This window comes from Archocentrus centrarchus, chromosome 5, assembly GCF_007364275.1.
Source record: "Archocentrus centrarchus isolate MPI-CPG fArcCen1 chromosome 5, fArcCen1, whole genome shotgun sequence".
Classification (NCBI taxonomy): Eukaryota; Metazoa; Chordata; class Actinopteri; order Cichliformes; family Cichlidae; genus Archocentrus; species Archocentrus centrarchus.
The window spans coordinates 30,084,350-30,149,265 of record NC_044350.1 but is presented as its reverse complement, the minus strand read 5'-3'; the positions used below and the strand labels follow the sequence as shown (position 1 = coordinate 30,149,265).

Here is a 64,916-nt window from a genome sequence, read left to right as displayed (position 1 = left end):
AAGGAATTTTAACAAGGAAAGCTAATTTGTTGGCAGGGTCTTTCCTGTTTGCCACTTGCAAAAGTGGGAACTTGTAAGTGTAAAACACAGGATGTCTGCAGCTTAGATTCTGTATTTTACAAAGAATCTTTAGGACAAATTTCTAATGCAAACTATCTGACTATCCAGACAAGAGAGAAATTAAGTAAACAAAGGCATCTGAACGAGAGCAGCATCAAATTTCACACTCACTGCCACCACCCTAAAACATGATGACTTTGCACCCCCATGTGGTGAATTTGTATTATTACAGATTTGTTAGAGTTGCTCTAAAAGGCTCTGTGTTTCTGCGGGGGGAGGCTGTTCTCTTTTAGGATCTAACGCTGGAGATTTGAATACACTTTTGAAAATTATTGTTCATTCACTGTTCATACTAGTGGCGTTACTAGGGGGGTAAAAAAAAAATCTGTTTGAAAATCCATCATCCTTGGTTTCAAATCAATTCCATTTGTGAAAAGAAATGACTCCTTTTTAAAGACAGAACCAAGAAACTAAAAGACATAGGCCTGTGATTGAGATGTCACCGAGATGTTAAATATAGCATCAACTCTTTTAAGAGTGGCACAGAGACAGCTTTTATGGACTTATAGCTTTTATATCAAAATGAATTTTACTCTCCAATTGTTTGCTCCAGTGAACAGGAAAATGTATCCTTATATGCTGTCTTTAAAACCTTTTACAATAGTTATGTGCTCTCAGCGATGCTTTTGTCACCTTTCCAATTTATTCTCTGTGGAAGAACTCAGAGATTTAGTTATAATAAAGCATGTTTACAGAATGGCTCAGATGTGGGTGATGCTAATTTATAATTTATTTTATAGTTTTATAAATGAATGAGCCTTTTTTTTCTGTCTTGTAGAAAACAGTTAATGAAAGGCAGGCAAGAAAAAATAGAAAGTAATTTTGACCCTTCAAAAATGTTTTAAGGAATGTACGTCCACTCTTATTTACAACCCCAGTTCTGATATTGTGTAAAATATAGATAAAAACTGAATGCAAAGATTTGCAAATCTCATAAACCCATATTTTATTTACCACAGGCCACAGAAAACACATCAAATGACTGAACTGAGAAAATGTTCCATTTTCAGAGAAGTATTTTGGAAGACCTCAACAAAGCTGGGATGAAAAAGCAAAAGGATGGTAAAGTAAGTGGCAGTACAAACAGGTGTGGGGAGATTTTGCACCTAATTAGGACAACTGGAAACAGATCAGTAACATGATTGGGTACAGAAAGAGCTTCTTAGAGAACCAGAGTTTCTCAGAAGGAAAGATGGGTAAAGGTCCACCAATCTGTAAAAAACCTGCCTCTACAATTTTAGAGTAATGTTCCTCAATATAAAACTGTGAATATCTCATCATCTACAAGACATAATATTACCAAAGATTACAAGTAACTTGAGAAATCTCTGTGTACAGGGGGCAACACCAAAAATGAATACTGGATGCCTGTGATCTCCAGGCCCTCAGGAGGCACTACATTAAAAACAGTCGTGATTTTGTTATGGAAATTATTGCATGGGTTCAGGAAGACTTCCAGAAATCTCTGTCTGTGAATAGAGTTTGCTGTGCCATGTTAAAGCTCTATCATGCAACGAAGAAGCCATATGTGAATAGGGATGGAACTGAACACCAGTGCCACTTGAGAACCGGTTCCAAATTTTCCAAAGCATCAGAATTGTATGTGTCTGAGATTATTGATTCCATTATAGATGCCTGCAAGAGCCGGCAGTGCACACTGACTGCAAATCAAGAATGTCGTACATGCGGGGCCAGTGCATAAAAAAGCAGTCACGACAGAGAATCCAAAGCATTGCTTCAAGAAGAAAGATGATAACAGTACTAGTTATAATGTAACATGATTATTTCAACTGGGATGGAAACACCAGCAACATCTTCCTACACAGCATGGGATTCACTTCCAGGAGTACCATGTATTTGGAACTCTAGGCGTGTGCACCATGAGTGCTACTGTTTTCCAACTGAGCAGCTCATCTGTTTACATGCCGAAGACAATTTTATTTGACTAAGAAAGCGTGAATGAAAATTAATGCCATGCAACTATTCTCTCAGGACTGTGGAGCAGCTAGAATCCTCTGTCAGACAAGAACGGGACAACATTCCTCTCCCAAAAGTCCAGCAGCTGGTCTCCTCAGTTCCCAGACATTTATGTACTGTTGTTAAAAGAAGAGGGGACGCTACACAGTGGTAAACGTGACCCTATATCAGCTGTTCCAGCAAATACTTTTTCTTGAAATATTAAGAAAAATCTCACTTCAAACATTTGTTTTCTATGTTCTACTGTGAATAAAATATGACTTTATAACATTTGCAAATCCTTGCATTCTGTTTTTATTTACATTTTACACAACAGTCCAACACTTTGGGGATTGTATTTTTTTTTCATGCTAATTTATTTTATAACAGATTTTTTTGCTCAAGCTGATGTTTGATGGTGAAAGCACCCATTCAAACTGCCATTAGAACTGCATCAGCAAAATTAATGTTGAAGGATAAGATGAGTGCACTTGCTCACGTTAATTTCAGATTAATTTTGCAACTATTTCAAGTAAGAGTATAATATAATTTGGGGTTGGGGGGTTGGGGGGGGGGGGGGGGGGGGGGGGGGGGGGGGGGGTTCCAGACCTGCTTGTCCCAAGGTTGTCCTGGCACGAGGAAGGGTAAGTCACAGATCTAAAGTGAGCTGATGGAAAGGGATAATACTCTAATCTCAGCTGGATCTCAGCAAAGTTAAAGGGCACTCTGAAGAAAGAAAGGGATTACGATCTATTCTGACAGCTGACTCCATGATTTTGTTAATGTTCTGATGAAAAATAAAGGCGGGGGAGGGAGAACTTCTAAATGCAGTGACACTGAATTATCACTAGATGGAGATCCTGACTCACTCCCTCAATCATCGTGCAGTACCATTAATTAAATACTTTAATATTAGGAGTGTTACGGTGCGCACACATACAGAGAAAATGTAAACTGCATTGTTGAGAGTCAGCGTTATGTCGGGCCGTGCGCCACAGATGTTTGTCCCATTTTATTTAAGCAAAGTGAAAGAGCAACAATATAATACATATAACATCACATATATAATACAAATGCAAGCACAAACACACAACATTCATCAGAATCTTGAATATTTGCTGGATTATATGTTATTACTATGTAATGTTATAAAATTATATTTTCAAACTTCTGACCTAACCTTTTTAACCTAGTGATGTAAAACATAGTAAAAAATGTAATTAAAAAGCATCATCTCCATGATAATACTTCTGCATGATAAGGATAAGAATTGTGACACATAAAAATCTATATAATATCTGTACAATGCATATAATTTCTACATTATGGCATATAAAAATCTATATAGTTGCATAGTGGTGCAGTGGTTAACGCTGTCACCTCAGAGTTAGAAGGTCCTGAATTTGAATCCAGCAGCTCGCCTCTCTGTGTGCAGTTAGCAGGTTCTCTTTGTGCCTGCAGGGGTTCTCTCTGGGTGCTTCAACTTCCTCCCAAAGTCCACAGACTTGCATGTTTGGTTAATTGGTAATTCTGAACTGGCTGCAGGTGTGAATGCTTGTCTGGATCTATGTGTTGGACCTGTGACAGACTGGCCACTTGTGGGATTAAGCTCCAGCCTCCCTGATTTCAACAAGGACGGATGGATGAAGATCCACATAATAATGTAGTAATAATACAGAATGTAATTTGTCTGTTATGAAGATGCTCACCAGCTCATCACAAAATATCAGTAGCTGTTTTCTACTTAATTTGAGGTTTGCAGTGATGAGTGAGCTTAACCTTTTAAGAACATTATCTGTTATTGGACCACTAATAAACAACCCAGCCTGTGACCTTTTAGTTTGACAATTTTCCAACTTAAAGCTCTATAAATCTGATTGTCTGAGTCGAGGATTTTCAAAACAATGTTATTTCTTGAGGACGGCTCACCTTTAAGTGCAGTTTTTATCGCAGTCATTTCAGATTTGTGCACTTAGTGTTTAGATGTGTTTGGACCTATCCAAAGTGGCTGCTATTAGTTTTAATGATTTATACAATTGCAGTCATTTGTAAAGAACAAAACAGTGTCATTCAAGCCGCCTTTCTGTTAGTTGTGAATGTAGTTTTATACTTTGTCAGATCATAATTATGATGTGTTTTGACAACCGCTTCAGTCGAGTCAGCGTCTGGGCACAATTTTGTACACAGTGCAGCGCACAGACTTTAACAGATTTTGACAAAGAGTCCTCCCTCTTTATCAAGCAACTTTAGAAGTCATTGCTTTCAAAAAATCTCTCACCCAGGCTCCAAATTGTAGCATGTACATGTGTGGCACTGTTTCACTGAGAGGTTATTTGATTTGTTTCCTTTGTCAAGGTCAAGCATATGCATTTCATCAGTTAAAAGAGTCTTAGTAACTGAGCAGTTACAAAGCATCACAGTGGCAGGATTCTCTGTTACAGCATGCATATCGGTTTCTCTGCGAGATGGAATCATTAGAGTATCATCTCAGGTGGCTATTGTTTTTTTGAACATTACTTCATTATTTAAGTCACATTTTAATCTTAATAAGTAATCTCTTGTCTTTCCCACTGCAGCCACTGTAGAAAGAGTGACAATGTGACAGCTCTGCTTCTTTTTGCACAGGAGAATATCTCATGTATGGATGAAACTTGATTAGGCTCAGACTATCATTGTGTTCTCATAAAATCCATGAGCTCGCAAGGTAAAAGGCATCGAGATTTATTCTCTAATTAGGAGAGATGAGTAGGCATTAAAGGCAAGAAGCACCTGGGGCCGGGGTTCTGCTGCTCATTTATGTATGTATGTCATACAATACACAAATAAATGATAGCATAAGTATCTACGACATCATCACTGTAGCTGTGTACAGAATATTTTTAACATGTGACTTGGGAGCAGTGTGCTCGGACAGTTGGAGGCCGCAGTTCAAGAAGATACCTGTATGCAGAGTTAGAGAAGGGTAATTATTTGAAATGAATGATTTACATTTACTATTTAAAAAATGATAATCATCCCCTGTCTTGCATTTCAGTGCCACTGACAGTAACTGACTCAAACCATTTTCTCATTACAACAGCAGAATTTCTTAACAATGTCAATTCAACTCTCATTACCAATCATAAACAGAAGCCTTTGTGCATGGTGACAACCTGTCTGCTCCTGGAGGGCATCATGTCTTCCTCACTTTAGGATAACTGGCAGTGATTGCTGAGTATGCGAGGACTGTCTCATATTAACCGGTTCCAATTAGCTGAACAATTGCCCAGAGCTGAAACCATGTCTTAAATGAAAGCGTTGAAAAGAAAAGGGTACAGATCTGGAAGTTAACATTTGACACAGCATCTTTTCTTTTTTTGAGGCAAATGAGTCAGCACGAGCCATAAAGGTTTTGTTATATTTAGCTCTGTTTGCGGCCTTATTCCTAAAACTCCTGTATTCGGAGCAAGCAATGTGTCAGAATACTTTGAATTCAACAGTGGCTGTAGTTAATTAAAATTACCAAAATAAGTCGTCTCCCTAGCCACGTTTTCTTCAGCCTATCTTTAAATTCTAGCTCCAGTCTAGTTGTTTGCAAGCATAAATAGTCAGGTGTTCTGTTATTCTTGTCAGCCCTGTCTAGAGAGATGCATGGTCTCCCCCTGCAGCTTCCTCCCTGCTTGGATAATCCAAACAGATGTGGACTTCCCTCAATGGCCCCCATCAGTCCTCTGGCCCCTCTCACATCAACTAATCTCAGCAATGCCTGTGAGAGCAGAGAGTGTACCATCTGCTCTCCTCCAGCCCTCTTTGAGATGGGCAGACCTCCACATCTGGACTCCTGCCTGCCCCTCGTCCTTTTCCTTCTTTTTATCCCCTCTGTATACTGTCTCCATCACTCACACAGAGTGCAACAAGGATTTAAGAGCTCATCAGGCTTTATAATTTTAATATATCAGTGTCATAATGTTAGATGTTAGATTCAACTCATTGTCATTGTGCACCAAGGCACACAACGAATTAATCAGTGAGTGGTGGCTCTCAAACTAATCTAAAGTTAAGTGTTCTGATTTTTATATATATATGTGAATTATTTAAGGAAATTCTGTCTTTTATCTTGGCATATTTTATAAAATAAAAGGTCTGTTGGACACCCCCCATGGAGCCTAGAAATAGTCATATTTTTCAGCTACTAAAGCTTAACCAACCTAATATATGGTGCATACAATAAATTATAAAGAAATTATTCACATTTAAAAGCATCTTTCTTTAAATAATAGTGTTTCATGGTTATAGTGTTGGCGTGATGAAAAATTATGACCTGTTGCATTTCTGATTTTTAAACAGAATTAGAAAACAATACCCTGGATTTAAAGTCAGGCACCCAGTGTTAATTTCGTTGACGAAATATTTTTGTCATAGTTTTCGTCAACGACCCTTTTTTTTCATGACAATAAGGAGACGATAACTAAATAAAAACTACCTAAAAAGATAAAAACGATGACAAATTAATTGACACTTTCGTCAACGAATGAAAACGAGACGAAAATGCTTGGCGGGGACGACATCCAATCAGAACTTACTTAATTTTGTGACAGGCAGGGGCAAGTTAGGAAAACATCCAATCAGAACTGATTAAATTTTTTGACAGGGCGGGAAAAGTTAGGAAAACATCCAATCAAACGCACAGTTGCACATATTTGCTCTAAACCCGGGAAGACCAAACTAGCCTGTGATTTGTCTTTACTTCCGATAGAACTAAGTTATGTAACCAATGTCAGCAGGGAGAAAGAGAAGAGCCGATGTATGGACACATTTGTCCTTTGACGTTGTGACAAACGAAACGATGTGTAAACCATGTGGAGCGACTATCTCGGGTAAAAACACGACAAATATTGAACGACATCTGCAAACCAGTCACCCAGATCTCCATGCAAAGGTCAGCATTTTAATGTCATGCAGGGTAAAGTGTTTTTCCCAGTTTGTGTTTAGAGCAAATCTCCACACCGCGGTGGATTAGCCTTTATAATCTTAGTCCTGAACACTGCCCTGTACCTTTCAGAGCGTCCTGCTGTAAAACGCTCGGATTATCTCAGTAAGGTGGTGTTAATGATCAGGTGTGTGGGAAGCAGGTGAAACGCTAATGTTAATATTATTAATAATATTCCATAACTTTTAATAAATGTTTAATTTTGTGTAAGTGTGTATAATGACTAATTCAAGGGAACTGAAGAAAAAGTATTTACATTTTACACCCTTTATATTTTAGTCACTAAATCCACTGTAGATTTAGTCGACTGTATTCTAAAGATAATTTCGTCGACTAAAACTAGATTAAAACTAAAACTATTCAGATGACTAAATTATGACTAAACCTAAATTACTTTTTTGTCAAAATACTATGACTAAAACTAAATCAAAATTTGATGTCAAAATTAACACTGCACGCACCGTTCATGCAGACCTTAAAAATATGCTTTACAGTTCATTAGTAACCTTTAACAGCAGTTAATAAAGGAGTATTTTACTGACACAATCATTAACATTCATGCTGTGTTTCAACATGCAGTGAAAAATGGTTGTCAGTCAGCTTCTTGCAATTAGCGATAGAGGATGCATTGATTTAATGACACCACTCTCCACTATGTAATGAACACTCTAAAATGATCCGACGCACAAACAGCAACCCTGATTGATAAGCTTTTATTATGCTGTTGTGAGAAAGTGGAGAAAAGTCTATTTTGTTAATTAAACAATTAACAATAGAGGCTCTTGTGCATCGATTATAATTAACCATTAAAATTAAGTGTGTAATCATTCATATATCTCATCTTAACACCCTTTTAATTTCCCCGGCAGGATTAATGCACAAACAGTTCACCAAGCTAGGACATACTGGCACTGTTATTATGAAGTGATTTATTTATTTGATTTGCAAACTGCCAATTGACTGCAGACTGTTTTATCACTGTCAAGCATGAATTAGCAGATACTGTTGCACCAGATATTGATTAAACCATTCATCCGTATCGTCACCTCTAGACACACACTACGGAAATATTTAGACACCCTAATGAAGTCCTTGAGTTTTTTGTTTTTTTTTTAATGTCTACCACCAGCCTGTCCGCTCACTGGACCTGTATTAACTGTTCCACTGAGGGAGAACAAACAAAGCTGACTTTCTAACTGGTTCTCCACTCTTTATTTGTACTGTTTATTTTGTCTGTACGTGAGCACAGAGGCCAGCAGGAAACTTTTGAAGCATGAGCACAGGTCTCATTGTTTATCCATCAGCAACTATTCATCCCATTGTGAGCGACTTCACGGGGAGAACAACCCCGTTGCCAAAAAATGAGCACTCTTGCAACCTTGACATTCATGATGTTGTGAAAGGGTTTGTAAACAGTGAGGATGTACCAGTGAGTGAAGCCAGAAGGAGAACAAATGTAGTCTGTCTCCAGTCTTCTTTTTTCTGTTCCATCTGCTTTCCAACAATTTTTATGCACTCACAACCTAATCCATCTTCTAGCTCTAAGTAGGCCATATGGAAGTCTATATTTATTCATAGAATACCTCTAAAATAAGCTTTTATATATATATATATATATATATATATATATATAATTTTTTTTTTTGGTCAATGGTTTTTGTAACTGGCATCTGAATTTCAGCGAAGAAAGGAGAGAATGCCTGAAAGAGTTTATCTCTAATTGCCATCCTTCAGTTGGAGTATATTTTTTCAGTGCGTTGGTCTTTTCCATGTAGGACAAGTATTATATTACAAACATGTTAAATGAGTAATTGAAGATGCATCCAGATTTTGATAGGCAAATACTGAATTCAGTTGCCTGCAGCCCTGTTTTCTGTTGGCATAATTTGACTGGAGGCCATGAAACTATCTGCTACCACTAGTGGTGCTTCATACAAATGTAGTATTTTGTAGAGAATTTGATTAATGCAGTACATATTGACCTCATTAAGCCCCAAGTGAGTCAGGTTGAGCGATGCTAAGATCCATTCCCTCCTGCCACTTGGCTCTACCAGCTTACTCTTCCCCTTATTCATCTTTAATGTGTTTGCTGCACTGGATTAATTTCTCCAGTTCAGCTCACATCAATCACAGGGTGATATCACTCCCCACTGGGTGATTACAGTAAGCATTTGTTTTCTATTATGTACAAATGTTGAAAATGAGTAGTTTTTACACAGCTGTCTTGGTACTTTGTTTGGTCTTATTTGTTAATACGGTGGGGAAAAAAAATAAAGTAAATGGAGGTCTTGCACTCTTCAGTCAACATCTGTTTCTGCTGACTGTACAGAGAGTGATTGCATACTGCTTTCATCACAAAGTAATGCCTCAAAAATAACAAAACAGATAAATCTGATCCTTCTGAAAGACTTTGATTTTAACAATGGTGCACAATAGAACCGTACTCTTAATGAAAAAAGAGAGTAGTATTACTTTCATCATTCTTTTCATCACTGTTTCATCATCAATATTCAGATGTATATGTTTTTTCCTCTATACAAAGAATACAGTTTGAGGGTAATTGACTCAGCCAGCCTGCCAGCCTGTGTTTTGGTGCAGTGGATGAGTAGTTTGCCAGGAGTATGCATTGATGCTCATGGCTGCCCACGGCTGCGTTGTCCCCGATTCACCTCTCACCCTCTCTGCTTTGAATGATATTTCAAAGCTTCTGCCAAAGTGTGGCTGGGCAGTGGCAAATACACATCATCACCACACTGTGGAGTTTTCTGACATTATGTTTTAGAAAAGATAAGATGCAATAGCACTATTTTGCTCAAATTTAGGCCCACTGTTTGGTTTATTTAGCAGATGAGAATGGAGGACGTTAGGATGGACATCAGGTGGCAGAGAATCATACTAAAAATGCCAAGAGTAGCAGCTGTAAAAATTGCTGTTCACCACATAATTTTTCATCTTACCACTGGGGTGCACCAGAGTCAGAAATGTGCACATTATGGCGGTGGGTTTCATGAGACTTGATGCTAAAAGAGCACATGAGATATTTTACACACAGGGGTCAGTTTACTCATCAAGAGGAGTAGTTTCCAGTCTGTCGGGCAGTTGCATAATGTCTTCTTTATCTCTGGAAGGAGCTGTCTAAAGTAGGGGGAAAAAAAACACTAATGATGTCATCAGGGGATTAATATCAGGATCTATCTGCATCTGGTGCTGCAATTCTGATCATTCTTTTTTAAGCCGTTTTCACGAGTGAATTCCACACAATATCACTATAATCAGGTTAGACATTGTCTCATAACAGGAACCAGTTCAGTTCAGTCCATACATTTTCAGTCCTGAGAATATGAAGCTGGTTTAGCCGAGACCGCCGCCCGTGTGGAACATGCAGGAGGTGGAGCACAAGACGCCCACTTCCTCACTGTGAATTCACCAGAACAAAACAAAAAAAAATTACCTGCATTATTCTGACATGCTCACAAGTGGATACCAGAAACACTTTGTGCTATGAAGCTGGCAGGGGAAAAAAAAAAGACTGTTTAATGTGAAGTCAAATTGCATCAGACATTTTAGTTATACAGCAATTTTGGCAAATCTCAGCTGAGTAATTTCCAGAGCTGCAGTGCAATCTTTCAAACAGCCTGTGACGGTTCTTAGAAAACTGAACCAGAACACCTTTGTATTTCATGAAAATAAACATAAATATACACTTTTTTTAATAAGATCCAAATCAATTTTAAACCTTGAAATTTAACTCTACGAGACAGGAATTTTCTAAGTTTCATTTCCACAAAAAAGGAAAAGGAGATAATGTGGTGAGAATTCAAGTGAAGAGTAAAGGGGGATAAAACATGAGAAGACACCACAACATTTAATCTTAACACCAGCCATCGTCCCTGTCACACTCAGCTCCACTAAATCCCCACTTCTGTGAACTCTGTGAACACCCAGCATCAGTTACACCAACAGAGAAACGGATCACACAGGGCTCCTTTGAACTTTGCAACCTGACCCTCTGCTGCCCATTCCTTCCCAAAACCCTAACCCCACTGTAAGTCACCAGACCATTATTCATTCAGTGCTTCCTCTCTGGGCGTTAGCTTACTTTCTTTTCTGTCCTGCTCACTTCCTGTCTTTGTAGGTCAAGAACAGACAGTAACGAGAGACAGAGTGAGGTATTTAAAAAAAAACACACACACACACACACACACACACACACACACAAATACTTCTTTTCCAAAACAAATGTCACCCACTTCATTTGCTTAAATCATTTATTACTGTGTGATTTTATTTTATGTTATGAGGTGAAAAAAAATGACCAGTTTTTCATAATTGTTCAAATAGTATGTACTCTCATACCCTGCTCACAGCAACATGTAGTGAAACCCTTGATGCTATTGTCAGAAGAGGCCAGTAATCCTTTCCTGTTTGATGGCATTAACATACTCCAGTGATGATACATAAGTGATGATAGCTTTACCTAACCTATCAGCTCCATGTTATTTTTGGGGGGGGTGGGGGTGTTGTGAAAGTAAAAAAAAAAAAAAAAAAAAATGGGTTTACAGGGCCACAGTGCTGCAGCCATCCTTACTTTTTTCTTTTTAGATGCCAAGTCCAGTTAGCTGATGCATGGGAAGAGAGGCGAGGCAGTCACACACTGAGGGCCAAGCTTCCCAGCATCCCTCCCTCTGCCTGTTCCCGCCTCGGCGTCCAAGAGCTCGGGCCTCCGGCTGTGTAGCCATGACAACCAAATGAGGTAAATGGTTGCAGGAGAATCCTCATCACGACCACCTTCACAGCACTTCTTTTCAGCGATGCATGAACGTAGTATGTGCAAGTCTTTCCCGCATTCAATTCTGCATCCAATGTAGTAATTCCTGTTTGGAATCACGCTAAATGATTTTTAGCTCATTCTTCTCTGCAGCGTACCATCCGCCTGCTTTCTGTCGAGCTAACATTACGTGCCCTAAGGGTCATTTTTATCCCATTATTCTGAACTCCAGACGTCTTTAGAAAAGCACTATCATGTTAGACTGTATAAGATATTCTCACAAGAGAACACGACAAAAGCACATGCTGAGGAAAATATGGAAAAATGAGTTATGAGCACAAGGGATTGAAAAACAAACCTCTGTCATCCAAAGAATCAGCTTCTTTGTGCAGTGCACATAGAGTAAAGAATGCTGGGAAAAAAAGCAGTAAAAGTATGGAATTGCATTGCATGTTGAGTAATCATCCTTTTTTTTTAATCCTTTCATCATACTGCACAATTGTCCATATGCATAAAGCTCACACTAGCAGATATTGTACTTGAACAAGCTGAATACTTGTTATGCAAGCATACGGTATGTCATTTTTTCCCCCCCAAAGTCTCTAATTTCTCTAACACCCTTTCCAAAAATAGTGCAGCCATTTGCATACCTGCAGTGTGATAACAGTGCTGTGTGAAATCACACACTGTGCAGTGTTTACAGATGAGCCGCACTCATTTGCTGCTGTGACAAGAGAAAAGCTGTCAAATCCAGCAAACGAGAGGAAGAGATTCACAATTATTATGGAATTGTTTAAACAGAGACATTAGGCTTTGCAGAGAGTCACATTTCCACTGGAGACACCATGTGTTTGAAGGAAAATATTACTGATATTAACCATAAATCTTATTAAGGCAACAGGAAAAATTGCAGTGAGGTGCTGCTCCAGATGAAATAACTAATCAAACATAAAACAGTAAACAATAATTTACTTTAATATGCCCTCCCCTTTGCTTTGTTTAAGAGTGCAGGCAGACAATGTTTTCACATTTTTATTACTTGTCCAGTACAATTTGGTCTGTATCAGAGGTATATGCAAAATTAAACATATTTCATTAGTAGCAAATTAATATCCTTTTTCAAAATCTGTATTTACACAAACACAGTGTCTTTACAAATACAGACCAGAGGACAGAAAAAATTATTTTATTATTATTTTTTTTTAACTAAACATGAAAATACAGCTACACATATGGTCTGTTTAACAGTGTCTGTTTGACATTTGGAAATGCATTCAGCAGCAGTAACATTGTCACACTCTGGTCTGTCACCCAATTTAGATCTGAGCCTCTCTGACATTTATCTGACAAAATATAACAGGATTAATTTTTGTTTGTTTGTTTTTTTGGTATTCTAAGCAATATCAAGACACGTTGTACGACAGCAGCCACCACTACCTCTGCTTTCCCGGGTGTACAACGCCAGGTCATTATGTCGGGGATGGATTTTGTAAATAAGTGTTTCATTTTAAAAGGTGTAATAGAAAAATAGAAATGAATCTGAACTTTATACTGCAGATAACTCAACAGTGCATGCTGTAATGTGCTGATATTGTCACTTAATAAAATGAGTAAGGGAAAGGAAACTGTCATGCTAACATATGCTTTATACCAGGGGTGCCCAAACTTTGGCCTGCGGGCCGCTTCCAGCCCTGCCCACTACTTCCGGTCCGTGAATGGATGTCAAAAATAACATACAATTTGGCCCTTTAAGTTACTTTTTTGACATTTCGCCTTCCCCTCCAATTAAGAGGGTTAAGCGAAATGCCAAAAAAGTAACTTAAAGGGCCAAATTGTATGTTATTTTTGACATCCATTCGCAGACCAGAAAGGGGCGGGGCCGGAAGCAGCCCACGGGCCTCAAGTTTGCCCCCCCCCCCCCCCCCCCCCCTGCTTTAAACTAACAACTAAGCTAACATAATAAATTGTTAATATACAGTAACTACACAGTAGTTGGAAATGATATGTATAAAAAGTCTCCCTCAGATTCCTTGACTTAGGTCTGTGCCGCTTGTTATTCGTTAGGAATGCAGTTTGTCTTTTAAAGGGAAAACCAATCAACCAGTTTAATTTTCATTTGGGTGATATTGTGCAGTGAAATGTTCATATTTGTTTTCTGAATATGTGAATATGCTCATCAACAATTACAAACTTTTGCTTCTGCAAGTCCGTCCACTACTGTCCTTTAATGGGAACTGTGGACATCTTTCCTTTGGCTGTGAGCAATATCCCGTGTTGTTAATTAATAATGACCAAGCTGTCATAAGAAGCTGAAACTGCAGACTTTAGAATTAAATGCAGGTCCATTCCCTTTTAGTACTGTGCTTAGAAAGGATTGTTTCAAGCCTGTCAAGCTTTCCATTTTTGCAATCCAGCTTTACTGTTTAAAGTTACGAAAGTGACTTAAATCACACATTAATTTTGAAGCACTGGGTCTTTGACTGCATGCAGACATATAAAATTATGCTGCTCATAGCTCGCTGGCAAATGTGGATTTATCAGCTTTTGATAAAATACTAAAAAACCGAGACGTGTGCACAGGATATGTTCAGATTAGCAGCACATTGTGTACAGAGCTGCTCAGAACCTGTAAAACAGACTTTTATTATAATGAAAAAAAAATATACCATGTTATTTGTTCTTACATAAACTTTTAAATGTTTGCTGACTGTTGAAAACTACCCTTGGCCGTGCAGTTTGATGAACGCTATGAATTGTTCAGACTTTCAAACAGTCTGCTTCACTCTTTCATGACAAAGGGTTGGTGAAAAAGAAGAACACAAATTTGGCAAATGTAGCAGTATCCAACATAAGTTTGGCTGGAGCTGATGAGCATCAAATCCCCAATTGCAGGAAGGAGGTGCTACCATTAGAAGTCTAAATTCAGATATAGTGCAATCTTGGCTGAGTGCAATCCTGAAAAGATGTGAACCTGTAAACGTGTGTATTGTTTTTATGTTCTGCAGATACTGTATGCACTGTTGCTCATCTTTTAGAGCATGCACACCACTTCAATATAGAAATCCAAAGCTTGACAGGCCTGCTGGCATGCGTGGTTACAGTTGTGACTGGATAGTATATTTAGAGGTCATTGTATATATTTTTCTAGTATCTAGTACCTAGATGGTGTGAATGTCAAATAAACAACATCCATACAGTAAAGATCACATTGTTTATAAGGATGTGGCATTTTCAGCACAACATGTGACATAACACATTAATGAAAACATAATGTGACATTACAGGCTGGTACCAACAAACAGTGTGATAAAACGCACATGAGTGTGTACCAGGATGATAGGAGTTTCCTTTGTGCTTTTATTGATGCCGACATGAATGGAAAAAAATAACAAAAACAAAGAAGGCCACATTTATTTTTTGTCAGTTTCTGCAAAATGTGCTTAGGAACGCTGCACATTCAGGGCTATGACTTGTTCTAAAAGGGACAGAGGCATTTGGAATTCCTTTTTATCTGTTTTTTTAACTGCACAGAAACACTGATTATTTGCTCTTGGCTCTTTTTCTATCTGCTGCTTGTTTGCATTTAGAGGTTTGACATTCTTTCTGCTACATATCTCAGTTTTGCTGAATTATTCATGCCTTACAAGAATGTAAGAAGCAGTACAATATATCTTCTCTTTGGGCGGCAAATAAAGAGTCCGGCTTTTTGCATTCCATATCGTAATTTGTGGAGGATTTAAATATGCAAAATGCAAATACTGTAGCAAAAAGACACCCATGAAATTCAGGGCACTGCTTTATTAAATTTAGAATGTGCTGTACTGTTGCTGTTTTTAATATAGATACTGCTCATACAGCAGGGCCACATCCACACTGCAAGCTTTAGTGCTCAATTTGGATTCATTGCTCATATCTGATCTTTTGCTGTTGTTTGTTTACCTGCTCGAAAAACTATTTAAACAGCCAATATCTAATTCCACTAAACTGCTCACGATCCCGAACTGACCCACATTTTCAAAAAAACAAAAACAAAGAGGTCATATGCAGCACGCCGCACAGAAGTAAACAAGCAGGCCACTGAGGCCACAGGGTTTCATTTATAAGCTGATGTGCAGAGGAAGCCAAATAATTCATATATGACAACAAGGACGAAGAAAAAGAGAGCCAGCTTCTAAACACTATCCCCTCCAATGATGAAATATTCCAGCAGGGTTTTCACATCGTACAAAAATCAAAAATTTTGTATGATGTGAAAGAAATTGGATTTCTTTCTTTTGCGCTTCACTCAAACCAAAAAGTCAAGATAGTCAGGTCTTCTTTTAACTTTATCTGCTCCCTGAAAAAGCGCATAAGGTCGAGTTTTATTGGCTCCCAACAAGTCTGGGTTATTTCGAGTGATGTAAAAGATGTGTGACTGCCGATATGACTGTTTGGACTGAAATTCTTCTGACTTGAAGACCTGGTTATAATTTTTTATTTATTAAAAAATAATTTTAATAATTGATTAAAAAAAATGAAAAATCATATTGTTTATGCAACTATTCCTTGCCTTAAAATATACATTCTTCCTAGTTTTTCTACCAGCTCCCTGTAAAATCCAGTGCTACAGCTGGAAAGTGTTAGCTAGTCACCTGGAAGCGGTTTGCCAGCAACAACAACAAAAAATCAAAGAATGCTTGACTGACTATTACGCACTGTGTGTGTGGCACAGTGTGGTGCTACTGTAAAAGCTGGAGACGCGCGCAAAGCCAAACACCACTACAGCTAGTCAAAGACTGGTGTAATATTTACCAGTGAATATCAAATATTTAGTACCACATAGTGGTCTAAATCAGAAATGAAGAGTTGAAATTCCACCTGATTGTTGTTTTTCACATTGGGAAGAGAAAAAAAAAAAGAACCAAATGAGCCAAAAAGATCCGATTTGAGCCACTTTTGCCTGCAGTTTGAATGTGAGATTTTAGTATCAAATCGGCAACTTTACTGCAAGATAGAAAAATGTTTAATAAATGTACAGCAAGCTGATGGCTATCTTAAAGACATTAATACATGTTTATTTATTACTCAAGAAGCCAAACTCTTGTCACCCTCATTCACTATTACTTTTGAAGCGACCTTCCTGGTAAAATAAGGGTTGAAAACTGCCGTGTATGAATCGGAGTAAGACAAAATGGAACAAAATGTAAATCTTTGGAGATTAGAACTGTTTAAGTATAATGTGTGTATAGTGTGATTTGGCTTTGATTCGGGAGATATGTCTACCTCACTAGAAACAACAAATTCAAAATCCTTAAAATCTCTCCTCCATCTCAACCTTTGGCAGATGAACACAGTACCAGTCTATATGCTGTAATTGGGGGCTGGCCAAAATTATGTTAAAGTGCATTATTTCACACAATAATTCTACATAGATTCTATCATTATATTGTATTTGCCATAATGTATTCATTGAATTGATTATGTTGTTGATATTTTATGATTTTCTTTCTACACAGTTCACAAGTATCAATCTAAGGAACATATAGTATATCCTCTTGATTTCTATGATTGTTTTACTTTACACCGTTTCTTTTTTTTTTTTTTTGTACATAAATTTGTGATTATATAATAAATGCTGCTGCTAGAATGTGTAGACCCACTGGAAGCTTTTTCTGCCTGCAGTACATAATTACCCAAATCCTGCTTGTTGAGCTGACATCCATGCCACAGTCTAATTCTGCATGCAGAGGGAACAACAGTATTTGCCTTCTTCAGTGCTTGTGAACAACTTCTTAATGTTACTGAGTGTGGCTGTCCAACAGAGAATCAAGAAAACGGCAGGATATGCCAGCATATCATGTTATAGGCAGTTAATTATCGACATTATTGGTCAACATGACATCTGTTTTTATGAAATCAAGATCAAGCATTCTGAGCTACACAGATAAATCCCCAATGAAAGTCATTCAGAGGGTCACACCGACATATTACAGGATTTCAGATCCCACGGCTGAATGTCCTACATGACTAAATTTTGACAGGTTTTTGGTATCGCTAAGACTAATGTGACAACACTGCAGCAACACCTCTTTTTTTTTTGTGATCCATTTCTTTTTTTGTTATAAAGGACTTGGCATATTTGTGTAGACTTATAACACTGAGCCAAGAGCCAGTGGCCATAAATGACCACAGGCGCTAACAGCCAAAAATATGATCTCTATAATAGCATTTTGCGAGTGGAGCAGCACACACTCTAACCTTTCATAGGACTCATTCCTTCCCAATGTCTTTTATTGCCATATTTCAGAAGTCCATGTGCAAAGAAAACAGCTGCAACCTTAACAGAGCAAGATCCTATCATTAAACAGTCCTGGATATTCACCAGAAAGGAAACAGCATGGGGCACACATTGTCTTCTATATTCTCTCACTGTTGGAAGCAGAAGGACCACGCAGTTCTTTAAAAGTAAGTCCTCCTCACTCCTCACTCTCCTCCTCGTCCCCCTTAGTGCCTTTACTCCAACGCTGGAAGCAATGAACAGTTGAAGCCAGGAAGAAGCTGGTCATAATGGCCACCACAGACACTGAGATGCCAGAGAAAATGATGATGAGCAGGTCTGTTAAAGTCAGGGTGGCCTGGCACTCACGGAAGCTGTCCTTGGAGAGCTGGGTAAGAGATACACGTCTGCCATCCATGGGGAGGGAGCACTCCAAGCCTTTGACCCCTACATCAAGACAGTAAATATGATTAGACAAATTAGCAAGACATGGTGATCATGTATTTCTATACAAGTGTATTCAATGGCAGTCTTTAAGTACTTACATCATGTGCAAGAACAAAAACACAGTCAAGGTATTACAACATACAAACACAAGAACTCTAATTTAATTCCCCATGGGTTTAAAATTAAAGGTGATGCCCATTTGATCCATTGCTCATGCAGCCCGCACCTGCTCAGAGCTAAAGAAAAAAAGAAAAGAAAACTGGAGAGCAGCGTTTGAGCCGTCTCATTTGTACAAAGCCCTTTAATTCAGATAGTGGAATATCTCAGTTCAGCAGGGTAATGCAGTTTCTTCCTAAGTGTGGGAGATGAGTTAATAACTATAAGGTCGATCAGAAGTCTTCACTTATGAGTTGAGGTTGCACTGTGTATACAGTACACCCACCCACACCATGACTGTAGGTTCACTCTAGGAATACAGCTCAAATACTGTGAAGAAATGTGATACAGTGTATGCATCCGTGAGAGAAAGTTGATTTCATCTAGCGCGTTGTAGTGCAGTGAAAGTAGCCCATTTTCGTGTCAAGATAAATGCGTTAGTGTCGGTTTGGTGAATGAAATAAACACCCCCTTAAAAATGATTTAATTAAGGTAAACCCCTAAGAATGCAAACATTGTTAAATATGACCTCTGTGAGATTTTAAAAATCTACTGATTTACAGCATTAGTAAAGGGCACTATCTCAGACAGGGGCACCTTGACCAAACTCATCTCAAGATGAAGGCGTGATAAATCAGTGAGTGCTGTTCCCGGTGCCTCTGTCTCTTTCACGTAGGTTATTGTCCAGACATTGTTTAAATGGAAAAGGACAGTGACTGTGGCTTATTGGATTTCAAGGATACAAGCCCTTCACCGAGTCTTCTTTTCCTCTGACGAGCACAAATGAGATTAACACTGGATCATTTGGGTCAGCTTTAACAGGCACATGCTGACTACTGACCATTAATACTACCACTGAAAATAGAAGGTGTTCACTTTCACATGCTTAAGGAGTCAAGCATTCAAGTTATTTTACTGGCAACTTTGTTCCACGCCTCGTGTATCTCATACTGCAAATGCACAGCAACCGTCATACCTTCAGATTGGTAATGCACAGAGGTGGGAAGTAATGAAGTACAAATACTTGGTTACTCTGCTTAAGTAGAGTTTTCAGTTTTCTGTACTTTGAGTATTTATTTGTCCTAGAACCTTTTACTTTTACTCCCTACATAACACAAATATTTCTAATTTATACTCCTTATATTTTCAAAATAGGCTCATTACTTTGAGTTTAAGTCATTTGTGGTACTTCAGCATCTAGCTAGCACTACTAAAGAGGAACAAGCATAAAGGGAGTAGTTTTTTAAATGCAGGTAATTTCAAATGCATTGTTTCCAACAGCTCAATAAATATCAGCAAACACACAAACTGTTTGTGTGCAGTTTGTCACACAATGTGTCTGCTAACTGCAGGTACAGCTGCTGTATTTCCCAGAGAGAGAAAAGAATGTGCGATAACAGGAGAGGAGAGGAAGAAGAGAGATTATTTTCAAAGGTAAGGACTGCTCAGTGACATTTGATTAACTTGAAGTTCAAAGTTTACTAATGTCGTCATTCATTTTAGAGTTTTTTTGAGCAGATATTGAATTTACACGTGATGTGTTGCTGAAGTTTGTTGTTTAACATCTTGCAAAATAGACTGAAGTATGTGTTGTGTTAATCAAAGGATGCATGACAATACTAGGCAGTTTAGAGCAAGTTATACTGGTTAGCTTGAAGCGCTGTGGTGAAGTTTACAGTACTATGTTGAACTGGTGCTGAGCAGCTTTGGTGTTCATGCTCAATGTTTGCTTACAACAAGGCTAGTAGACAGGAAATTAAATTTAAGCTGATAATGTTGATTAGATTTACAAACTGAATTCTATTCTTATACTAGCTCTATACTGTGTAGGGGTGGGAAATCAGCCATGATGGTTCATGCATATCTTGTTAAATTCAGTTGTGTAAATCCACAAAGAGCAACAACACAGGTCAGCTGATCACAGCCTAAACAGAAAATCTGCTGGAGCTCACAATTTATTATTGTGACTTATTTCTAAGCAGTTCTTTTCCCCGTATGCTACCTCTACAGCCAGTCTTACGGTTCCCACATCTGCTAAATCACACTTTAACACCTGGCTATACTAATTTTCCTCTTTAGCTGTGGATGCAAAGTCATCCATCAACAATGTAGGCAACAGCAAACAGATCTTGTTTTTTAATTCACTTGAGATTTATTTCTGCTTGCGTTCTACATAACAGATGTTCAAGTTGAGTACATTTGTTAGAATTTGAATTTAAGTTGAAATAAAGTTTGTGTTCTCTGTTATTTTATTATTATATTATTTTGGCAGATGGAGATTCATTCAGTTAACTTGCACAGAATTACCTTATAGAACAGCTACTTTCTACTTTTATACTTTGAGTATATTTCTGAACTTACATGTTTTCATTTTTACTTGTGTAAAGAAGCTGAAATAGTACTTTAACTTTTACCAGAGTATTTTTTAACACAAGTATCTGTGCTTCTGCTTAAGTGAAGAATGTGTGTACTTTTGCCACCTCTGGCAGTGTATTGTGTGAAGAACTAGACATATTGATGCAAGTGTTAGTTTATAGGTGGGTAGAGATGAAGCTTTGGAATGTGGGTGGCTACTTTCTACTGATACTGTACATGCAAATGCACATACTTGGCAGTACATCAATTCTGGATCTTTGCTCAATAGTCAGCACAATATGGAGCATGCTAAAGAGAAATTAATTTCTCTAAGTACTGCTTGCATTTGTGTTTGTTCAATTAAGTACCTTCATTCTGCATTAAAGTAACAGTTTTGTTGGTATTCACTGTATGACATTTAAGTGTAAGGCATGACAAGGCATGAGAGTAATGTGAATAGTGCAACTAGAAGGTCAACAACGATCAATAAAACAATTGCTAAATGTATATAACTTGGTTGTAAATGAACATATAACCTTTAAAAGTTGAGTTACAGTGGAAATAAGTGATAACGTGGAATTTTTTTTCATGGTCCTTTGATTACCTCATTACAGTATTAATTAGGTTTGTCACTTGTGATACGGTGCAATAGCTCAGAAAAATGTTTGTAAGACATTAAAAAACACATTTCTTAACAACTATCATAATGAATGTCACCCAGTGTAACTATATAAACAATTTATGCATTTATTATAGCCTCTGGACAATAATGAAGTTCAATTTTAAGAAGGAATTAGTTATCAGGCAATTTAGGAATGCATAAAATGTGTCATATGCATACTGTTTTGCTCTTTTTATGAGATCTGTTGTAAACACGACAGATAAAGAATATAACCAGCCATAGAATTGGTCTTGGCTCTCACTGCGGTATCGTATCACTTCCTGTTCCTGTTCCGGAGCACAGTGGTGTTTTGCTGTATCTATTAGCTGTTTAATCCGTGTAGCTCGATTAATCTAGATAACGACATATTTTACACATGAAGATCACAGTGTAATCTTCATGTGCTTTATCCAAAGCACACTCTCTGCTAAATCACCTGTAAATTCTATTCACGTTATTCACTTAGTGTGTTTTTAGGAATTTGCTAGCTTAGCGCAGCTATTAGCTTAGCTCTTAGCCGACTCACTAGCAGCATGGCTTCGTCTCATGTCCCTCCTGCACTTTCCTGCTCTGCGTGTCAGATGTTTAGTTACTCCTCAGCCTCCTTGAGCAGTAATGGTACTTGTAACAAATGTAGCCTCTTTGTAGCTTTGGAGACCAGGCTCCGCACCCTGGAAAATCCTGTAACTAGCCAGGCCCCTGAAGTCGGTGCAGACCAAGGTAGCAGAAGCAGCAGATCCGGGAATGCAGGCCGACTGGGTGACTGTGAGGAGGAAGCGTAGCCCTAAACAGAGGTCCGTGGTACACCATCAACCTGTTCACATCTCTGTTTTTCCCCACTTTGGGATACACCCGCCGAGGAACAAACTGGTTATTCGTGAGTGTTTTAAGAAATGTGAAGCTAACGATACCAGCAACCATGGGGACAGAGCTGGCGACATACAAGGAAATTTGACACTGCTGGCTAAGGCTAAATGTAAATTTGGTAAGATAATAATTCATGTCGGCAGTAATGACACCCGGTTACGCCAATCGGAGGTCACTAAAGTTAATATTGAATCAATGTGTAACTTTGCAAAAATAATGTGGGACTCATGCAGATGATACCCAGCTTTACATATCCATGAAACCAGATGGCACACATCAATAAAGGCCTGGATGACCTCTAATTTCCTGCTTCCAAATTCAGATAAAACTGAAGTTCTTGTACTCGGTCCCATAAACCTTAGAAACATGATGTCTAACCAGATCATACCTGTCAAAATTTTTATTTAAAAATAAGGGAAATTTTCCGCCGCTGAAAATAGAAGTCGCTATATGATGTCATCAGCTAATTCTAATGTTAGAATATCAAATTTAACGAAAACACTTATGTGGGGTGCGACTGCTAGCTACAGTCAACCCTCCTCCTTTATCTGGACCACTGTTGCCAACTTGTGTAAGAAAACTAGCTGTCGGCTGTCTCAAAGGTTGATAAAGGCTGAAGCGAGGTCCCGGGATGGGGTTGGGTTCCCCTCTGTGTCGCAGCAAGGGGCGGAGGCTCCTCTGGGGTGGGCTCGGTGTTTAAGTGAGGTCCGGGGGTTGGAGGGTGAAGTTGAAGCGAGGTCTGGGTGATGCCAAAGCGCACGAAGGATGCAGTACACAAAGTGTGTACACAAAACAAGGTGAAAGCGGAGGATTTCAGGCTTCCGGTCTATTTCCAAAACTCTCCAAAAGTCACAGATGTCACCGGAAAAAGTTGCTAAATTTGTCCCCAATTTTTTTTTTTTGGAAAAAAAAAAAAGTCGCTACAGGGGTCTGAAAATCCACTAAATCTAGCGACGAAGTCACTAAGTTGACAACACTGATCCCAAACTGAGGTCCGGTTGTTCTTCCGGGTTTGTTCCCGCTCTTGGCACTAACCTCGCGAGAACTGCTACCCCTAATACGGGAGGACGGCGGGACAGAGGGGTAAAATATGGTAGTTTCCCAGCCAAAACAGGAGACTTGTCAGTCTGGATGGCATTACCCTGGCCTCCAGTAATACTGTGATGACTCTTGGAGTCATTTTTGACCAGGCTATGTCTTTCAATACACATAGTAAACAAATATGTAGGACTGCTTTTTGGTATTTGCACAATATTTGTAAAATTAAAAACATCCTGTCTCGAGTGATGCTGAAAATCTAATTCATGCAGTTATTACTTCTGTTTGTAGTGATTTGGTGCTATATAAATAAAATTGAATTGAATTGAACAGAACAGAACAGAACAGAACAGACGTACATTAAAATGTCATGTCCAAGTCATCATGTTTGGCTTTAACATTCATATTATGTAATATAACTGTTATAGCCAGGTTCGGAAGAACCACGGGATAAATACAGAGAAGGCAATTTCAGCAGAAAATTCCAGAAGCTTGATTCAGTATGTCCAAAATAAAAGGCATTAAGAAAGAGGCTTCAATAAGCTCATACCATCAGTCCTTGCGAAGCTCAAGAAGAGCATATTGGTTTATGGCACGATTAAGTCCAAGACATGTCGACCATATGCTGTGAGAATCAGAGATCAAAACAAATTTGTGTTCCACTGCCTGTGAGAATACTGCTAATTCAAGGTGTCTGAGTGACATGCATCTACTGAAGAGGCAATGCTGGCCTAATAAAGGTCACAATGCATTTAGAAGTGTTTAATCTCCTCCTTGACAAGTATGAGCTGAAATGCTCTGTTGACTTTTAATGCTTTAAAAATCCACTATTCTAAGGATTGCGTTGCATAACCAGCCACATGGCTCACACTTTAAACTTTGCAAAGTGCAGTTTAAATCAGCTGGGCTTCTTTCTTTTTTTCCTTTTTTTCAGTTTTTTAACATTTCTCATTTCTCTGACAGCACTGAATAGAAGTGCTTGCACCTGACAATTTTATGGACATTCAGAGTGTGATTTTCCCCCCTTACTTTTCTGGTTTGTGACATTAAAGGTGGTTTATTTCAGTGGTTGTTGTACAAGGAAACTCCTTGTTGTCTGTTTGAGCTTAATTCTGTGTACAATAAATCCCTCCTGGTTAAATACACATTGAATATTCAAAAAAGTAGACATACGTAGAATGTAAATTAAGTTTTTGTGATTAATTATTTAACAGCAGTCGCATTGAATGAAACTTCACGTTTAGCACCATTATCATACACAGAGTGAGCCTGTCCCATATGTTTGTGCCTAAAATGAACGTATTATATTCATATTCACAATCCACTTACTACACGGCAAATAACACATCACCTCAGAGACTTAGCCTTTGCCTTTTGAGACAGTTCTGTCTGGTCTTGCCTGTTCTAGATGCTTGATTAATGACATCTGAGACTAAAATTATCCTGGTGAACACATGGCCCCTGCAGGAGTAGCAGCATTATCTCATTTATCAAAATGGATTTAGCGAACAGGCCAGTTGTAGAAAGGGACAGCAAAGTTATCTCCTTCCTTGTAGTTCCAATTTTTTTTATATATATGCAAGCATATCATTTATCTAGACATGCAATGTAACTTCATTTTAGCTACTTTTTATGTTTTTCTGAGCATGCCATACAATATAAAAAGATAGACTTTATCAATCTAATATTTACATTTAGACTGCCTTAAAATAGGGGAAATATTGAACAGTGTGTAGCAAGAAGAGGAACTCTTCTCGAAAAATATCTTATTAATATTCAGAAGGGTTTTTTTTTTTTTTTAGATTTTCAGTAATATTACCTCATTATAGATGAATGAAATAATGTTTTCTTTTTTTTTTTCTTTTTTTTTTTTAACAGGTAATTAACTGATAGCTACCATTAAAAAAAATCCAGAAACATAGCCTCTAGTACGAGATACAAAATACAACCAGAATATCTACAAAGCAATGGCAAAGTGACTGAAGAAAATCCATTATTTTGAAATCACTGCAGTGGATGCTTCTCTTGTAAACAATAAAAGACTGCAGGCTTATATAAAAGATGGAAATAGCTTCCAGGTATGAAAAGTCAAGCCAGTGCAGAAAAGCATTAAACCTGCATTCTTTTTAATGGCCATGAAATCCAGTATAAATGTAAAACAAACCACTCTTCAACTCAGTGAAGAGTTCTCTAGTTTCAGTTCTTATTGACGAGAACATCATCTTGATTTTGTAAATTATGATCTGAATTAGATTAAAAAAAATAGATAATTAAGCATCATTGGCTTTAGGGAATATTATTATAAGTCAAGTCAAGTCAAGTCAAGTCAAGTTTATTTATAAAGCACATTTAAAACAACGACGTTGACCAAAGTGCTGTACAAGATCTGTAACCCCAAGGACTATACTAAATAAAAATAAAAATATATAAATAAATAAATAAAATAATAAAATAAAAATAAATAAATAAAAACATTAAGAACAATAAATAACATAAGAAAATTAAAAATTAAAACGTTTAAAACAAGTACCATAAAATACCATAAAACAATCATCTAAAAGGAGGTAGCACTGCAGCCAAATGCCAAAGAAAAGAAATGTGTTTTTAATAGAGATTTAAATGTGTGTATCGTCTGAGCTGTGCGGATATGGAGAGGTAGATCGTTCCATAGCTTTGGTGCTGCTGCTGCAAAAGCTCGATCACCTCTCTGTTTTAGTCTAGTTTTAGGCCTCTGTAAGAGCAGCTGGTTCGATGACCTCAGAGCTCTTACAGGGGTGTGACAGTGAAGCAGCTCAGACAGATACAAAGGTGCCAGTCCGTTTAAGGCTTTAAAAGTAAGCAATAAAATCTTAAAATCGATTCTAAAACGGACAGGGAGCCAGTGAAGGGATGACAGGACTGGGGTAATGTGTTCATGCTTTTTTAAACCTTTATAACCTTTATTTAACCAGGTTTGTCCCATTGAGGTCTCTCTTTTGCAAGAGAGACCTGGCCAAGAAGGGCAGCACATAAAATAGCGACCTTGTGACTGATAAATCTCTGCTGTATGAGCATGCAGTGCCACTCGGTTGCTCAGTCAGAACTACCTTGCGAGTCACGTCCGGTTTCAAAATACCAGGATGGACAACATGGCCGAAATGCTACGCTTGAGGCTTCAAGGTATGACGTCACCTACTCACTGATGGCACTGTGGAGGCGAAGACCACTTTATAATATAAAATCCATGTGAACATAAACAAACCATATGACTACAATATTAGCACTACTACTTTTATGGTAAAAAAAAAAAATACTTGAATATACTCCATCATATGAAAAGGAGATATTTTCCAGTCCTTCAAGTCCTGTCAACATGATGTTAATGCAACACTGCCTTAGGATATTATATTATATTATATTTCTGACTGTAGCCTATCCATCTTTTTCCTTCTGGTCTCCCAGATGCACCTCAGAATAACACAAGTCTTGTATTTGTGAGTCTCATCTGTAATTAAAACACATTTAAAAGCTTCCCCCCACAATTATAAATCAAACTAAAATAAATAAATGGAATCACAATTTCATTTAATATTGTAATCATTTGTTCAGTCATTATTTCTCACAGTTCAGCTGTTATTACAACAACTCTGCTTCTCTCATATCACCACTGTTATAGCCAGAGTTTCGCAGGCAGTTGGAAACAAGCTTTGTGACAGCAGTTATCCAGGACATCCAATGTTAGGATCAGTGAAGCCAGGTAACCCCAAGAGAGCCAGACTAACTTAAACTCACTTCTGGGAAGAGGCCCAAAGGATGAGACTTTCTTTTGACTTTTAATATTTGTGTCTATTTATAGAATTAGTTAAAAGAAAAAAATATAAGAGCAATTCAAATACAGTTAACGGCACTCAATAGCATGAAGGCGTGGGAGGGGGAAACGCTTTGTTTGATGCTTATACCTATGTATTATTCAGGGTAAATCTGTTCAGCAGGGATGTATTTGGATGTTCAATGCAGGTTGAGTATATGCTTTTAAAAGTTTAGCACAATCCTATATGAATAAATAGGTATCCACTAAAACATTTAATAAAAATGTGATTTTCTAGACCTGTAACTTCACAGAAAAATAGGCTGGTGATTTAAAGTACACAGAGTATCTAGGACCATGCAGTGAGTCAATGGCAGCTTTGTAAATGAGTAAGCTGACACAGTACAATTTTTAGAGTTCATAAATGACCCCAAACACCACTGTGAACACAAAAAGCAAGACTGTGGAGCAGGCTACTGTGCACTGACACAACACAAATCAGAACCTTACACTATCAGGTATGTCAGCCCACACAGCTATGTTACATTCCTGGCACGGATAGTTGATGGATTACATTTAGGATTACAGCCAGTCAACAGGATTGGCTATTTGCTGTCTCAGTCGTGATTGATCTACCTAGCTGTGGCAGAATGATATGAGAGGCTTGTTTCTCCCCCCTCCCTCAACACCATAGTCTTTGTCCAGATTGATCTCTGCACCAAACGCTAAAGGCAAAATTACCCCATCAGTACATCTGCACATGTGTAGAAGTAGCCTCCATTTCCCCTTAACATACTGAAATTAAGGCAGTCCCCCTGAATACTCCAGCTGCGACAATTATTAACAAGACTGCTCCCTACTGTATTAAACATGATGAATGTGCCATTCAAACCCAATATTCAGCAGATGTAAACAGAACAAGGCATGCATAATTGCAGAGGGACTGAAAAACGATTCAGTTCCAATCACCCAAATAATCTGAAGGAAATCAGAGCGAAAATGGTGAGATGTATGCAAGAAAAGCAGCAGTAGGGATTGGAGAGGAACAGAGTGTGGAACGTGTGAAATGAATGCACAGCTGCACAAAATGACGAGCATGCATGTGACAGTGGGGTGAGGGTGACTCGTTCAGAAGGGGATTCCTTCTGTATGGCGATTCAGCGACATCATTGTACCGTTGGGAATGTTTAAAATGTCTCATCTCAAAAACAATTGAAATTGCTTATTCCTAAAAACAAGAGATGAGTGTTCAAAAGCAAATGCTGGTAGATTTCTTTCTGCTTGGTCATCGGGCTGACAAAGCAGTTTGTCTATTGTCATAAGTCATCACAATGAAACAGCTAAATATGCTGGTATTAGTAATTTATACCTCACAGTTGGCCACATAGATGAACGAAAAAAATTTCTGCCATGCACGATCCTACTCATCCTCAATGAGATAATGCTTCTGGCTTTTCACCTTTTATTTCTGACACTGACAGATTATCCCTTTCTGCTTCTGTATGTGCTCTGCCTGATGCTATCCCACTTTGTAATCCTGTCCACCTTTTCACACTCGGCTTTCTCTTCCTGGCACTCTCTCCCTCATATCCCAACTTTAAATAAACATTAAATTAGGCCAAGATAAAACAAGCCGTCAGCCTGTGTTAATGGAACAGATATTTTCTCTTCACAGTAAAGATAGCAAACGATCGTGCTGGGCAGTCTGACATCATGTGAGTGTCAGCCAGTGGTTTCGTATTTTCAGGAAAGTGGAAAGTGGTCTCAAAGGAAAACTTGAAATGCTGTCAAGGAAAATTCAGAGTTTGGCCATGTCACATGTACCGCTAGTTTGTCGTGAAACTGTTCAGGTCATGACTAGTGTTGATAGTAACTTAATGATGGGCTTCAGATCCAGTCTACCATCTCCCATGAGAGTTGGCCTGTCTTGCCCTGTAGGCAGCTCTAGCTCCAATTACCCTGGCCAATGTGCTGTAGAACTGTGTCACTGTGAATTATACATGGCCTTTGTTCATCCTTAACCCAAGAGCACTGGAGACAGCAGTGGATCATGTTTACACTCATCCTTCCACTGAAACATTTATGAACCTCACTGTTGGCTAAAAACAAAACATTTAAATGGTACAAAAATTAAAAAGAGAATGCAAAGGTATTTGCACAGTTATCTACCTAATCACATTCCTGCTCAACAGCATAGTTGATGGTATTTCTGTTTATCTAATTTAAAAAAAATAGTAATAATAATAATTTGTTTGTTTAATAATTTGTTTCCAATGTTGCACATCAACTTGTTTTTCTAGCCAAAAAGGCCAGAATCTGAAGCATCTTCCAAGCGCTCAATAATCAAAGTTATGCAAACATGAAATTGTGCTGTACTGCGAACTCAAAATCACAGGGGAAATCAAGGAGTGAAAAATGAAATGGGAATTGAGTTTACAGCATGGGCTCTTGAGCTGCTACATTAGATGCAGCCCTTCACCAAGGAAGCCACTGATACATTAGTTTAGGAGAGAGAGAGAGTTTATTTAGTTCTACATTTTAATTCTGGAGAAGGATTTTTGGTTTAAATTTAGTTAAAGCCATCTTGGTTTGGCTTTTCCATGCAGCCTAGCTTGTGCGGCATGCGGTCGTCGTAGATTTAAAATTTGTTGAGGTAATTGCAAACTAAAAAACAACAACACATTCTGCACAGTGCTTCTAGTTCTTCTCTTTATTGGAAAAAAACCCCAAGGGAACTATGATGATTTTCAGCTGCACTTTCTGGTTCACCTTATCTTTTGTCTCCCCTGCCCTCTCAACATCATTTTTCTGGCTTATCAGATATGTAGTTGGAGCAGCCTCAGTGGTGTTTTCATTACTACTTGCATTACCAAGTGGTACTAGTAGACTTCTAGTAGCAGCAGCAAGTGTTAATGACTTTATGCAAATGATGTTGTGTTTGCAGGTAGTTGCACAGAATCGTGTGCTCGTTTTTCTATTCTACCCTTTCTGAAGTGACATTAGAACATAGCCATGGTTTGTTGATACCTGTTTATCCTGCAGTAACACCAGTGTGACCTTTGGAGAAAAGAATAAAGTCAAGTTAAATGTGTTGCTGAATTCAACCAGTCAGCTTCAGTCTGGAGCCACGTGTCAGAAAATAGTGGGAATGGTCAATTCAACACACTGAATATCTAGTGTTTAAATGAGTTTAAAAAAAACAGACTTTCAGAGTTGCCTTACTTTTTTTGTTTTGAATATTATTGAACTGTTGCTGGTAAGAGAGACAGCAGTTTCAAATAAAAAATTGGGACTATTTACCTGATTTGTTGCTTGCTGAAAAAGACATGAGGATGCAACACCCACCAGTGTGAAACGAGCACACTAATGTAGGATTTAAATTCTACTTTCTGCCTCTGTAACTGATTTTTCTCTGCGATGGGTGAGACATTAAGTGGCAATGGCCACACTGATGATGGTTGTTAGAGTTGATACATATTGAAACGCTTACTAAGTCAAGCTCATTCACTAATGAGTGTCCATCTGTTTGTTTTGCAACCACTTCCAATACAGCAATTCAGAGAATAGGTCATTGCATTTTTCCACGATCAAGAGCTCAGTCATTACGTTAATTAGGTCTGGCAGTTTGATTCCTGCATGTGTGAGCTGTGTTTGTAAGTCCAGTTCACTATAAGCCTCCCAGCTATTTGTGCTTCCCACAGAGACTCTGTGAGACTTCTTTAGATCTTGATGAGCTAGTCTAAGACTTAGTTAGGTAAAATTAACTTTTGCTAGGTTAGGCTAAGTACTCCTTCAAAAATTGTATTCAAGGTGTGCAGAAAACGACACATGCAGTATTTTGGAAGTTCTGCAGCTTTATCACGAGAAACGTAAGGCCGCTTCTCTGAACTAAGCGCAGAATGAGGCAGCAACTTGTCTGGAAAGCTATTTTCAGTTCAGTAAGATATTATTTATCATCCATTCTTCCAGTCTTATTAGCATTATAAAGTACACTCCAGACTATTTTAGTAATAAGCATGACTGTGTGTTTTGTCCAAGCTGCTAGAAGCCAGAAAACAAACACTGATGGGAATGTAAGAACTGCAGATGAGGTGAGGTAAGCATTACTAACTGAATTTGAGAGTGTGTTTTGGGGCCAGTTGGCAGTCATGACAGCAGCTTGGCCAGGCCATTGGCTTCTTCTTTGTTGTTGATGTCTGTCTGGCCAGATTTTGCCTTGGTCCAGACCTCTGAATCAGACCAATCGACTGTGTTGGCTGATTCATCTGGCATCATAGCATACAAACAAACAATGTTTTTGATTGAAAAAGCAACGAGTGCCATTGGATGCCTAATGATAGCCATTAGCCGCTTAAAACAATGTTAGATTCAGGTGGACATATTGGTTAGAACGGAGGTAATGTCAGACTGGAGACAGAAACAAAAAAAAATATCGGGCAAGGCCAGCGCTGCTAATGCAATTCATTATGCCTTGGAGTTGACAACACATAGAGCCTGTGATTAATGCATTTGCAAACTCTTGCTTGGGGGAGTTGGGTAATGTTGCCAGTTTATCAACTTTGCTTCCTCACAGTCCTAAACTTGCAAATTTGGGGCAAATGAAAAAAGACTATACAGGAAAGTAGAAGCAGAATCAATAGCTTGGTACACCATGGCCTAAATGTATATTAGAAGTTTGCTTTTGTGAGCTGTCAGCAGTTTGTAACAGCCACCTACTTTTTATTTCGGGGGCGAGGGAGGGGGGAGGAGCTGAATTAGAGTGTTTACCAGCCAGATCACAATTTTAGAGAGGGTTATTTTACACATAAGTGTAGGTTGGCATTGCTTTTGACTCCATCTTTTAATAATTAGCCATGTATGTCATTACAGAAGACAAGAGGCTAAGCTAGAAGGACAGCTATGGGGTGTCTGACAAGGGGTTAATGTCAAACCCAAACCACTATTTTTAGAGCAACTGGGGAAAAAAATCTAGTTATCAAAAATCTAATAAAATGAAATAAGATGAACAACAACTAAACTATATCTAAAAACATTCTTTGCACACAGGAAACACACTTGAGTTTTCTGGTTGAAAGTCGTGACTTTCTTTTTAAATCTTCATCTGTGTTGATACTGCCTTACTAGCAGTGCTAGCTTTGGAAATTTGAAAACACTCAACGTCCATGTGTGCAGGCTTTGTCTGCAGACGTATGTTCTTATCCTCAGTTAACCTATTCAGGGCACAAGAGCAAGTTTAAAAACCCTATCTTGAACCACACAGTGGTTTTTGGTCCCTGTTATTGAGGCTTTTGATGAAACACCTTTCTTAGTTGGGGTGTAAAATGTTGCCCCACATAACAGACAGTAACCGTACACCTTCATCTTTACGCACAACAACCTGTTCATGAACATTTTATAGTGTATTGATAGGTTTGTTTGTTTTTTTTGTTTGTTTGTTTGTTTGTTTTAAATCCACCCACTGTGAGCTGCGCAGTGGGTGTTGTTAGTTCTCAAAAGAAGTACAGCACAATTTACTATTCATGTATGGCAGGGCTGTCAGATTTGTTTATTTTTGCTTCTTTGATCCAGTGTGCAATTCTTCGCTTTTGAGACATCCGCTGTCTGTGTCCTATGCAAGAATGTTAATTATGATTTAGATATTTAGATTTTATATAGCCTGCTAAACAAAATCTATATAGCCTGCTCCGTGTTTTATCTAGGACATACCGTGCAACTCCTTTCAGAATATATTAGCTCTGGTTTCTCAATGTAAAAAGATCTTACCCTGGGTATAATACTTCTAAAAGGACATGGTGACCCCCTTTGTCTTGTTTTATTCCTCAGATAAGCATGTACACATGGAGATTGCCTCGTAAAGCCTCCAAAACTTCAGTCCTGTTATCTAACTCAGTGCTCCAGGCTAAATCACAGTGGTAGACGGTGTGTGGATAGTATGAGCCTTTAAATTCACATGGGTAGAGCAATCAGCAAAGGAACAGGAAGAAGGGTTTGCTTTTCAGTGGTGTAGGAAAGATTACATGGTTGAATTATTGTCCACTAAATGGCAAATATTATATAAGAATTGTATATTTATATCATATTAAATATAAATATAAACCACAAACTATATAGACATAGTATCCTTGCAGTTTTCACTTTCAAATGAGTGCTATTGTCTCATATTACACACTTGGTCTCACACGTTATAGGCTGTGGGGGTGGAGGGAAAAAAAGAGACAAAATTAGAACAAGGGAGAGGGAGGGGGTTTCCTCTCCTACAGGGGAAACATGAATAGACCAGAGAAGTGTTGTGGTAATGGATTTGCCATAATACCGTTGAATGTTGTAAAGCGATAGGCTTTATTTGGGTCAAACACATGAAAAGAAAATGACTCTTAGATGTTGTTACTTACCATTTGGAAGCTTATTACTGTTCTCCGTTAGCCATGCAAACAGGCTGGCAAAGTTGCAATTGCACACCCAGGGGTTGCCCTCTAGCCTCACTACCCGCAGGGAGGGCAAGTGACTCAGTGCCCCCACCTTTAGGGTAGACAGTGCATTACGCTCCAGTTCAAGTTCTCTCAGAGAGGTGAGGCCCAGGAAAGCATCTTCACTCACCTTGCTCAGATATGGGTTGTTTCCCAGTCGTAGTTTGATCAAACTCCGAGACTCCCCAAAAGTCCCCTTAGGGATTTCAGTCAAATTGTTGCTGCCAAGGTCCAGGAAGACCAGCCTGGAAGAGGTGCTGAGGGTCCCTGGTTCTATGTGGGAAAGGGAGTTGTTCCGGAGGTCCAAATAGACCAAGTCACTGTATAGAACCAGGAAGTCTGAAGGGATGCGGTTTATCCAGTTGTCAGCTAGCAAAAGTCTGCGCACATCCAAGGGGATCTCATCGGGTAAACTAGTTAGCCCACGACCACTGCAGTCCACAGTGTGAGGATCTGGGCACAAGCAGGTTGCTGGGCAGTTTTCCCCCCGGGTCCATAAGACAGAGGACAGCAAGATGAGGATAAGCTGAAGCCAGCAGACACATGGCAACATGGTCAAGGGGGTGAAATGAGTTAGGGGAGAAAGAGGCTTGGGGTGAGGACAAACAGGAGAGGGTGATTGGGGGTTTAGAACAAGAGAATGAGGGTCAGAGGGCAGGAGATCAGGACAAGGGAGGGGAAGGGGTGACTGAAGGGGGTGAAGGGGATCAATCCTCCTGGAGGAACATCCTCTTGTTATGGAGATGGATTTCTGGAAGGGCTCGGGAATTGTGAGATGGCAGAGCAGCGTTGAAAACTGTTTTCTAAGGGATCATGTAGCGAGCTGCCTGAATAAAATAGCAGCCTGCCTGCTTTGAATGAGGAAAGACAGGAGGATAGTAAGCAGTTGGTCGCTCGAGAGCAAGAACGACTGCTCTTAACAAAGAGGGGAGGGCAGCATGAGAGTGGTAAATAGACACGAGCAAGCAGGGAGTGAAGAGACGTCGGGGGCACAGACAAGGGAGAGGGGGGTTGAGGAGGAGGCTCTGCCCGCCACACTACCCCACAGTTGATCTGGCGGCAGTGACAGACAAAGACAATAAGGTCTCTGACACAAAAGGATATAATATGAAGCTCTGATTCAAGCATGACAAGCAAAGAGTAGCATCGTTGCATCCCTCCATTAGACCCAGGTCTCTGTATAGAAAAGCCCGATGGTCTGATGAGAGAAAGAGAGAAGCTCGCGGAGCATCGCTCAAGTGTGTGTAAGGTTGTCTCCCCTTATTATTTCTTCTCTATCTCCCAGTGCCGTGCAACATGCTGTGTTACGCCGTCCAGCCTTGCATCAAAGCTGCATGAGAAAGAATCCAAATATCCAGGCAGGAGCCTCGTGAGTGTAGATTGCAGTGCTGAGCTCCACACAGCCATGCCAATCCAATGTCTGCCTCTGAATCTACCACAGTTTATCACATGCCCTCTCCCCTCTCATTATTTCCAGGGGGCGTGCCTGAACCACGCTGTCAACATGTGATGTCACTTCCTATAGTGTCAAAAAGTGATGATTGGTCATATCTTAAAGTATAAAATATGGAAGATATGATGGTGTTTATTTTAATGGGTATTCGTTTGCCCTTATCACACTATATATGTTCAGAATTCTATTCTATTGTTATTTATCAGTGAACATGCATATATATATATCAATAGATATAGATATATATTATACATTATATGCATCGGCCTTTAGTCATGTATATTTATGTACTTGTGGTATTTAGTTTCTACAATGCTAGCATGACCACAGTTTTGGTGTAGGGTTAAAATGCCCTTGCAGATCACCTGTCCTCTTGAAAGGAAAGTTTATTAATTATTTAGCTTTTTAATTTATGTATATTTATAACATCAGTATTTGGAGGTGCATCAAGTCTCAACCCATAACGAAAAGAAGAGGATTATTCTGAGTGTGTATTGAATTCTCCAAATGGGATTTTCTCTAACAGGTAAATGCAATTAGACCACGGATGTTGGGGGGGGGGGGGGGGGCTGTGGAGACCTGTGGAGATGAGGGTCGTGTGAAACGTGAAAAGTGATGGCAATGGTCTATGTCCAGGACAATATCACATTCACAATGCAAATTTAGCAATAATTTGTTCACACTCAGGTTCACAAGCAGAAGCAAAAATAAAATTGACCATACACACACCCGCCCATAATAACAGGCAGATGATAAAAACAACATCTAAATCACTTCATCACAGATCTAATAATAACCGTCTTTGCTCAAGGCGTTCACTGAAGTTACAAGCGTCTGCAGGATCACAGTGTTGACAGAGAAGAGAGAGGCTCTCATCAAAAAAGGATATTTTTTGCACAGTTAGCATATATGAGCTCTAAAACACTAAAAGCTGAGACAGCGCAAATTGTTTTCTGCAAACACATTTTGACTTTGGCAGTGCTGTTTTGCGCATGATGATTAAATATTTTCTATCTCATGGACATCCATTTTAGAAACATCCTGTCTCAGAGTGATACTGAAATATTAGTTCATGCATTTATTACTTATAGGGTAAGTTGAGTTGAGCTGAGTTGAGTTGAGAGGTTTTATTGTCATTTCAGATATATACAAGTACATATTGAAACGAGGCAATATTCCTCCAGGGACCAGGGGTGTGACATGGAACAAAAAGTGCAAGACAGATACAGTACATGGTGCAGATGCACAGTACAATAAATACAAAACAAAAAACAAACAAAAAAAAAAAAACACTACAATAATTAATAGAGAAAAGTTCGAATTCTAAAAAGTAACAAAGGAAGAAGACAGGATAATGGACGATCTACACTGATATATATTTAGCAGCATAGATTCTAGCACCAAGGTAAGGTGTGGAAACAGTACGTACAAATTGCAGTAATGTGCAAGGATGCAGTAGGGCAGTCACAGTAGTGCAGTGAAATAGCTGTGTGCTTTAAGTTGTGTGTCAAGAGTCTGTTGAGTATGTGTGTGGCCATCATATATGTGTGTGTATTTATGTGTGTGCGTGTCACTGTCCAACATGAATGTATTTGTGTGTATGTGTAAGTCTATGATATATGTATGTGTGTGTATGAGAGTCCGTCGTGTGTGCATGTCAGTCCATCATGTAAGTGTGGGGAGTGGACTAGTCTCCACAGGCTGGACTATTGTAATTCATTACTGTCAGGCTGTCCTAAAAGCTCCCTGAAAAGCCTTCAGCTGATCCAAAATGCTGCAGCGAGAGTACTGACAGGGACGAGAAAGAAAGAACATATTTTTCCCATATTGGCTTCTATTCATTGGGTCCGTGTTCAATCAAAATCCAATTTAAAATCCTTCTCCTCACATACAAGATCTTGAATACTCGGGCCCCATCTTAATTTACAGACGTCATAGCACCATATCACCTGCAACCAGGACAGAAACTGCATTGTAATGTTCCTGACATGTAATGTTCCTCCTGAATCAAAGTTTCGACTGATAGAGTCCTCTCCAACACAAGTGCAGATCATCCTAAAGTGTTATCATTAATCAAAATAATTTGTTATGAAGGTGTACAAAAATAGTCTTGGATATCTGGATTTGTACTTCAGCTTAATTATTTAACTTGTCATTCCACACCTGCCCACCAGCTGTCACTACAGAGTTTGCCATCGTTCCTCAGCAGTTTCCTTCAGTAGTTTCATATACTCAGAGGTACTTCCCATGTGCAATAAAGTTCAAAATATGGCTGTTCAAAAATGAACATAGTTTCCTGGTCTTAAAAGTGAAGCCAATGAGAAGCTCCTTACATTCTTTCACATACAAGTGCTCTGACTGCAAAGGTGTCTATGATTGGTAACTACGAGAAATTAGCCCCAGTCTTCACTTGAATTATGACCTCAGTAAACATTTTCATAATTAATTGATAATTTCAAGTCTGTTTCAACACAGGATGATGTTCATTTTGTCCCATTATGGTCTTACTTAGAGTAAAATACGGTATATTTTAGGGTGTGGCCACCTCTGTGGTCGACAAGTTGCTACCTGTCATGCAGTGTGTTTGGGCTCTCAGTCAGATCTATCCTTTGTTCACCACAAATAGAAAAAAATAGTAAAGAGCAAAAAAGGTTCTACTCAAGGCTTCAAAACACAGTCTTCAGGCTTACTGCTTTTTTGTTGCCCACCACTGCTTTGCTACCTATTACACATAGTCTCTGTAATAGGTTCTTCCTTTGGATGTAAAACCTTTCCCTCTTTAGTTGTTAATAACATCCTTAATTAAATTAAATAATGTTTCAAACCTTTTCTTTAAACCTTTTCTACTAGTATTTTATTTTTATCTGCATGCATTTTGTTTTCTGTGCATTTCATCCCAAATACTTAATTTAGTGGTGTTGCAACTGTTTTTTGTTTTTAGACTTTGAATATCATCCATGTGTGATGTGATTTCCAGTGTTTTGTGTACTTGAGAAACATGTTAAGGTTATCTGGCAACAGGCCACTATGACCAAGTCTCTGAAGTCATAAATCATTACAAGATTTATGACTTCAGGCCAGTGTTACTGCTCAGGGTTATTGATCCAGCAGTAATTAAAAAATTGATATGTGTATGGGGCCTGGGAGTCACAGCTAAAAATGTAATCTGTGCCCCCTGACATGTAATGTTAATATAAAATTTCAAACCCTTTCTATTAAAAAAGTTTGTTTTTAAAGCTTAACTCAGGTATTGTTTTGGTAAAGTATATTAAGTTCACGTGGCTCATCCTTTATTTTAGTTGTACTGCTGATGCATTGTTTGTGCATTTTGAGGAAAGAAAGATTATTTATTAGCAAAACTTTTTTAAACCACATGACAGTGTTGATAATTGTTTAATCACTCCTGAATGAAATAATGAAATAACAGTGATGGCGATGCATTACTGGGTTGATACTCCTCTGTTCATGTCCTTTTGTTAGCTAAGTAACTAATGCTTGGAAAGATATTAGTCATTCAGTTGTGGTAGTTTTTTTTTTTTTTTTCTTCATCGTATTTTTGTCTCACAGCTGCAAGAACATAACTGCCTGCTGATTTATTGCTAAGCAGCTCAGAAGAAACGGGCTTTTAGACACTCAGAATGGAGATGGTTTACATTGAAATTCAGCTAGAGCAATGCCACCAGTGAATACTCGTATAATAGCCGCTCTGCTTCTGAGGGCAGTCATGCAGATGCCCAGTCCTAAAACGTGATCCCCGGAGTCTCTTGACAGCCATTTGACAGTGTAAAAAGCCCTGAAAATGTTTGACCTTTTAGTCTGCTGGCATCCATTCATATAAAACCTGCATTCACGATAAGCTTGACAAGCTTATCACTTCTCAACCAATATTTTGTCATGTACGTGTCCAATATCAGTGTTGATGAACTGAAAAATACAACACGGTGAAATAAAGGGCTTTTCTTTTTTGGATACTCTATATTCTTACCTATAACTTTTTACTCACTCAGCTTTTCACTCAAAATTGTACAAACAAGATGAAACAACTGAGAGAGGCTGTCTCATATTCCTGTATACCTATCATTATCAACCACAGATAAATCAATAGATCTTATAGTTAAACCTGCCTTGAATCAGTAGTGTACAGCTCTGCTGCAGAGCTCCAGGGCAAAGAAAAAGGAGTTCGACAGCAATGTCATTCAACTGATTTTAGCGAAAATGTATTTATTCATGTTTTACAAATATTGTGCTGCTCTCTAGCCTCTGGGAAAACTGAAAATTCCTTGTTTCCCTTCACTTTGTTGTCCTCTAACCTTGAAAACCTGAGAAAAACAATTTGATATAGACTGTCCACAAGAGGAATGGATAGAGCAAAGCTTTCTCAACAGCTGCTTGCACAAATTGATTTTCTAGCCCTTGCACCAATGACACGTAACTTAGGTGTTAAAAGTATTGTGCATGTACCAGGGAGGGAAGAACAAGCCAGTGCTTGACATTTTTAGTGACCTTGTCAGTGTTGATGCAGCATTAATCCAGGTTTACATTGCTGATGTGTTCTCAGGATGTCGTGTGTCATAATAAAAGTACAATTATGCCGAGCAATTTCTTACGTACACATGAAAACCACTAATTAGCTGAACAATTACAATTATCTTCTTTTGCAGCCATAAATGCAAAAATTCATAGAGAACGCACAAAACATCTGGAGTTCAAGGAGCAGATGTGCTGATTTTCAATAATCCCTCCACAACAGCCCAAGTTTATCTTGTGGCCATCTTCGGAAAATTCATTACCTGTGAATGTCCACAATATAACAACATACTGTGTAATGTGAACCATGTCGCTATTTCAATTTAACATGAGGATCTTAGTTGTCTATCAAATTCCCTCCTTCTTTTAGCAATTCCTGTCTGTATATGCAAAGAGAGCTATTCAATTAACACAAAAAGGTTTCTAAAATAGTCAATATAATAAGTGTTTTGATATCTAGTTACAATACAGCTGTTAAAAATCAGCTCCATTATTATCTATACTGAACATGCAGCATGTTAAACTGAATCTATTTAAAACAGTCTTCTTTTCTCTCTTTTTTTTTTTTAACCTGTATTTATTCAGGGAAGATACACAGAGAGCACGTCTCTTTTGCAGGAACACCTTTACACAGTTAAACATACACTATATTGCCAAAAGTATTCACTCGCCTATCCAAATCATTGAACTCAGGTGTTCCAGTCACTTCCATGACCACAGACGTATAAAACCAAGCACCTAGGCATGCAGACTGCTTCTGCGAACATTTGAAAGAATGGGTCGCTCTCAGGAGCTCAGTGAATTCCAGCATGGTGCTGTGATAGGATGCCAACTGTGCAACAAGTCCAGTCATGAATTTTCCTTGCTAGTAAATATTCCATAGTCAGCTGTTAGTGGAATTGCTACGAAGTGCCACGTAAAAATCACAGAGCAGGGTCAGCGGATGCTGAGGCACATAGTGGGCATAGTTCGCAAACTTTTTGCAGAGTCAGTTGCTACAGACCTCCAAACTTCATGTGGCCTTCAGATTAGTTCGAGAACGGTGCGAAGTGAGCTTCATGGAATGGGTTTCCACATCCAAGCCATACATCACCAAAGCATCAGTTGCAGTGGTGTAAAGCACAGGACTCTAGAGCAGTGGGGACATGTTCTCTGGAGTGACAACTCATGCTACTCCATTTGACAATCCCATGGGCCAGTCTGGGTTTGGTGGTTGCCAGGGGAATGGTACTTGTCTGACTGCATTGTACCAAGTGTAAAGTTTGGTGGAGGGGGGATTATGGTGTGTGGGTGTTTTTCAGGAGTTGGGCTCAGCCCCTTAGTTCCAGTTAAAGGAACTCTTAATGTGTTAGCATACAAGATAATTTGGACAATTTTATGCTCCCAACTTTGTGGGAACAGTTTGGGGATGGCCCCTTCCTGTTCCAACACGACTGCACACCAGCGCACAAAGCAGCTCCATAAAGACATGGATGAGGGAGTTTGGTGTGGAAGAACTTGACTGGCCTGCTTAGAGTCCCGACCTCAGCCTGATAGAACACCTTTGGGATGAATTAGAGCAGAGACTACAAGCCAGGCCTTCTCGTCCAACATCAGTGTCTGACCTCACAAATCCACTTCTGGAAGAATGGTCCAAAATTCCCATAAACACTCCTAAACCTTGTGGAAAGCCTTCCGAGAAGAGTTGAAGCTGTTATAGCTGCAAAGGGTGGGTTGACATCACATTAATGGATTAAGAATGGGATGTCACTCAAGTTCATGTGCATGTGAAGGCAGATGAGTGTGTACTTTTGGTACTGAAGCATCTACTCAGTGCCCAACAAAACTGCTTCAGTGTTGGTACTGGAAAAAGGGGCTAGCAATATTACATTTTGCAGTCCTGATTTATCCTGCTGCGGTAGTGATTAAACTATCCCAGCAGTGATTCTGTGCTTCTGTAATCTTTAGGCCATCTTTGCCTGTTGGCTAAAGTTATACAAAAGCAATTAAAACCCCTTTTCCTGCAGATGCCATTCCCAAGACGGGAACTTGTTTACTTCCTCATATTTATATGGATCAGTACATAAGATCATACTGCTAATGTTCAGGTGATACAGTACTACATATGGATAAACATATGCCATTTTTTTCACACCATGACAGGAATGGCTACAAAAGCAAAATAACATTCACAATCATCACACTCGGTTTGTATAAGGAATGGTGTTCATCACAGTTTAATCTCTGCCTTGTTGCTGCTAAAATTAACCAACTGACCAACTGCAGCTGCTTATGAAGTCAAATTAATCCCATGCCAGATGCAGATTAGATAAAAAAACGAGTGGGGGAGTACGGAGTGGGGGGGGTAGTTCTATGTCAGGGGTTGTAAATGAAAGAAAGACTGCCATGGTTGCAGGATAATACACATGTGAGGATTAGTTTAGTTTAGGTTAAGGCAGGAAAATTAATCTTTGCAGGGCTTCTGGCTTGTGAAAATTGCATAACAGATAACATACACATAGTTGAGTATACAAAGGTTATCTTAATACATTTAGCGGTTCTAGAAGCATTGAATAGAACTGGGATTTCTCTCCCATTACATATCTCCATAGTAAATTCTTATATGTATTCAGGTTAAGAGGCCTTGGGGTTTACTTTAAACCCTCTTCTTACTCTGGTTCCATTACGTGGTTGATTCATTTCTGCCCCTATACCCACCTCTGAGCAAGAATGAAAAAAGTGTAAACAGGGAGTGAAATGCTAACAAAATGAAAAAGAAGGGGGGGGAAACAACCCTGCAGGTTATTTTTTTGTGTGTCACAACCATTATAAGTCAACAGTGGTGCTCCCAGCACGCTGAGTAAATGTGGGCCCTCAGTAGGAGGGCCTTCCCCATGAATCAGCCAGTTTGAGAGCAGAGAAGCTAAGCACTCTCCTGCTGCAATTAAAGAGCAAGCCATCAATAAATGATGAATGTCAAACACAGCATGATGTTTGACCTGGTAAGAAGACTAGTATCCTATGTAGATCCATGGTCACAGTAGGGCAGGAAACAAGGGGTGGCATGATGGAAACTCAGAGAGGAGACAAGAGGATGTTAAGAGCACCCTGCTGCAAATGTCACTTTGCCCCATTCACCAACTTCTCAGAATGTGGCAACAGACATTCAAGATGCAGCAGCTGTCATTTCTTAAGCCATCCTCTGACATTTGGGATTCTGGGCAGCATGCCCTGTGCCTGCATAGGAAGTTGGATAGAGGACATGGAGGTTCTCTATCAGCCAAGGGCACAGTGGAAGAGATGGCTCAGGACAATAGCTGGTCATCACATTAGCACCAGAGAATATTTTTGAAACTGAACACACTGTTATCCACTTTAGGGAGAACTCTCTGAACTCCTCATGTCTGATCTTAGAAAATTTAAAGGACATGGCAGTAACGCAGTAATAACATATTTCCTTTTATGACATGAGGGTCACAAAGTCACAAACTTAAGTATGCTTAAGCTCTGTTTAAAAAAATTAAATCAATACTACTACTACTGATAATAATAATAATAATGAATACTGGATCACTATTGAACAACTAACTGCCCTTCTCAGCACTGTGGGAAGGCTTCCTTCTTTTGCCAGTTCTACCAGTGGAGGGAGTGAGATGAGTCAGACTTGCTGTTTCAGAACCTCCCTGCATGTAGTAGAAGCCCACAACCGTAGACACTCACTGCATAGAGATACATTTGTTTGAGTCCAACAATAAAAATATTTGTGTCTACTTACACTAGAAACTTGGATTCTAAAGATAAAATCGACAGGTTACACAGATTGCAACTATAGATAATTTAATCTATTGCTATGACATTAATGATACATTCTTTTGTCTTTAATACACATCATGATTTATTTGTTGTACGAGTGATTTATTGGTGCTACATGTCAAGGGATCGGCTTAAACCGAATGAAATGATAATCTGTAGCAACACAGCAGATAACAAACTTTCCCACAAAGTTAATATCTTTTCAGTGCATATCTGTCTGTTGCTGCTGTTGGCAGAGTCCATGTGCTTATCTGCTTAAGCACATAAATATTATTTTGAGTAAATAAACAACTTATATGTGAAGTTAGCTTTTGTTCCTGAAAGAAACTCACAAGCAGCTGCAAAAGGAACACAAAAATGTGTTTCCTTTTCTTTGTCATCGTGTCCAATATCATTCTGTCCAAAACACATGGCATCAAAATCTACAATAGGACTGTCCTGAAATGTGACTGCCATTTGTAACTTCTGGGGGACAAAAAGATCAAGCGCGGAGTTAGCAGTTATGAATAAAACATTTAGTGTTACAGCATGTCAGCTTAGACTGTTGTGCTATAAAATATTTACTGTATTATGAAGTACTGTACACTGCACATAAAACAAATCTATATTTTATGGTATGCCTGATCCCTGAAAGTTTTTTCTTTTTTTTTTTTTTATCCAAACATTTTTCCAACTTCTCATTCTCAGGAAATCAAACTAATTCTTATTTGGACTAAAATTCTCATATGGGCTGCCATCAATAAGACCTGTTACTAGTACATGAACATAGTTTAATATGGTATTCAGTCTTATTTTACTTCTTACTTAATGATCATCTGCAGAGGTTTATTTTAAGAGTTTCAGTCAGGTTTCACTATTCATCACAGTACAGAAAGGTTAAGAGTGGTCTATTTGTGGCCTCATCTCTGTGCTTGTCCTGCTAGGGCTCAGTGCAGCGTTCGACATTGTTGACTATAATATTTTATTACAGAGATTAGTGCATGCCAAAGGTATTAAAGGTACTGCGGTGCAAAGGTTTACTCATATCTGATAGATTACAGTTTGTTCATGTAAATGGGGAGGCTTCACACACTAAGATTAAGTATGGAGTGCCACAGGGTTCTGTGTTAGGACCAGTTCTATTTACATTTTATATGCTTCCCTTAGTAGGTGTCATTAGAAGTCACAGAATACATTTTCATTGCTATGCAGATGATATCTTTATCTATCCATGAATTAAAAACATCTTAGAAACATGGTGTCTAACCAGATGGCATTACCTTTGCCTCCAGTAACACTGTGAGGAATCTTGGAGTCATTTTTGACCAGGATATGTTCTTATGTAGGATTGCCTTCTTTCATTTGCACATTATCTGTTTTTATGTGTTTTTAATTAAGGCCCTGAAATGTATTCAAAGTATAAAAGTTAGCTCTAAGGAACACATGTCTACCAGCTATTTTGTACAAAGCTACCTGAAATGTAATTAAATAACGACTTTATTTCAACTTAAATTCTAATCCTAATGAATGTACATTGATTTAGTAATCTGTTATGTAGAACACAAACAGAGAAAAACAAAGGGAATAAAAAAGTATTTGCTCTTGCCTGCATTGTATATGGGTGACTCTCCCTCCACACCTGAAGAGAAAGTCAAGGGGTTATGGCAGGTGTGTGAACCCTAAGATCAGTGTGGGGGGTGGGGGTGGGGGGTTGCTTAGAAATAAGTCTCAGTAATTTTTATTGTGAGCAGTAGAATTTGAGTACAAGCTGTGATCAGCTGACCTGTGCTGCTGCTGATCCTTGTGAATGTACACAACAGAATTCAACAAGATAGATGCAGATGTTCACTGAGGCAACTCCTTGTGACAAGGAGCTTTATAAGCAGTAGCTTTATAAGCATTACATTAAGTATTGTGGCTGATTTCCCACCTCTAGACAGCATAATATAGCTATTATAAAGGTGGAATTCAGTGATTGAATCTATTCAGTGTCATCAGCTTAAATTTAAATTCATGTCTGTTATCCTGGTATACTGACCATGAACACTACAGCTGCTCTGTACCAGTCCAACATAGTGCATTACTCTAAATTTCACCACAGTACTGCAAATTAACAAGCGTAGCCTGCACTAAACTTCCTAATATCTTCATGCAACCTTTGAATGACACAGAATTAGTGTACTTTAATTTGTTTTGCAGGCTATTTCACAAAAACATAGCAACAAATCGTGTACTGACCCAATATCTGATAAAAATAATATTAACAAAATATAATGAGGACTTTACATATAAGCTTTAAATTTCTAGTTTATCAAATGTCACTGAACAGTCCTTACCTTTGAAAATAATCTCTCTTCTTCCTCTCCGATCCTGTCTTTCTTACATCTTTCTCCATCTCTGAGTGGTGTTATGTGACATTCTTTTCTCTCCCTGGGAAATGCAAAACCTGTATCTTTAACTAGTAAACACACTGTGTGAGAACCTGCACAGGCATTTTTTGTGTGTTTGCTAATGTCTTTGAGTTGTTAGAAATGCTGCGTTTGAAATTACCTGCTCTTTATGCTTGCTCCTTTTCTGTTACGCTGGTTAGATGCTGATGTACCAGCAATCACAGCTTATTAACACCTGCGCCAAAAACACAGTTCTGAATGTCCCGGCCCACTTCAACTTTAACCCCTGACTGTAGTGCTATAAATGATGAATAGATTATATGTTTATATGATTATATGTTCAAGCACCAGTAATGTGCACATCAATAGGACTGTCTTGTATGTGTTATAGTTTCCTCCATTTAGGTTCAAATTGATTTGATGTTTGAAGGCACACATTGACAGGAAATAAAAACCCATCACATATGTGTTAAACCTGAAGTAATGAGCATGTTTTGAAAAAAGTAAGGAGTAGAAAGTTGAGATATTTGTGTAAATGTAGGGAGTAAAAGTAAAAAAAATGTTGAGAAATTATTATTAATATTAATCTCTGGCTCTCTCCAACAGTGTGTCTCTTGTCCTGTCTCTCTCCCCTCAGCCCCAACTGGTTACAGCAGATGACTGCCCCTCCCTGAGGCTGGTTCTGCTGGAAGTTTCTTCCTGTTAAAAGGGAGTTTTTCCTTCCCACAGTCACCACGTGCTTGCTCATAGGGGGTTGTTTTGACTGTTGGGTTTTCTCTGTAATTATTGTAGGGTCTTTACCTAGAATATAAAGCGCCTTGAGGCGTTGTTGTGATTTGGTGCTATATATGCTTTAGCATTTGGCCTTCATTACTTCCCATCTCTGGCCCACTCTTTAAGAACCTGCTGTTTCTGTGTATGCCTTTGGGTCTGTTCACGGGTAAATAAAATTGAACTGTGTGATTTTAGCAGTCACTGGTCATACCTGCAGTATCCACTGTGTCCCTGTCAGCTGTTGCTAGCCCCCAGGAGGAGCAGGACCATAAGTGAAGTGTCCCGAACTGTAGCCCATATTCTCTGGACTGAAAGATAGTTGCAAGCAACAGTGCTTGGAAATGATGTGCATGCATGTGCAGACAAAACAAAAACAGCCAAAGACAGTCAATCAGTTTTCAGTTAAATATGAAAAAATAAATTAACACACCCTTTTGAAAGGTTTATATGCAATAGCTGCACACGTTTCTATTTCTAAATAACTTAAACAATTCAAGTATTAAATATTTGGTGTGAAATGTCAGATCACAAGAAATGACTGGTCTACGTTATAAGCTAAAACGTGTTATAATAGAGTTGTAGGCAGTTGGCAGACACGATGCCTGATTTTTCTTCCTTGACCCAGCAAACAATCTTCATTAGTCAATCTTAGCCAGCTGGATCGTTCAGAATTATGCTAGCACTGCAGAAAACAAGAAGAGTGTAAAGAGGCTGCATAAACACAGAAGCTGCTTCCTTCAGGCTCAAGGATGAGCTCTGATTAACCACGTCCTCCTAACTGTGTCATCTCTCAGCATGAAATGAGGCAGGTAAGAAAACAGCGAAACAAGGTAAAGGGACATGGAAAAGGGGGATATTAAATATAAAAATAAAGAGGCTCAAGAATGAAACAAGAAGTTATAAATATGGTACCTGTCACTGTGAATGTAGGAACATGAGGTCCTGTCAAACTCAGGACTCTCGCCTGACTTGTCAACCACTGACACACCTCTCTAGCTGTGCCAGCTGCCAGGACAACTGAGATGGCCGGTTGATCTTGCAGAGGGTTTGTATTACCCTCCTGCAACCAAGAAGCTCCATTGCTTGATGTCAGCTCCGCTATTCAGGGAAGTGTTTATTTGCCATTTAGGGTTTAACTATGCCCCGAGTCAGAGGCATCAGTTTGTGTAACTCTGTGCCTATCGGATTTAGCTACCATGTGTACTGTCAGCACATCAGTCTGCCATGTCACCAACAGCCTAGAAAGTCGATCTCGTGGATTTAATTGGAAAATATATTGCAGTCACTGTTTTTTGGTATGCTAAATGTGAATTTATCCAGAGGTGGTTATGATTCACTGTATTATAGGGAAAAATCCAAAATCTATGAATGTGACTTGCAGTTTGCCTTTTTTTCAACGATTTCCAAACTACTGGCAACAAGACTCGCCTTAAACTCACATTCAAGGTAAAGTCAGACAAACCTTCAACTTTAAGCACGTGTAATATGAAGACCTACATAATTTCATTCATCACTGTGCACAATAACTGACCAACACACATTTTTGAGCAGAGGGGGACTTATAAGGTATTCAACAACTTTGCATGCAGAAGTAAGCAGTCAAGTGCACAAAGCAGCCACCACATGCAGAAGAGTTTGCTCGTGGTGAATGCTAGAAGGCGTACAGCTCTCACAGGCAACTCTCAAGGTTCAGTTCCGCTTCTGTGAATCAACCTAACTTTGACAGCACACCCTGTTATGACTGGACATAACTGGACTGACAGGTACCACTGGATTACTTTGATACGGGGAAAAAAAGATTCTCAGGCACTTACTTTACTAAAATTGGAATTTTTCAAATTGCAGGAACTGAAATCCTCAAAAATTACAAAATTGTTAATATCTATGGAGAGCAAAGGATATCTACTGCCCTTCAGATTCATAAGTTGGCAAAATAAGCAAACTTTAAGAAAAACTTTATGTAAAAGATTAATATATGACTGCAATTTCATTTTAGTTACAGAGATTTTAAACAAAGGTACAGCATTAATCTTCATCACATTGAAAATTACATTTGCTACAATGTAATCAAAATCTGTGTTTGGTAACCCTCCACCCACGCACATTTTCTCCAGACTCATCTAATCTTATTTATCGCTGGTGCAATCCCTGTAATTTTGGGACACAGAGATGAGTGGCCAAGCTACAGCGACACATTATCATCATTCATTCTCACAGAGATACACACACACACACACACAAACACAATACATCTGCAACAAAAAAAAAAAAAACACAGTCCAAGGGCAGCTCCTTCCACAGCATGTTTCTCTTTAGTTGAATTCAATAAGGATGATTTAATTCTACAGTTTTCCAGTAACTTGCAAACCCTGTATATGAAACAGACCTTAGCTGATTTACTTCATTAACAACACATGTTCTTACAAACGTTGTTTTGGTCTTTTCTTTAGATACTGAATATCAGCTGACTTTACATTTCCATTATCTTTGCTTCAGTTTTGCTGCAAAGCAGAAAACAGTCACGTGTTCATACACCACCACAAAACTGTAATGGGGGAGGTGAGTGGACAGGCTTACAAAGTGTCTGACTTCAACACCAGAGACCTGAGTTTGCATCCCACCTAGTCACAGCCTACAAATGGTTTATATTGGTTTTTCCTCTTCTTCTTGGTTTCGTTCTCTGTTTCTCTTGTGGTAGTTCAGCAAGATCAGCATGTTTCTGTTTTATTGAGTGTATGTGGATTTAATCTAACAGAAATGTACTAGCTGCTTACAGTATGGAAATAGCTGAGATAGTCTGAAGGGCTAATTTTCAATATGGTCCACTGGTTAAATGTCTCTGTTATGAATTATGCAGCAACCTTTTACTTTCAGTAGAGAACAGTTCATCTGGTTTACTCCGACTGACAGAGGTGACAAAAGTGGAGACATTTTTTATGTACCCCGGGAAATTGATTGCCACACGGGACACAATAACAGGGATACAAAGAGTGAAGCAATATGTCTGTGTAGATTCTCAGTCATCCAGGTCATAGTAGTCTCTGGAGCTTGAAAAAGGCGACTGGACTTCTTTTTGTTTCTTGAAGACGTTTCACCTCTCATCCGAAAGGCTTCTTCAGTTCTCAACCAAATGGTGGAGAGACCCAGGTATTTCAACCCCTGTGGGCGTAGTCCCATGGAGGTGGTTATGACCCTCTATTGATCATGTGCGTGAACACATTTGCCCAGGTGTGAAGAGGGCGTGGGTCATATTTAATCAGTGGTTTCAGTTGAAACCAATTTAGGACTCCGCTCCATTGTTTCCTGTGGCCTATTGAGGTCACTGGAACAAAGGTGTGAATGGGGGTTGAGACGTCTGGGAAGGGAGCTCAGGACAGCATGGCATATGCAGGGCATATGTGTTCACGCACATGATCAATAGAGGGTCATAACCACCTCCATGGGACTACGCCCACAGGGGTTTAAATACCTGGGTCTCTCCACCATTTGGTTGAGAACTGAAGAAGCCTTTCGGATGAGAGGTGAAACGTCTTCAAGAAACAAAAAGAAGTCCAGTCGCCTTTTTCAAGCTCCAGAGAAAGAGTGAAGCACCAAAAAAAAAAACATTTCACAGCAGTTTCGCTAACTTCACATTTGGACACTCTGGATACACACTTAGCATATTGCTACATATGTGAGGGCATGATGGTCTTTAGCCTGCTCAGCAGATGCTTGATAACTAATTTAAAGTATTGACACAAGAATATTTCCACACATTATTTACATATTTACCAAGCACTTTACAAAGCTGTTTCACATCACCATCATCTGTGCATCTCCAGCTTGCTGCAGACTAAATGCAACCCCAATGTAAAACAAACGTGATAAGAAACAAACACCAAGAGAGTCCCAATTCAGGGGCTGCATCCTTCTAAAGGCTGTTACACACCGGACTGTTACAAAATGACACGAAATTCAGAATCTTTCAGATGGAAACTTGTTGTGTAACCTACATACACACCAGACATGTTGCGTTTTTGCAAATAAATCATCCTCATAAAATGCACTGTGAAAAAAAATTAGGTCAATATCAAACGATGTAATGAGGTCCTGATGTTTCTAAACAAGAGAAGGAAGAAACAGAGATTCTGGGTTTATCCAACTCATAAGAAAGCAGCAGCAGGGAGAGTTTCGTGGTTTGATCCCGGAATTGAAGCTGCATCACAGCCTATGATACTTCAGGATGTCAGTGGGCAGTTTGAGCTCTTGTTGGCAGAGATGGAATCACATCTGAGGACGCAGAGAATAATTTCAGAGAGCCGACTGACCAGGAGCAGCATGTAGCTGTGTGTATGAGGTAAAATAGTATTTTACTGTTCCCACGTCACTGTATACTCAGTACATCAGTGCGCATTTTGAGCTGTGAGCTCACGTGTTGCTAAATGCAGCGCTCTGATTGGTCAGATCTGTTGTTGTTCGTTTGCGAAAGTCACAAAAATTTAACTTGACCTGAAAAATAAACGCCACAAATCCGTCCTGTGAAATGACGCGGTCGGTGTGAAAGGCTTCATTAAGAACAGGCAAGTCCAAAAAATATTTTTAATGCATGAAACATTTGCACAAAATTTACGTGTTCGTTGCGTAAAGGCGTCAAGGCTGCATCTTAAGACTGATTACATCACAGCCAGCTGATGTGGGTTGTCCCAATTAGCCCACAAATGCAGCTTCCTTTTCCCTGGATTTTAAGGACAGGTCAGGTGTATCCTTCATGGTCTACCTTTTCCCATGATTCATTGCGGGCTGAAGCCTGTTGCAGGGATGGCAGAGGAGAGCGGCAAAAAAAAATTTTAATCTTACTGTTTCTTTGGCACAAAATAAACATTTGCAATGTTTTCAGGCAAGAATGTAGATGTGTAAACCTCAAACATCTGCTTAATTTATCAAGATATTGCTTGATTGCGAAAGTATTCTGATGTTTTTGGAGATGTCCGTTCCCACTAGTCTAACTGCCAGTTCACCTCACCAGCTGTCAGGGCAGTAGAGGCTCGTTATACCCCGAGAGAACGCCCGACCCCTGCCACGTCGTTTTCAAAACCCCCGCTGGCTTTCGCCATTGAGTGGAAATTAAACACAGAAATATTTCACTCATATGACGTCTAACTGAAGGACTGTCAGTATATTTGGAAATGAATCATTTGCTCGTCTTTATTCCTTGATGTACCAGCGACAACACTGCAGTTCCTAAAGGATTTAAATAAACCACAAAAAGAAAGAAATGAGAAAAAGTTCAGTGTTTTGAGAAACACTGCTCTACACTGACAGTATACTGTTTATACTGTTGTTATACTAGACGTATACAGTTGGTGGAACTCAGTGAATGAATCTAATCATCATAAGCTTAAATTCAAATTCATCTCTGCTACACTTGATGTAACCTAGCACTGACCATGAACACCACAGCTGCTCAGCACCAGTCCAACACAGTGCTTTACTGTAAACTCACCACAGTACAGCAAAGTAACCTGCTGACCCTGCACTAAACTAGTATTTTCATGCAGCCAATTAGAATATATAGTGTTGTGTCTTTTTTTTTTTTTTTTTACATCTTTCTCTATCACAAGTTATTTCTAATTATTTTCTCTCATTCTTGGAAATACTGCAGCTTTAACTTTAGCTAGTGACACTTTGTGTGATAAACCGAACACAAACAGTTTGTGTGTTTGCTGATATTTGTTGAGCTGCATTTGGAGTGACCAAAGGGGGTGGCTGTAGCTCAGTAGGTAGAGCAGGTCACCTACTGATCGGAAGGTCAGTGGTTCGATTCCTGGCTACTCCGGGCTACATGCCAATGTATCCTTGGGCAAGATACTTAACCCCAAGTTGCTCTCCGACCGTCCCGTCGGAGTATGAATGTGTGTGAATGTTAGCTAATTAAAAGCACTTAGCTTAGTAAAACATGGAAGTGCTTGTATGAATGGGAGTGTATGGGTGAATGTAAAACGTGTTGTATAAGCGCTTTGAGTGCTCATACTGAGTAGAAAAGCGCTATATAAGAACTAGTCCATTTACCTCCCATTTTAAAAAGTTACTCCCTTTATGCTTGTTTCTCTTCAGTAGTGCTAGCTAGATGCTGAAGTACCGGAACCACAACTTAGAGACATTTGCACTCATTGCAGCCCACCTGAGCACAGTGCCATAAATGATACATAAATTATGTGGTGTGCCTTTTTCATCTCTTTGTATGCAATACGCCCCAGGGATAGGTAGCAACTTCCCTCAAATGCATTAACCCTAAAGTATCGAGCCTGTTTTGAAAATATAAAGAACAGAAGGTACAGATATTTATGGTAAAATCTAGGAAGTAAAAGTAAAAAGTTGTCAGAAAAATACATACTTAAGTAAAGTGCAGATACTAATTCTATTTAAGTGCAGTCATGAAGTATTTCTAATTCCTTGCTTCCCACCTCTGCCAGCTGAGGATCTGCTGGGAAAGTGGGTCTAAAATCCTCTATGGATTGGTCACAAAACACTGCAGAGAGCTCTTTGTGAAGATGTCACACATTTAGTGAGCTCAGTGACGGGAGACGTCCCCCAAGGTTTATGCACATGCAAAAATAGCATGTTTGACTGACAGGCCAAAATACAACCAGGGATTTCCACCCAGAGCCGTGATTTACATATTAAAGTAAGATATCACCCCACAAAAGTGGGTGAAGGTTTGGCAGTAAATACTACAGAAACCGTATATACATGTTTTTAAGACAAGCGGCACAGTTTTCCTGCATTACATGTAGCTTTCAGTGTTTATGAGGACATATCGACGTGAGAAATGAACTGTAATCTGCTGATGCAGGGATGTGGAAGTCACATGAAGCCTGCTGACCTTGTCCTGTACCAAACAGACACACTGATTGACAGAGATTTCTGTCTGCCAGCTGCCTCCCAGCTGAAGTAAAATAATGTCTCTTCTGTACTGGAACAAGAAGTGTCTTAGCATATTACATCATCAAGAAGGAAGATTTAAGGATGTGAGGACAGTTAAAAACTGCCATAAACATATATAGAAGATGAAGGCATCATCAGGGTCTAAGCCAATTAAGGGTTTAGCAGGTTCTTAAACCTAGAGTCTTTCTAATAATCAGGGGCCCCTCTTTTTGCAAAAGAGTGTTCAATTGTATTAAAAACATATATTTTCCTATTTGTTCTATGACTTTTGGAGAAGCTGTCCTACTGAGTTATGTTCTCAGTTGCTAATACAACAACAAAATCGAAATATGGTCCCTTCTAAGTAAAATAGACAAAGCTTTAGGACTACCTTGGAACTGACAAGTTACTAATATATGTGTGCAGTTTCCTCTGCGTCTCAGTCAGATCCACCCCTCACTCCTGGCATCTGGTTTTCAAAAAACCAAGAGGCACAAGTCAAGGTTTCAAAGCAGTATTTCAGAACCTCGGAGTGATGCCATGCTGGCTATGCCCATCTTTTACATATAGTTTATGTCAACCACTCATATCACAGGAACCCACCACCACGTTTTTGTGTTATGACACTCCAGAGACGAATAACTGCTAATGTGTCAACCAGCGGTCAGCTTAATAAAACTGGCCACGTCTGAGGGCAGGGTTTTATTCATGTTTTAACCCCACCATATATCATCAGCTGTGTTTTGATTTCTCTTTTCAGCTGCAAATATGAAGGAATTCCCCTTGAGCATGCAGCACGCAAGTCCTAAGTGATTTTTGTTGCAGGCCTGTCAGCACAAATGAATCGCCAAGATAGTAACTGTATTTTCAAGCGGCTCAAATGTCAATTGCAAATATTTCTGAAGTAGTATTTTGCAGCACTTTCGCATTCTCGAGCATCTTGGCATAGAGCTGTTTTGTCATGTCCACAGCTGCACACTGCACATCATCATTAATGTGTCCTCGGCACAAGTTCAGGGGTCAAGAAGTCCAGCTGAGAGATGGCTTGAAATGATGACATCATTAGCTTAGTGCCACTGGGCAGCGTGATGGCAGGCAGAGGGTACGCAAGGTGGCACTGCAGGGTGGCAGGACAAAAATAACACAAGTGTAAATTTCTGCTATGCCCTCTTGGCCAACGGAAACATGCTCGCGTTCTCCATCTAGCACTTTGCTATCACCTCATGTCTGGCAGTGGACACTAGAAGTGGACACTCAGCCTGATCTCACAAAATAAATTCTGTTGTGTCCAAGAGGGGGTGTTGAATCCAAGGTTAACAGTATTTGTGTTGGCATGAAATTAGTGCTTCTGTTTCAAGTGTATCCAGAAGATGATGAAATTAGACAGGGCACTCTGCATCAGATCACTCAGACAGAATGCATAATTTCATTCAAAGGCACATTAACTTTGAGGCAGCTAATGAAAGAGATGGAAACACAGAGACGGAGACAGTTTCAATTGGTTCAAGCGGGCGGAGATAGTTGCCAAGGAGATAAGTCGTGAGTGTGAGGTGTGACTTCTGCGTCACAGATTTTTTAAAAATATAATTCTCCTTCCTCTTTAATGCGTCTCAGTCCTTCGTTCGTACGTCAGATATAATGTTTCCGCCCCTCGCAACCCCCCACAAACACAGAGTGGGTGGGGGTGGGGGTCAGACAAGGTGGCGGCCTTGTCTGTTTTCCTTTTCCCAAGATCACCATCAAAGTCATGGCTTCACATCTGAGGAGTGAAGGGAAAATATTTTTGACTGTCACATCTCCCTCCTGTTCACAACTAGTCAGCAAGTGTGAGGATGTTCTGTCAGCGCATACCATTCTCAGCATGCACGCGCGCGCACACGCACACACTGGAGGAGAGAGATGACATTTGCGCCATGTGCAACATTTCAGCATTTCCCTAAATCAGCCATGGAAGCCATATTTAGAGGTGGTGAAAGGATTTAGGATGACATTTTGATTTTACCTTAATTATTGGGCAGGGTGTTGCATGGCTGCATGTACGCGTAGTCGAGCTATGCACACATGCTGACTGGCATGCATAAATAAATACTGCATATTTATACCTTCCCCCAGTGCTATGTGCTGCCCCGTTACATAAGAAAGGACACAAACATTTTTACCCTCGTTAAGGGTCTATAATTTACAATATCCCTGCCACATGACCTTGTATGTTATTACTAATATGCTTGACACAGCTTATTTTTACTGTTTTGTCACTCTGTATGTAGGTTTGGGCACTTTGCTAATATTTGACATTATCAAACAGATTGTACAAACGGTCATAACCAACCCACCTTTCTGTTTTACTCTCTTGAACTAACATTGATTTACTTTACTTTACTGTCTTTTACTGTAATTTTCCAGTCATTGCTGCTTCCCTGAACGTCCATTAAAGCAAACAATAAAATAAAATCAGTGTCTGCTGAACGTTTGTTATGCTGTCCAGATTTCAATTTATCTTTGAAGGCAAGCACGCAGACTAGCTTGTAAATCCTTGTAAGGCACATCCGGATGACGATGGGGGTGCCATCATACTCCAGGCTGCTCTTTGTTTGTGGCAGCAGGGAAATCCAGAAGATGTAGTTCCCACATCCCAGCCCAACCGGTCGCGGCAGATGACTGCCCCTCCCTGAGCCTGGTTCTGCTGGAGGTTTCTTCCTGTTAAAAGGGAGTTTTTCCTTTCCACTGTCGCCAAGTGCTTGCTCATAGGGGGTCGTTTTGACTGTTGGGTTTTTTCTGTATTATTGTAGGGTCTTTACCCACAATACAAAGCGCCTTGAGGCGACAGTTTGTTGTGATTTGGCGCTATATAAATAAAATTGAATTGAATTGAATTGAATTGAATTGAATTGAATTGAATATTGAATTGAATCTCCAGGACCTTTGCTGCTGATCTGTGTGACTGTAATTAGTGGTGAGAAGTGAACCTACACCACTTGCTGCATTTGCTTTAGAATAAGTGAATTATGTTCAGAAATAAATGATTGGACTTTATACTATGAAATATTGACTCTATGCAGACATTCAAATACAGATGTTTATCACCCACATCATTATCATCTTCAAGTTAACTTCTGTTAATACATTTAGTTTGGTTTGGTTTAATTAACACTGTTCCAATGCACTTTATGGCACTACAGCGTATTCACGCATATATAGTTTTTATTTATTAAATTCATTAATATTATTTAACCTCCTGAGACCCTGCGTCCACATATGGGGACATTACATTTTGGCTTTGCTGTACCTTATACTTCATTCTGCTCAATAGTGTTTTATACTTTCTTAAGTCATGTTGTTTTTGTTGTGTTATGCTATAAAATAATCCCTTTGTCCACATCTGAGGACTTTTTTTTTTTTCCATTAAAGTATGTAACAACCATGTAACAAAATACAACTTCAAAGAGGCAGCTTAGTTTATATACATATCATATACATTTTGAATACTGATGCACAAACACGCAAACGTGCAGCGTGACAGTAAAGACACATGTTGCAAAAACAGGGTGGAAAACAAAGGACACGGGACCGGAAGGGACGCAGCAGCGATCCTCATTAGTAGACAAGTCACTGATCCACGCAGGCTGAGACGCTGTACACGACAGATCACAAAATGCCCAACCCCTGCTGCTCCCTCCATTCAAAGTCCTCGTGATTTGAACTTCAATGAAGAAAAAACTCAGTTCAGGGAGACAAATGTCCCCATCAATTCTCCTCCAATCTAATGGATGTCTCAAAGGGAGCCACAGCAAGGAGTTTCGCAATCATTCATCCCTCCCTCCCTTATCATTCACAACACCTTCCTGCCTGGCAAATGTCAGCGTGTCATAGCCTAACCTAACTCTGTAGTGCACGTGTGTGTTATATGTGTCGTGTGTGTGTGTGTGCATAGTGCATCGAGACATCTGAGTGTGAGATGGATTGAAGCAGTGATGTGGAGGCAGCAGGATAGTGAGGGTAGAGAGGACAGCTACCGTGAAACGTCTCCCTGTGCCTGTATTAGTCAAAGCAATTCCATCTATCATCCCCGTCTCCACTCCTCACCCCCTTGACTCAATTGTCATTCTGCCCTGAAGAGTGTGATGGATAGATTCCACTTGCTGTTTATTCCAACGCTATGGGAAAAAAATACACAGCCCTGTTTCACAACACTTTAACAAATTTTGTGATTGTTTGATTTCACCTTCTCGAAGTACTCGGTGAGTCTGGTTTAGCACAACACAACATTTCAGGAAACTTTGTTTAAAAAGTCAATACAAATGTGAGAATGTGCTTTACAAGCAAACTGCCTAAATGAAAAAAAAAAAACATGTAGATTAACTCATAATCCCTCTAGAATGGTGGAATAAATATTCTGGCCCAGGATATGCTTGCAAGTTTAAATTCTTGGTTGATTAAAGGTTCTTTTAAAAGTAGCTAATTGTCTTATTCCAAAGTTTGTCAAAGTATTACATATGTCCTGAATCAAATTGTACACTTTTATGCACAAAATGTTTAAATAAAATTTATTTTTTAATAAATGATACTACATTATGTGAAACTCACCATAACTGTAACCAACCAAAGACTGTATATAAAGATTCATGTAGTTTCTAGAACTGAAAAGTAAAACCAACGTAGGACCCTTCAACCTGAAGTGCTTTTAATGGCCAGCAGGGGTCGACTCCTAGTCCTCTAAATTAGTGGTTTTCAAAAAATGAGGTACAGATCAGTATTATATGCCAACAAAAAGACAGTAAACATTGTGCAAATCCAATGCTAAATGGGAAACGATAAAACCCCAAATCCAAAGAAGTTGGGAAACTCTGCAAAATGTAAATAAAGCAGAATGATTGCAAATCTCATAAATCTAGATTTTATTCACAGTAAAATACAGAAAACATCCATCCATCCATCCATCCATTCTCTTCCGCTTATCCAGGGCCGGGTCACGGGAGCAGGAGCCTAAGCAGAGAAGCCCAGGTTTCCCTCTCCCCAGCCACCACCTCCAGCTCATCCGGAGGGACCCCAAGGCGTTCCCAGGCCAGCCGAGAGATATAATCTCCCCAGCGGGTCCTGGGTCTACCTCCTGGTGGGACATGCCCAGAACACCTCACCCAAGAGGCGGCCAGGAGGCATCCTATTCAGATGCCCGAGCCACCTCAATTGGCTCCTTTCAATGTGGAGGAGCAGAGGCTCTACTCTGAGCCCCTCCCGGATGGCTGCACTCCTCACCTTATCTCTAAGGGAGAGGCCAGCCACCCTTCGAAGGAAACTCATTTCTGCCGCTTGTATTCGCGATCTTATTCTTTCGGTCACTACCCAAAGCTCGTGACCATAGGTGAGGTTAGGAACGTAGATCGACCGGTAAATCGAGAGCTTCGCTTTTACACTAAGCTCCCTCTTCACCATGACAGACCGGTGCAGCGTCCACATCACTGCAGAAGCCACCCTGATTCGCCTGTCGATCTCCCGCTCCCTTCTCCCGTCACTCGTGAACAAGACCCCGAGATACTTGAACTCCTCCACTTGGGGCAGGAACTTGTCCCTGAGCCGGAGAGGGCACTCCACCCTTTTCTGGCTGAGGACCATGGCCTCAGACTTAGAGGTGCTGATCTCATGCCAGCCGCTTCACACTCGCTGCGAACCATTCCACTGCGAGCTGGAGGCCACCCCCTGATGAAGCCAACAGGACCTCATCAGCTGCAAAGAGCAGAGATGAGACTCTGAGGCCACCAAGGAAGAAGCCTTCCCCCACCTGGCTATTCCTAGAAATTCTGTCCATAAAAATTATGAACAGAATCTGTGACAAAGGCAGCCCTGACGGAGTCCAACACCCACAGGAATGAATCCGACTTATTACCAACTATACGGACCAGAGCTCTCGCTGCGGTTGTACAGAGACTGAGACCCCATACTCCCGCAGGACCTCCCACAGGATGCCCCGAGGGACACGGTCCCTTCTCCAAGTCCTCAAAGCACATGTAGACTGGTTGGACAAACTCCCATGCACACTCGAATATCCTTGAGAGGATAAAGAGCTGGTCCAGCGTTCCACGACCAGGATGAAAACCGCATTGTTCCTCCTGGATCCGAGGTTCAACTAACGGGCGGACCCTCCTTTCCAGCACCCTGGCATAGACCTTACCGGGGAGGCTGAGGAGTGTGATCCCTCGAAAGTTGGAGCACACCCTCTGGTCTCCCTTCTTAAAGATGGGGACCACTACCCTGGTCTGCCAATCCAATGGCACTGCCCCAGATCTCCACACGATGTTGCAGATGCATGTCAACCAAGACAGCCCTACAACATCCAGAGCCTTCAGGAACTCAGGGCGAATCTCGTCCACCAGAGTCCTGCTAATGACTTCTATATTTGACTCAGGTGTGTTGAAGCAGAGACACATCTAAAACCTGCAGGACACCGGCTCTTGAGGCCTGGAGTTGGCCACCCCTGGACTATAGCCTCAGTTGAAGTTAGCAGCACCCCACCCGCACTATAAACCGTGTGAGTGGAGCACCGCTCCCCTCCTGAGTCGCGTGACGGTTTGCTAGAATCACTTCGATGCTGTCCGAAAGTCTTTTTCCATAGCCTCACCAAACTCCTCTCACACCCAAGTTTTTGCTTCGGCCACTGCCCGAGCTGCGTTCCACTTGGCCAGCCGATACCTGTCAGCTGCCTCCGGAGTCCCACAGACTAACCAAGCCCGATAGGACTCCTCCTTCAGCTTGATGGCTCCCTTCACCTCCGGTGACCACCATCTGATTCGGGGGTTACCACCACGACAGGCACCAACCACCTTGCAGCCACAGCTCTGAGCAGCAGCCTCAACAATGGAGGTGCGGAACATGGTCCATTCGGACTCAATGTCCTCAGCCCCCCTCGGAATGCTGTTGAAGTTCTGCCGGAGGTGGGACTTGAAGATCTCCCGGACTGGGGCTTCTGCCAGGCATTCCCAGCGCACCCTCACAATATGTTTAGGTGCGCCAGGTCTGTCCAGCATCTTCCCCCGCCACCTGATTCAACTCGCCACCAGGTGGTGATCAGTTGACCGCTCAGCTCCTCTCTTCACCCGAGTGTCCAGAACATATGGCTGCAGATCTGTTGATACGATTACAAAATCGATCATCGACCTGCGACCTAGGGTATCCTGGTCCCATGTGCACTTATGGACATCCTTATCAACATCCGTCATCAACTCGTGGGGTCAATAAAAGCCATTTTTGAGTGTAGAGTGTAGCATTCTTGATGCTTCTCTGATGACAAGGGGAAATCTGAAAAGTTAATCTTCACAATTCTTATATTGTGCTGAGATATTCATCTTAATCCAGGACCTGGTGATGATCAAATAGAGAAGGGCTCTGTTTGTCACCAGGCCCATCAAACACCATCCACCTGCTCTCCGTGGATTCATCTCTTCAAACGCAGTGACTCCTGAACCTTTATCATCAGGTCAGATATATGCTATCAACACACACTCTGGCAGCCACATAATAATCTGTCCAAAACCAGAAGAATTAAAGGGGACTCTACTGTAAACAGGCTCCAGGGCACATGGCTCACTTACAGAGAAGCCTGCAATGCTAAAAATACAGACTGTAAGTCATGCTAAAGTACTTTGGGACCCGAAAATCAAACCAAGTAGAGTAGAAAACTGTTGCATAAGAACCAGTCTATCATATTATCTATTATAACAGCATGGCTTTATAGTAGAAGTGTCTGCGTGTTGAACTGGCCTTCCTGCACTCCCAACTCTTCACCAATTTTAAACATTGTAGCACACATCAATTAAAAACCAAAAATATATCAAGAAGACCCGGACGTGTTGTAAGCAGCTAGAATCTACCCCCCCCCCCCCCCCCCCCCCCCCCCCCCCCCCCCCCCCCCCCCCCCCCCCCCCCCCCCCCCCCCCCCCCCCCCCCCCCCCCCCCCCCCCCCCCCCCCCCCCCCCCCCCCCCCCCCCCCCCCCCCCCCCCCCCCCCCCCCCCCCCCCCCCCCCCCCCCCCCCCCCCCCCCCCCCCCCCCCCCCCCCCCCCCCCCCCCCCCCCCCCCCCCCCCCCCCCCCCCCAAAAAAATAATGATGCACATATTAATATTTTTTACTCAAACAATTATAAATTTAGGTACAGAAAAATGTTTAAAAACAAATTCAGCTTACATCAGCTATCCCTTACAATAATATTCAAGGCCCCTCTAGGCATCAGTAAATAATATCGTGTACATAATCACACATCATTCATCTGTACTCATGAGCAGATGGGATGGTGTGGCTGACATGATGGTGATATCTTCCAATCAATCATTTTTAGAACTGTAGTGATAACTGCTATAATGTCACATGGGAGGAGAGTAAAGGTGAGCTATGACCTTCCCTGGATTACATACAGACACAGTAATCTGTTGCGACTGGAGGACACACCTCACTGCACCTTAAATTATTCCTTCAGTGTCTCTCCTGCTGACCAGAGATCAGAAGCAAAGATATTACTTTGGTGCTGCTGGCATTTATCAGCCTGCTTTGACTCAAGTCCCGTATGCCTGTTGTTTCTCCTTCCAGCCCAATTTCTTTCATTTTTTTGTTGACAAATTTCATCAGCTTAGACAAGACAACAGTGGATAAGCTGGAACGTTGTCTGTTTGAACCATTCAGGCAGAAATGTTCGCACTCTCTTTGCAAGCTGCACAAAATAGAGGAAAATTGCAAGTCTCTCTCGACAGGCGGAGACCTTGGAGGGGAATTCGTCCTCCAGATCGTGACACTGGTTGACCGGTTGTCAAACACTGCCCCCATGTGGAGAAATGTGCAGCTGATTATCCACAGACACCCCTTTAAAGGTTGGAAAAATCATATTTCAGTGTTTGATAGTGGATCCTTCTGTATTAGTACATATATGTACTAATATGTATATAATGTAAGACCCCGTGCTTATGTATGTGCGCTCAATGTCATAAAATGGAAATATTTTGTAGGATTTTGGCCTCATTTCATGCACACTCCCCCAGATTAAATCTGACATATTTGGTATATTGGAAATTTTATGACTTCCTCTCTAACTTATGGATCTGTGGGCTTGCGGTGTGTAGCCGTAAAGCATTAGTTTGTGGTGACTGATATATTGGCAGGCCACAGTATATTTCAGCATATTTGCAGAGTTGTGTATATTTCCTGGATGAACAGTCATCCTTACCCGAGCGTTTTCACTCAGATATGTTTTGAAGTGTGTCATGTGATCTTCAGCTGACTGTCAGAGATTTGGCTTTTAAGATCTTTGCTGAAATCAAGCCACACATCAGCCACAAGAAAGGCCGGGTCTTTGTCGTGGTTTCAGCGTGAGAAACGTCAAAGAGCTGTTTAAAGAAGGTTGAAAGACAGACTTATCTTTGTTTTCCATGAGTCAAACAAGTGTCCACCAATCAAATGTTTTCTTTTGTTTGTTTTGTTTTGTTTTTTTTCCTCTCTGTTTCCACGAACACAGATCAGAGAACGAGCAAAGAGAAAGCACATGTGTACCCTGCTAGATGTCCTTCAGTGAGACATGGGCTGAGTTTGTGGGGGGAGTGCTCGGGTTTGTTGGATGGATTTTGGCTGCTGAACAATGTGGGCTTTGATTCCATTGGAATTCATGCATGTGTGGATCAACTCTTGAATGAAAAACAGTAATATTAGGTATAGCATTTGATGGCTGCACTGTGACTCTAAGTAAGAATGCACCATATCGTGAGAATTTAAAAAGCCACTTATTCTCTAAAGGAATCATGAGTCATCTGTAGTTCCCTAATAAACATTGATAAATTGGCTTAATGGCAGATAAAGATGACTTTATAAAGAACCTGCTTGGAGATACTGTCTCAGTGAATCATTGGTTTATAATTATCCATATATAAATTTAACTTCTTTCTTCAATAGCTGTTCCTGCTTAACAGTTATCCAAACACAGAGAAGCACAAAACAGCAGCTGCTCATTCATCATTGATTACTTTCAGTTTAATTAAGTGCTTAGTAGTTATGCAGCAATTCCTAAATACTGTCATTACTTCACTGTTAACTATTATTTATACGTCCTCTCGCATCACTCAACAAGTAGCAGCAAACCTCTGAGAATTATTAAGTATGATGCTTCACTCTGTGAAGTAAAAATAGCAAATTATTAGTAATTTATGAGTAGTGATTAGAGATGAAATCAAATCAAAGTTTATTTGTCACATACATGGTCATACAAGGTACAGTTAGCAGTGAAATGCTTTGATGACTGCTCTTACACATTAACACGAACATGAAAGATATAAATAGAATAGTTTACAAATATAATCAAAATGTAGTCAAAAAATATACACCAAGATAAAATGAAAGTAGAACAAACTATAAAAATAAAACTATAAAAAAATAACAAAAGTAGACTAAAGAAAATATAGTCAAAAAATATATCAAAATATAATAAAATAATACACTAAAACAGGGTATGTTGAGGGAGGGAGAGTAGGGTGCATAATATAGTGCAAATAATACAGTGAAATAGCATGACAATATCAGTAACAATTCTTGAAAATGTGGAAATTAGTCAACTTTTATGGACAATTATGTACTAATTATTACCCAATGATTCACTATTTCCCAAGAAATATCATCATCTACTCTACAGACCTGGATCTGAAGTTATTTGAGATCTACTGAAGAATGAGTCATTAATTATAAGCCCCCCCCCCCCCCCCCCCCCGTTCCTCACCTGTTCTTTCTTAACTAAGCTGTTCTTGATCATTTATATATAAATTTAAAATATAATTTTGAGTGCACGTGTTAAGACTGTACGAACTAAAGCAACATCATGCCTTTGAATGTGAGAGACTCTCTAATAGTAGCACTCAGACTGATTGTGGGACTGTCCTTGTTACTGTGGCCAAGTGGAACTCCGGATCACTCAGTTTTTGTGTAACAAATTCTAACACTAGAGGGTGCACCAAGAGAGCGGAGGGGTCAAGAAATACCATTTCCATGACTGTCCATTTATGCATTCATGGAAATGGTATTTCCATGAATGCATAAATGGACAGTAGCTCGGTAAACTTGCCACAATAACTAATCATCGTTTTCATTTAAACAGCCTGAGATTTAATAATTCCTGCATATTTACTTGAATGTGCACTTTTGTCACTGCTGCATATTTTTCTACATTAAGTCCAGTTTTTGAATGATTATGAAATTAAATCTGGTATTTATTTTAGATGCTTCATTTTCTA

The 64,916-nt window shown here is 39.8% G+C and overlaps 1 protein-coding gene across 2 annotated transcripts; it reads right to left on the bottom strand.

Annotated features, from left to right (window-relative positions):
- Positions 1–17,382: 17,382 nt before the first annotated feature.
- lrrc38b (leucine rich repeat containing 38b) lies at positions 17,383–35,266 on the bottom strand. Of its 2 annotated transcripts, XM_030730396.1 has the most exons (3): positions 34,955–35,266; positions 33,773–34,410; positions 17,383–18,516 (listed from the first exon to the last, which is right to left on the bottom strand). In XM_030730396.1, exons 1-3 carry the CDS (start codon positions 35,008–35,010, stop codon positions 18,269–18,271), a joined length of 942 nt encoding a protein of 313 aa, XP_030586256.1. In that variant the 5' UTR covers positions 35,011–35,266; the 3' UTR covers positions 17,383–18,268. The 2 variants fall into 2 exon arrangements, with proteins under 2 accessions (XP_030586256.1, XP_030586255.1); XM_030730395.1 differs by having other exon boundaries at positions 33,773–35,266.
- Positions 35,267–64,916: the final 29,650 nt, after the last annotated feature.

Excerpts from the sequence above, each read along its gene's own strand:
- lrrc38b (XM_030730396.1), bottom strand. The coding sequence starts at position 35,010 with ATGGAGGGATGCAACGATGCTACTCTTTGCTTGTCATGCTTGAATCAG. Across the intron at positions 34,411-34,954 it reads TGCTTGAATCAGAGCTTCAT|CCCCTTGACCATGTTGCCAT; the intron begins ATTATATCCTTT and ends AACTCATTTCAC. Across the intron at positions 18,517-33,772 it reads CAGTAATAAGCTTCCAAATG|GGGTCAAAGGCTTGGAGTGC; the intron begins GTAAGTAACAAC and ends GTCTTGATGTAG.